This window comes from Saccostrea cucullata, unplaced genomic scaffold (genome assembly GCF_032062105.1).
Source record: "Saccostrea cucullata isolate Sc308-1 unplaced genomic scaffold, CSIRO_AGI_Scuc_v1 ctg746, whole genome shotgun sequence".
NCBI classification, from domain to species: domain Eukaryota; kingdom Metazoa; phylum Mollusca; class Bivalvia; order Ostreida; family Ostreidae; genus Saccostrea; species Saccostrea cuccullata.
This window is the reverse complement of record NW_026938715.1, coordinates 229,733-297,789: the sequence shown is the minus strand read 5'-3', so window position 1 is coordinate 297,789 and position 68,057 is coordinate 229,733. Positions and strand designations below refer to the sequence as shown.

Genomic DNA, 68,057 nt, shown 5'->3' with positions numbered 1-68,057 from the left:
TGCAAATATTCAGTCAATGCTAACAGGCGGCTTTGTAAATTATATAAGACTAATCAGAGAGTTATTTTCAGCAACATCAAGTAATAAAGGCAGAGTGACTTACGATAATATCATGTGTTAAGTTTGGACTTAGTGTGAGTTTATCTCATCAAGCAAGAAATGCTACATTCAAAGCAGTATGAAACAACACGTCTGATTGTTCTACATTGAAAATCGGAGCATTGTTTGATTGATTCTCAAAATCTTTGTTTATCAGTCAAACAAGAAAGTTCACTTGTTTTTTTTTTCATTTTCACTGTTTTGTCCAAACCCAAAAAGTGCATTACAGCAACAAAATATAACTTTATTGTAAAGTATTTTATCGATTTACACGATTGCTACATGTACCTTGCTTTATTTCATATTTGCAGTTTGAACTAAACTTCCTAGCTCTCATAAGATCAAAACATTCTTGCATATAAAATCTGGGAGTAAGGTGGATGGATGGGCGTGGGGTAGGAATTATATGGGCCCTGTTTCTAAATTTTGATTTTACTTTCTAATTTAGTTTAAAAATGTTTATTTCAAGGATGCACCCTGTGTTTGACTTTAACACGACCCCCCCCCCCACCCACCCACCCGAAAAGCAGAGTTCGAAAAATTCTTTCCCCTTTTGGAGGAAAGGGGGAGCAAAGTTTTGTTTCAGGGGAGATTCAATTTTTTTTCTTCTGGTAAGTTTCCGATTTGTAAATTCCAAATCAATACAAACACACACATACTTATTTTTTTAACTCCCCTTTCTTTCTGTTTTTTTTTTTTCATATGGTGAACTTAAAGAAAACTGAATATGTTTTAGGACCCAATATATTAAGACAGAGCTTACCTACCCCCCCCCCCCCCTCTCTCTCTCTCTTTCTTAATAAAATTTTACACTAATTTTGTATAAGTTTCAACCGTAATTAGTCTTGTCTGATTTTGTTTGTACATAAATTCATACAGAAGCTTATACATATGCTTGTAATATATGTGAAAGTGTCAATAAAAAAAAAATTGTTAATTCCAAATTAATATAAACACACAGATATTTATTTTTATTTTAACCCATTTTTTTTTCATTGAGTTTAATGACTATGACTTCAGCATAACTTTTCATACACGATGGCATGGATTTGTATCGTTTTCAGAAAACAGAGAGAGATCCAGAGAGAGAGAGAGAGAGAGAGAGAGAGAGAGAGAGAGAGAGAGAGAGAGAGAGAGAGATCAGGAACATTTAACATGTATTCACCCATGCATTATATATATTAATCATGTGGTAGACACCCTAATTTAACGTTTACCCGACCTTTGAGAAGACGTGCATGTATACAATTAGTTTTGATAATTTACTTACCATTGGTTTCCGTGACCTGTGGTGTTTATCCATTGTCACAAATTAAAATCAATCATTAGCTTCTCAGCCGATATTCGAAAATTCCTGAAAATATTTGTAGTTTTTCTATGTTTTAACTGGGTCTCTGTTTGAAAAATGATGATTTAACACACGAAGAAAGTACATGAATCATAATTATATGTTGCCCAATGCATGACAATTTTTATTTTCTGTTATCCATTATGTGTATATATTCATTTGCATGGCCATATATCGCCCTTTCATGTACTCCGAATGCAGCTTTCATATTCATAGCTAAAGGCATTTGATCGAAATTAATAAACTTAAATCTTAAAAAGACAAGTATCGAAATCTTTAATTTTTTTTTTGTATTGATTAAACTGTAACGAAAACTTAAATTAATATATGTACATGTAAGTATAATTAATTTTCCACTTCAAATATACACATGATACAGTGTACTTGCCGTTTTCTGTCACTTTTTCGCTTCAAGTATTTGTCGGCAATTTATCAACTGCAATAAAAAAAGAATACCATTAAGTATAAGTTTATATACATATCATACCAACTTTGAAATACTATACATGTAGAAACCGCAAAAAAAAAAAGAGCTAGGGGTTTCTAATAATAGATCTTCACAGATATGAGTACCATCACGATCTATTATGACATGTCAATTTCTTTAGAAGCATGCATACGAGTGGGATTGAATATGAAAGCGATCTGTTGAATTTTTTATGCCTCCATAAACGAAGTTTCGGAGGCATATAATTCTTGCCCTGTCCGTCCTTCTGTCTGCAAAACTTTAACGTTGTCCATAAATCCTGAGTGGGTGGGGCTATGACTTTCATAGTTCACAGGTGTATTCCTTGTGATAATTAAGACCTTTCTTAGGGTACCTCCACATTTGACCTCTTGACTTGAAGTTTGACCTACTTCTACAAAAAAATACCGCACGTCAATCTTGGTCATGACTTTTGAACAGTTGGAGCTAGGGCTTTCATACTTCTTATTTGTATTCTTTGGGACAAGACCTTTCAGTGATTAGAAATGTTTTTTTCTTATAATTTGACATTGACATTGTCAAGAGTTTGACCCACTTAAAAAAAACTTTAACCTTAGCCATAACTTTGGAACACTTCGAACTAGGGCTTTCATATTTCACACGTGTATTCCTTACCACAAGAACTTCCTTAGGGTGCAGACACTTTTGACCTTTTGACCTTGACCATTGGAGTTTGTCATGCATTTGAGAAAATTCAACCCTCGCCATAAGCTGCCATACGGGGTCATCAGTGTTTTACAAACACATCTCGATTTTTAATGAAATAAACACAATATTTATAGACAATTAAAAATTTAAGGTAGTCCGATCCTAAGGTCTTGAAAATTTGGAGTTAGATAATTGATAATGCTCACAAAAAGTCTCTGAAAATAATATATTTAATCGTATGCATGGTATTTCTTTAAAGTTCATCATTAAAGTTAATCATATTGTCTAGGGAAAATTATCAATTACCGGTAAATCTTAAAAAAAAATTCAGGAGAATCTGATGCAAATCAAAGTACCCGATAAGCATTTCCTAATCATGCTAACTGAAAATTGATAAATAAATATATTTCCAAATAAGAAACCCATGGGCCACATCGCTCAACTGAGTAACTTTGAGCATATTTCTGTTCTTCAACAGATTTACCCCGTTGTGATATCTATTGTGACCCAGCCCAACCCACCGGGGGTCATGGTTTGAACAATTTAGAGCCTAAACTACCCCCAGGATGCTTCCACATAAGTTTCAGCTTTTCTGGCCAGTCGTCAACGTTCTTGAGAAGAAGATTTTAAAAGTTTTTTCCTAAATATTTCAATGTAAAACTTGGATTCCCTATTGTGGCTCTGCCCTACTCCCGGGGGTCATGATTTGAACAATTTAGAATCGACACTGCCCCAGAATGCTTCAACGTGAGTTTCAACTTTTCTAGTCCAGTGGTTCTTGAGAAGATTTTTAGAGATTTTATCTATATATTTCAATGTAAAACTTCCATGAATTTTCTTATTGTGGCCCCGCCCTACCCCCGGGGTCATGATTTGAACAATTTAGAATATACACTACCCAAGGATGCTTCCACATGAGTTTCAGCTTTTCTGTCCCAGTTGTTCTTGAGAACAAGATTTTTTAAGGAACCCACCCTTTTTTGTCTTTTCTTGATTATTTCCCCTTGTAAGGGTACTTGGCCCTTCAATTTAAGAATATAAGCTCCCTTTTAACCAAGGATGCTTTGTTCCAAGTTTGGTTAAAATTGGTCCAGTGGTTCAGAAGAAGTTAAAAATTTGAAAAGTTTACAGACGGACGGACAGACGGATGGACGATGGACAAAGGGCGATCAGAATAGCTCAATTTAAGCTTTCAGCTCTGGTGAGCTCTCTCAAGCACGTACAAGCTATAAATTGGCACAGTTGGCAGTTTCCTTGATCTTCACCACTATATACTTAAATTTCAAAACACATGGAAACACGTCACAAAAAAAACTTAGAATTTAAAAAAAGGTGCTTATCTATAGATCTACTTATAATTAACTAAAAGACATTTCATATCTTTTGATATTAAGAAAAGTGTCGTATTTCTGATGAAACAATAGTCCGACCTTACAGAAGAAAAAAGTGTGTCCATTTATCGGAAAGTTGTACTCTGGTTAAGTAGGTAGAATGAAAATGACATGTTAGTAATATTTAAGAGAGAGAGAGAGAGAGAGAGAGCATTTTAAATGTGTATAAAGAGAAAAATGCAAGTCGATCTTTTTTCTTTAGAATTCGATCAAAGTTTTCTTTTCTAGTTGTTTCTATTTTACGTGCGACTAGCTACGATCCTACAGAGACTTTTTATAAAATACCAAAATAAATTACCTTTCTGCAAAAAAATCTTCTGTTTTAATCAAAACTGACTTTACAAAAATAAAATAATAGCAACCTGATTTTTTTCTTCAAATTTCAGCAGTTCCACTGTGATATTCATCACGTATGTAAACGATCTTTAAAAAAAATATATATCCATATCCATTCTGATTAAAATCAGACCTTTGATCCGCTCACATAAAGATCGCTACCTTTATGCGAGCGGGTCAAAGGATCTGATTTTAATCAGATTGATCCACATAAAAACAGATGTGGAAATATCCAGTGAGCACGCTTGATGATTTTCTATCATGCAAAGTATTTTACAGGTTATAACATGTAACATAGGCGTCGGGAGGTCGGGTCTTAACCAACAAAAACGTAAGCCCCAATTTCTAATGTATTATATTACATGCATATATGTTAATCTTTGCAAAAAGGGGGGCTAAGCCCCCGTGCTAGTGCCCCCCCCCCCCCGTTTCTGATGCCTGTGATTGAAACAAGCGTATTTTAGAAATTTTACCTTGAAATTTTCAAGTTGTAGATTCATGAAAATATTCCTTTTTCAAGAAAAAAAATTGTACTCACCATAAAGCGAATTTTAAAAATTCTAATTCAATATTTTCTGGGTATTCATTTGGAAAAGTATTACATGAAGATTCTATTTCGCTCTTAACTTTCTGGTGTTGAAAATTCCTGAACTCGTCTTCTTTTACGGAACAAACCTGTACTTACCTTAATACAAATAATTAAAAATGATAAAGCAGCTAAATACTTACCGAGTTCACATTTGGACTATGATAAAAAAATCAATCAGTTCGTTATTGATGCTCACAGCTTCATAAAATTAAAATCAAGGGATGTTCAGTTTATGAAAATACATGTACGTACATTTCCTACAAACAGGGAAATAGTTTTAGACCTTGTGCTTGTTGTGAACGTAACATACTTTTGACGAATTATAATTCTACACGAAAGGCACTATGAGAACATCTAGACAAGATGAAACTTCCTGCATCCATAAATAACCATATTAATTTACTTTTACGTTATTTTAGGAACGATGCACGTACGTAAATAGTCATTGACTGGTCATTTCCTTCGTAGGATATGAAACGGAAAAACTATAAAACATCTTAGTTTCAATAAAGAGGAAATAAATAATCCTTGATCTTTGACATTGTACATGTAGTTCTTGAAACTATTTGATTTCTTGAAAATATTCGAATATTCATTCGATGAGTTGATATTCGAATGTAAATTTATGATTCGAATATTCGTTTTTAAGTATACAAGCATTTAAAAGAGAGAAAAACCTGGCAAGTATTATTAGAAATTGAATAAAGTTTGTACAAAATTAAAAAAAAACACTCCTCTTGGATGCCTTAAAGGTGTGAAGAGTTTGTCTATTAGAGTAATTTATTTATTTGTTCACTTAATTAGAAGCATAACAGTTTCCAGTACTTACAATCAGCTTGTATTATTGTAAGGACATAGTTTTACAGTAAACACACAGACCCCTTGTATATGTAAATATCATTAAAAATCATTATCAGTAAATCATAATTAGCAAAAAGTAATTGCTTTTAATATTTCACCGTTTGATAATTGCTCTGCTTGGTATAGGAGTTATCAGTGTAGACTTTAGTAAGACGATCAATATAATCTGGAACATATTAAAGAATCTTTTGAATTTTCAAAAATCAAACATTACATTTGGGATGTATCCTATTCAATATTTTTTAAAAATATAATTTCAGTGTATTTATCGAACTCTACATGAGCTTTTATTCCAAAATAATGGCATGAACTCTATATACTTGACAGGAGAGTGAAGATATATATTTAATAATGCAAGACGTATTTATTCTATCGAATATTCGAATATATTCGAATACTCCTACCGAATATTCGAATACTCCTACCGAATATTCGAATATCAGTTATTGACAATATTGACATCACATTATGTCTATTTCAATATCATAGCACTAAACTCTTTTTTTTCTAAATCAACAGTGTTGTAGTACGAGCCTGAAGACCACAGGTGCTTGAAGTTTTTTAAATTTTCTTTTTATAAACAAAAAATTTCCCATAGTATAATTATTACAGTATGGGGCTTTTTTTATAAAAAGAAAATTTAAAAACGTCAAGCACCTGTGCTGAAGATACTAGAGCTAGGGAAGTGTTTAAGTGATAGTCTTAAAATTGTACACACAACATATAATTTTCACTTCTCCATACTTATCATTCTCACAAGTTTTAAAATTAACCTTCACCTTAGCCCCGACCCCAAAGTGAAAAGGCACTATATGCTTTTTCTTATCATCTTGGGCATCTAAAATTAGCAAGTTTTAGACTGAAAGGTCAGATGGTACAAGTTATTAATATCAAATTGCACATTTGGTATCCACAGCGCTGGTGAAGACTAATGGTAACCCTGACCTTGACCTGAACCATGATTTAAACCAAAAAACCAAAAATGTACATTCTTAGGAACTCTCCCCCTTTTCCAATCCTCTGTTAAGTTCAAGACTAATAAGGGTAATGTTTTTTTACACACATCACATTCACAACATTAGTAAGTGCATGTCCTTTCATATGACCTTGACATTTGGCTCCTCAAATGAACTCTTGTACAAATCAATGACCTTTGCATTTACAATGTACATGTATTTATGCTTCATTTCCTGACATCTTTTATATTCTACAAATTTTCAAATTAATACATTGTAAATGTTTATCCCAAGAATATCTTTTTTTGTAAAAAAGAATTAGACAAACATTTATACCCGGTAAGTGAGGATGACATTTATAAAGTCATACCCAGCTCCATGTGACATAATGTCAGTAAAAATCTATTTAAAACCAATATATATATAAATAGGATATCTATATTGTGTGATTTGATATTTAAATATCCATTGAATTAAATGGTGTATATATTGTTATTCATTTATATCAGCAACACAATACATGTTCTTTTGTCTCATACTACTTTCGTTTTAACAAAACTTATCTTCCCCTGCAAAACTATATGATGAAAAAATTGATGACTATAACTTGATGACGTAGCACCGTTTATGTTGACGTCCCTTAATGTAAAATTTTTTTTTGCTAAAAGTTTAAAACATTATGTGACAATTGCTGGAGCTATATAAACGAACTTCTTCAAAGTTGTAAAGACCATGGATCGTGAAAATGAACTCTTTGGACGATGGCAGTACAAAACGTGTTATGCAAGGCTACTTGTAGATTCACTGTTGATCCATGGTAAGTTACACCTACATTACTAGGTAGACATACGTAGTATAATATAAGAAAGCATTATTGAAGATGTTAAAGGAATCTTATAACAACAACTTAACTGCTAGGCTTTACTTTCTCCGAAAACGATTTAAAGGGGGGGGGGGGGGGGTTAGGTATAACAGTGTGACTGAAAACCCCAACCTAGCTAATAGGTTCATAATGCAAAAGACACCTCTTTGACATATATGAGTCTTTTTGTGGCTTTTAACGATATTATCGCTCTTTATCATTCATTTTATTAAGGCAATAATAGGGATCACAAATAAAAGTTTCAAATTAAATTTTGAAGGGAGTGCTATTGATAAAGCATCTACCAGTTGATAAAGCATAAATTTATCCAACGGCCTGTTTCACCAACACGTATGAGATAAATATATTTTCCTTGTAACAGTATAATAAAACAATCAGTAATTGATTACATATTCTGAATGAAGAAATCTCAACAAAATGACATTTAAAAATTATATACTATTAGCCTCTTATAATTACAATCATAAATATACATGTGTATTAAAGTTGTATGTGCTGTATGTTGATAGCTTTTGTATAATTGTAGGCCTACAAGTTTCTTTGAGGAAACACACATCGAAGAAAACATAAGAAAACAACAAAATACTTTTTAAAAAACTGACTTTAACAATATGAATAACAAACATGGACACATATGTCTAACAAATCAAAGAGATTTTAAAAAACATCAACAAACTTTAATGAATAACTTGAAAGCTCTATGGTGTTAAAATGTAGTATAAACATTTTGATTTTAAAACTGTACTAACAAACAAGCTTTTCTGACTTACGTAGATCCACTCAATATTTATGAAATGAAACTAAACCAAAAATTGATGCATTGTAACAGAAATTAGATCTGGTAAATTTTCAATTGTAATTTCTTTAAATAATAGTTTGCCAAAAAGAATTGGTTCTATCATCACACAGTCAGTTTAGAACTAAAGGTCAAAGTAGGATCCTTTCATGTAATAATCTAAGTAAACAGAGGCCTGTTTAAGAGAGAGAAAGAGTGCTCATGAACATTTATGTTGAAGGTATATGGAATTTTTGAGAGCACTTTAATAATGTGAATGTTCTGTTGAAAAGGCCTCAAGTTCATAAAAGAATTAAATAAATGGTAATTTTAAAAAGTTTAAACTTAATACTGTATGTATAACCTTAAAAAAAAAACTCTGTATCATAAAATAAAAATTCGTTTTCATCAGTATATGAAATCAGACACTACCCATTCCATCAAAATCTTGGGTAGAGAAAGAAGTGGCACAGCTTCACTTAATCTTCGACCTAAAATCTTGCGTAACTTGAATCGGCAAGCCTCTTTCAATGTTGCTTGATTAGCACATTTATAATGAACGAGTTCCAACAACAGTGGTGCAGTTTCCTCCAGCCTGACTGTTAGAATTTCTTTAAAACTTTCATCTGCCGAAACGTTGTATCCCTCTGATAATAAGTACCGAATTAGTTTATGCCTGTTTCCCAGACAAGCCAGGGAAAGAGGAGAAGTGTATCTATACTTGTTTATATCACAGTTGGCTTGAATCAGGGTTTTCATGGAGGTCAGCTTATTGTCTGTGACTGCTGTAATGAATGGGGTCTCACCACTGGTGTTCATCTTGTTAACGTCTGCTCCGAATTTTAACAAAGTCTCGATCAGGGACACATTTCCCATTTGTGATGCTTGATGCAGAGCCGTATCTGCCATAGTCTTCCTCCTGTTTATTAAAAAAATAATTTTTTTTAAAAATTTAAACATTCTCTAAAGTACAGCTGAACAATGCCTACAGTATCTTGAACATCAATATGTATTTCAAACATCATACATGCATGGATATGTAAAATTTTATAGTCTCAACAATATTTTCTTTATGCACTAGATAATGAGCTTTGACCATAATATGCTTTAAATTATGACTTGTTGGTAACCTAAGTTAGCTCATTTCCTTTATGTTTTTGCTATGAATCAAACGATTAGCATCCTTTGACAAATTACTGTTTACAATTTTTTTTTTGCCCTGTGTTAATTTTGCGATTTCACATCTGAAAACAAGTTTGCCTTGTTTGAAATTTGCCCAGAAACATTTTTGTTTAAGATATATACAGTTTACTTTAAATTTGCCCCATTTTAATAAATTCGCCCAAGTCAGATGAGGGCGAAAGAGGTGAAAATTAAATGGGGTATAAAATTTCACTGTATACAATATTCTCCAAAATGTTTAACTTATATTCCGGCTTACGTAGGGATATCTAGTTTAGCCTTCCTCTCCAACAGAAATTCCACCATGTGGACTTGTTCGTAACACACTGCCAGTTCCAGGGGAGTATGTTCTGTAATGGTGTTCAGGGCATTGATGTCCATACCAGCCTTCAGTAACTCCTCCATCGATTCCGTGTGACCACTGGTGGCCGCCACATGAATGGGCAGGTCACCATCAGAGTTAGCCTGGGGAATAATCAGAGGAAGGATTTATTTAAAATAGCAAAAAGATACAAGTATGTATTGATTAATTTTTAAATTTGATTAGAAAAATGTTAAAAGGAAATAAAACAATTAAATTTTTAACTTCCATGTAGTATCTTGTTCCAAATTAATGAATCTTTAATTCTTATTAGCAAGAAATGTTTTCCAAGAATATATGACTGTGTTATCATATGAATTTATTAACACTACATTTGTGAAAACACTGGAAGCAATGTGTGGTAAGTGGAATTTACTCAAGGTGCCTTAATGTGCAAGTACATGCTTGTACATAAACTGCATGCATTTCAGTTTTTAAAAAGAACTGCTGAACACTGAACTACTTGCCTTGTACATGTCACATCCAGCTTTGATGAGTACTTGAATTATCTCCCTTGGACCACGTTGACATGCATGGTGAAGAACTGTTCTCTTTTCTTTGTCTAGACAGTTTACATTGGCTCCAAGATCAACTAGCTTCTCAATTAGTGGAATAAGACCTACAAAATATATAGCATAACAGATTCCAGACTGTTTAACTTTAACAATATTATGCTGTATTTTCTTGATTGTAGGGAGATCAATATTCAATGGTTGGATGTTATCATGTAAAACTAGTAAACTTAACTGCAAACTTGTGGACTTTGGACTGGCTATTAATGATGATACATGTTAAGAATATATAGATAATATGGCAATAAATTCTTATTCCAACATTCATGTTAAGTAACTGAAATCATTGCACTGTTAAAGACCCAATTTTTTTACCGTACGGTTACCTGAGGAGGGGGAGTGGTCCAAGTAACAGTGCTGTTATTTACCTGGAGACCCCCAATACCCAAGACGTCAAAAATCTATATACACGTAGCATTACACAGGAAGTCTGTGTCTGGTGATCAGGGTCAACATTCCGTGTTTCATGTCTAAATCGGAGTGAAACTGCTTGAAATAATTGAAATATTTCAATATAAAGTTTATTTATTTCTACTTTCAGCGATACTTAATGAAGAAAAAAAGTTATAAAGAAATATCGTTTTTCTATTTAAAAAAAAATGTAAAATTAAAGACAAGAACACAGAGTAAAACTACAAAGCAAACATTCCTTTTTTAATTAAACTTGTGTAACTATCAAAATTTAAAAGAATAATAAAATATTCCATTCATAGGCCTATCCGTTTTGTGAACATATATACAATGTGCCGCAGGTATATATTTTGCCTACGTTCTGACCAACAATAGTGTCGAAAATATTCACCATTTCCGGGTGTTCGTGTGTTTAAAAATTTTTACTGTTTGCAAGATTTCTTTTATACTTTTAAGAATTGATCTTTGGCTTTATATATTCACTTTTTCACTTCGAATATTGGGTATTGACAGACGTTAGGAAATTCGAACTAAAAGTTACAATCTCGAAACGCATGTTTCTGACATTTCAATTACAACGGAACATGGTGTAGATTGTATTCAAATATACATTGATAAAACATTGGATAAAGGAATTTTTTATCCATGCCGTTTGTGCTAATATATCTTTTCTTATTTATCATATTCCAATTTTAATCGGCAAATAGCGTTTCTGTGCACGGACTGCTCTAAATTCTACAGCAGATATCTTGGACGACATATCGCCTAAAATACAATATAGCCGTTGAGATTGAAAGCAAATATTTTATGAAGTCATGTTTTAATTATCTGCTCTCAATTGTTTTTGAAAAAAAATTACCAAGATTCTTTTTTTTTAACCCCCGTGTATACAAGGCGGCTACATGAAAGTGTTTGACGCGTGACCAGGCAATCGTTTTCAAAAGACACAAACTCAGACTATCAAGTAGCACGAGTAGCTGGCCTGTCAATCAAATCAGAAGCTATTGTTTTTTTAATGATTGACAGGCGGTAAATTATTGATCTTGAATCAGGTAGATTTTAGGGGCGTTAACATAAAATTGGGTGTTTAAGCAGTATTCTCACAAATTAAATTAAGCTTAAAATAAAAGCAAAATTTAAAATGCCTTAAGTAATAACTTAATTTATATACAGTTATCAGATAATAACAGTTCATGAATGCGTAAGAGTGTACTGATGAACAAGGTAAAAGTAAAGTATACCCATTTTAGCGGCATAGATAAGTGGAGTCCCTGATTTAGACATCGTGTTTACGTCGTATCCCGGAGTTAACAATAACATGGATGCCCTCTCCACATCTTTCTTCTTCATGGCTGACAAGACATGGGTGTTCACAGCCATGCTGCTTTGCGTTATGGTCCAAGAGAGGAAATGCTATCATTGATGGTGAAGATCATCATGACACTTTAAGGACTTCCAGTTTTATTCAATAGTTTTTTCCTGATAATTATCCCATCTTCCTTACAGCACTTGCTTCATTTCCTGCCATATTAATTAAGAATGGGTATGCTGTTATTAAAGTAATTAATCTGGAATTGTCTGCAGGACACAATATCAAGACATGATGATATTTAGGTGTTTTGAAGGATAAAGTTCGATAAACACTAGAGAAAAACCATCTAAGTTAAATTATGCTTTAATTTTTGCTACAATAGGAAAAGTAGCTGCAAGTATTTGATTATGCATATGGTATGACTAGTCACATGCGTCATGAATGATGATATGTACCCCAAAAATTTTGGAAACGCAATATTTGATGAACAATTTTACATGCATTGCTCTGTTGTAAACAAGAGGACATCTTAGTTTACTAAATTTTTGCACGTGAATGCAATGCTTTTAAAAGAATAGAATTTATCCTTACTCTGAACCCCAAAAAATTGTTCTCCATTTTGGCACACTGCGCCAAACACGACAAAGGTTACTCCTGAGGATTTACGAGAATACCATCGAACTTCTCTAGACTTTTCCCAAGTTTGCAAGCTTTTGAAGGTCAAGGTTAAAACAATGGCGGCGCCCATTCAACGTTCAATTTTGAAGTTGCTGAAATCAACATCTGGTAGTTTAAAAAGATCTCTTAGCGTAAGATAATTATTCTACATAAAGACAAAGAGTGAATTATGATAAGTATCAAATTATATTTTCTTCATCTCAAGTTGATATCATTAAATTATTGTTTTTATAATCTCTCCTTCAGCTCGAAAATCCTCTAGAAATAATCAAGCATCCCTGTCATCATTTTTAGCAAGAATATTGAAATATAAGTTGAAAACCTGGTTATATTTGAACAGATAATTCAACAACTGCAATTTTGTACCATGATAAACTGTTTTATTTCATGTCTGAATGAAAAAGAAAATAATTGAAATATAATAAATATTGCAAATATATCCTTTGTACAATTAATATAATCATAGAAATGATAGAATGTATTATGAACTTAATTAAGATTGCTCCACAGGGGCAGCTTATCCACTCTGTTCTCTATTTCACATATAAAAATACACAAGGGAAGAATCGAAAGTAGAACACGATTTTTTAAAAAAGACAAAAAACAACTTACTTGATAAAAGTTACACAAATCCTGAAAGGAACTAGCGCAAATAATGTCCTAGTACTTATCCAGGCTAAAATATTCCAGATATATCCATCGAAAATAGCTTTTATCCAACTAAAACGCCAGCTTTCTGCACAGTGTGAAACTCTTCGCCCAAGAAAAGATAACTCACCCGGATGACAATAGAAAAGTACCCGAGGCCTTCTGATTGCACTCGGAATACTTGGGCGAAGAGTTTCACACTGTGCAGAAAGCTGGGGTTTTAGTTGGATACGTGAAATAGAGAACAGAGTGGATAAGCTGCCCCTGTGATTGCTCTTAATCATGTCAATAATTTCGGTGATAAATTCTATCTATGTAATTTTGCTCTGCATCCTACATATATTATGCACAAGGTTTGCACAGGACGCATCATTTCAATAAATATGCATCATTTCAATAAATATGCATCCGGGACAACTGCACTTTACTTGTACATCCAAATAGCATGGAAATAGCACATGCTGTCTCTGTTTTAGTTATTAATTATATTTTGTAGGGAACAAATAGAGTAACTGGAAGTCTTCTTAATCAGCAACATAGAGCAGATATCAGAGACTATTCAACAGAGCCACAACATGCACAATATGTATATACTCTACATGTTTATATTTGCACGGTCTTTATTTTGTTTGTATTTTTGTCCAGGGAAGATAATTGTAGTAAATTAAGCTCATGTATATGATGCAGTTATAAAGAAACTCCATGTTGGTTTTACAAATACTGTAAAGGACTTACTTCATTTCTGATATAAGAGTATTTGGGTCAGTGGGAAGCGAAATCATTGACTTCCTCCCCATGTTTTACTGTTTGGATCTTTTATTATATACAGTGAATAATTTTATCATTTTGTCATGTTTGTGTTTATTGAAGTATTTCAAAAAGATTTTAAAGTAGATCAAATGGTTTTACTGTGTAACATAATAAGCCACTTGAGAACACTACTTGTCTGTAATGATTTTTTCCCCCTGTATTGATGCAGAGTAAATATGGAGGAAGAACTACTGTGACAGCCCTGACGGGAGATGGTGTCGGACCAGAGTTATTATCTTATGTGGAGGAAGTGTTCAGGTAATGTTTGTACTAAATGTAAATAAAATCAAAGTAAATAAAATCATTAGACAAGTTTGTCTTCAACATAGGAGAATTCTCTTTATGCAAATCAGATACAGCAAAACCTTGTTAGCTTGAACTCAGTGTGACCAAGAAAAAAAAACTGAGATATCCTATGGACTGGATCACTGGAAACTTCAAGGGTATAATGGTTAAAGAATAAGGTCTTTTTATCCAAATCTGTTCAACATATTCGTAATACGCATGATATCAGTGTTCAAGATACTAAAGTTCAACTGTATTTCATTGCATCTAATGCATATACTTTTCAGCACCTACAGCATATAATTATGTACTTTTAGGAAATTTTTACCTCGGTATATGAACTTGAACTTGGCCCCATTTCTACAAAGAATTGTATTATAACTAGAAAACTGACCAGTCAGCAAGGGCCCCGCCATGGGGTGGAATTATAAGGATGCAGCTTATGGAATGATTAAAAAATATATGAAGAAATAAGCAACAGCAAATGTTATGTATTCTTAAAATTTTCAACATAATTCCTGAATATCCAAAAACCTGTAAATAATATCCTTGTATATTTACATTAGGCACTGGCAGTAAAGAACAACCTAACATTGAATGTATATATAAACAATAATGAAGTTTGTGTTTGTGTTATATAAAATGCCAGTCTTCAATGAATGCAAATACATGTATCATGAAGGCTTGACCTTAACTTCAAAACAAACAGCAGTTGCAGACAAAGTTTTTCATTAATCTTAAAATGAAAGATAAAGATAGGCCTACTAAATTTTCTTCAGCAGGCTAGATAATTAATCCTGAGGGATTAATTGTACCTCTCTCATCATTTTCTTCTAAAGTTACAATAAGAACTTTTTCAGTATTAATATTAGAATGGCTTAATCCAACTACCTTAAAAATTATTATTATTCTTGAATTTACATAAAGGGAAAAAAGTAAAAATAAAAGATATGTCTTCTTTAATCTATTTCTTGTTTTTAGAATTCAATGAAATCATAACTCATTGTGTAGGTATTTTAACCAAAATAAAGTATAAACATTTATATCTAAATCCACATTTCAGAGTGTTCATAGCATTCCAAATTGACTGAACTTCAAAACAAACTTCATTTGCAGACAGAGGTGGTAATTAATCTCAATGTGACAGATAAAGATAATGCTTTGGATTTTCTACAGGAGGAAAGCTAATTAATCCCAAGGGACTCATAGCAGCATTCAGTTTACAATGGAAACATCTTCAGCAGTTATCTCTCTTTGCTAAAGCATTCTTACATAAAGTTAAGGAATATACCCCACCACCCCAGCTCCAAACCAAGGGTCATAGAGAAACAAACTTAGCATCAAAATATGTCTTTCTGCCTATTGAACTACCATACCAAATTTGATCTTAATTGGGCAACCATAAAAAAGTTATTAGGAAAAAACGGGAATTTTGTGGACAGAAGAAAGACAGACGGACAGACAGAGTGATTACTATAGGGCACCCGCAAATCCTTGCGGGGCCCTAATTATTGTATCCTATTTTATTCATCAATAATATTTTTAAGACAAATTTAAATTTATATCGATTTAAATTGTCTTCTTTAGATATGCAGGCGCCCCTGTAGATTTCGAGAATTTGGAAATAAATGCCAGCACAAGCGATGAGGACACACTACGCAGTGCTATCCTGTCAGTGCAGCGTAATGGGATAGCTCTCAAAGGTTTAACAGCATGCACTATAATTAATCTTTATAATGATATGTAATGCAATAATTGAATTATAATAATAAAACATTTGAGAAGGAGAAGTAGTGATAGATAATGAATTAAAAAAGCAATGATGCAATGATAATGCAATCATAGTTTTAGGGTTTTAACCAAAATTACATGAAAGCTACTCCAAACAAAAACATAAGCAAAAGAAACCAGTTAAAACGTTTAATAAAATGAAGGTTAATTTCATTGTGCAAGAAAATTATGAAGTAATATATCGTGTGATTTTGTAGGAAATATTGAGAGTAAATTTGATGAACCAGGATTCAAATCCATGAATGTTGAGCTAAGGTAAGTATCAAACCATTTGAAATCTCACATGACATAATGTAACTTTGGCATCATTTAAGCAATGAAAGTGTTTTTGATTCACTCTTTTATTTTTATAAAATCTGATTAAAAAACTTAAAGCATTCATTAATGATTATCTGATTTCAGTGTGAAGTAGTAATTAAAATACTGTTAGAGGTAAATAAATCTATCTGTTTATTTTGAATAGGACAAAACTGGATTTATTTGCCAGTATTGTGTGGTGTAAATCTATTGCTGGAGTCCAAACTCGACACAAGAATCTAGACATCATCTTAATACGTGAAAATACAGAGGGAGAATACTCAAACCTGGAATATGAGGTAAGGCCATTCCTCTAAAGTGTCTCTGTTGATGAGTCAGTAAATTACTTTTTATTTGGAAAAACTTTATTTTGGCCTGATTATGAAACTGGTCTCCTCATAAAAACTTCACTTTTTCATATTAATCTGTACTGCTAAGGATTATATAACTGTAACCAAAATTCATGAAAAATTTCTCTCGCTTATAATTTTCAAATAGCAGTTTCATGAAAATTTGGTATCAGAAAAAATTTAAAATACCTGATTTGTTGTAAAAAAAAAAATGCTTATTTTATGAAAAATTCATTTGTTTGAAGTGAAAATTACCTGGTAAGGTACACTTATAGCTGACCTGTAATAATTCTCCAGAGAGCATTAAATCAGAGAAAAAGAGAATAAAGGTTATTATGAATTCTACCACAATTATTGTAAAGATCAAAGGAAACCGGCGGACATTATTCGCCAATAAATCACGAATGTCATCAAAAAATTATCAGATCAGAAATACCTATCAAATCTGAGCAATTCAAATGCATGTTTGGCTGTAGAATGAAATACTTGTTTAGACCTCATTGAATTGCATTAAGTTGCTGATGAATGTCTGTTTTTATATAAACAACGTGATTTTAGCAGTAAAACAGGAACATGATTTATTATTGTATATTCATTTTAACTGATCAATACATATTACGAACAAATTTGTAATTTAAAAAGGTTATTTTTAATGTAACGAAAGCTCAAATCGTCTGCATTCTATACACAGGTAAGCATACAAATTCTACCTCTGGTGTTAAATGAAACAGCATAATCGAGACATGGTGACCTAATTTGTTTCTCTATAGAGGAAACAGTTATCCATAATTTAGCAATTGTAGTATACATGGTAGAATAGAAATAAAGTCCTTGTTGTCGTGAATGATGCAGAATAACCTCCTCAGTCTCGAAATGTTCTTTGAAATATAAAAGCCTCGGTTAACGCCTCGGCTTTTATCTTTCAAACAACATTTCTCGACCTCGGAGGTTATTTGCAACATTCACGAAAACACAGACTTTATTTCTTAAATAATCATTGTAGATTGTACCAGGCTGTATAGAGAATCTGAAAATCATAACAGCAGCAAAGTCTACCAAGATTGCTAAGTATGCCTTCGAATTTGCCAAGACCCACGGAAGAAAGAAGGTCACAGCTATTCACAAGGCAAACATCATGTAAGTTCATAGTGTTGTGTGAATGAATTCCTCTCTTCATCTAATTTTACTTCATTAAATTTCTGTGCAGAAACCATCAAATTTCAAATTAATATACTATATCATTACTAAATGATTTTTAATTTTCTGTTTTCTCTCTCTCTTTTTTTCTCAGGAAATTGGGAGATGGGCTTTTCTTAGAATCTTGTAGAAAGGTGGCCTGTCAGTACCCAGACATTGAGTTCAGTGACATGATTGTAGACAATGCCAGTATGCAGGTGTGTAGTATAGTATGTTGTTTAAATGTGAGTGAATGTAAGAGAATAGTGGTTCTTTGTGCTTGTGTGTATGTTTTGTACATCTTGCACTATTCAAGTACATGTATGTCATATTTACCCAAACTTGATTGTGAGAGTTAATTTTATAAACTTATATCAGCATTAAAAGAGTAATTGTAAAATTTAGGAAAGTAATACACCTGTATCAGTAATGGAAAAAAACATTTTCAGAATATTATATGAAGACAAAGACTATTTTCAGATTTAGTTGAAGAACTGCTTAAACCTTAGGTATGAAAGTATAATGGTCCATGGAAGAAGTATCATTTATATTTGACTAAAATGTACAGATGAAGAATTATAGCTACAACACTTACTTTTTTTTAAAACAAGATGGTGTCTAAGCCTCAGCAGTTTGATGTGCTGGTGATGCCCAATCTCTATGGTAACATCCTGAGTAACATCACCGCTGGGCTGGTTGGGGGACCCGGGGTGATTCCAGGCATGAACATCGGGGACAACTACGCCGTCTTTGAAATGGTTTGCACTTCTGTGGATATTTTAAGATAGTTTGTTGGCACGGAAAATATTAAGTCTCAATTCTTTCCTGAGAAAAAAAGAAATTAAAGGTTCAAGGATCCTCTGAAAAGAAAGCTAATTCTCACTGGGATATATAATTAAAAAAAAAAAAAAATTTAAGTTAAAAAAAGACCATTTATATAAATTTTTTTATATCTCACAAGGTGTGCTAAAATTTGTCCACTGAAATTTAACATTAGCTTAATTTTGGAAAATTATTAAATTCAGAGCAAAACTTTACATAAATAGAGGGTTAATTGACCTTGTTATATTGAAAACAGAAAGTCAGAGCATGTTGATGATGTTAGTGATACTGATGTCTTGCTGCATTTATATATGTATTGATATTGAATTATTTTTCTCACAGGGAACTCGAAGTTCTGGCCGTAGTATGAAAGGGAAGAATATTGCCAATCCCACAGGAATGTTGTTAGCCAGTTGTGATATGTTAGATTACATTGGGTAAGAAAAACAGTATATCTGTATCCTTTCAAAGGTCTGACAAATGGAATAAAGCACAGGGCTACATCTTATTGATGTTTTATCCAGAATTTACATGCAAAATTATTTTATTTGTTTTTTAATTCCGAAAAATTTTACATTCCTGTAGCTATAACCACCATGCTGAGTTGATCCGAGAATCTGTGATGAAAGTTTTGTCTGAGGACAGAGTAAGGAGTTCAAAATTTGAAATGATTGGAAAACTTATTCTGTAGAATTTCAATTTTGCCAGTTCTATAATTCACTTGTTCGTGTAAATCTATAAAAACATATGTATACTGATACTTTAACAGGTCTGGACGATTTCTAAATAAGGAAGTCAAGAACGATAACCGTGAATTGCTATTAATACACAGAATAAACAAGGCACTAATCCTTCTGACCAATCAGATAACAGCATTTAGACAAACCCATGAGAGAATAAATAAAACACGTGGCTTTTACGTTTTTTGCTCAAAAGATTTTTTTAGAACAAACTTTTTGTAAACTTTATGTGCATTTGGGAATAATATTATATTTATGACAATTCTACCGTGAACAAACACGACTTGAAAGCTTTGAATACGTTTTAAGTGGGATAAAAAAAATCTGTCTCTAGGAGTTAGCAATCCCAAAAGTAATTTAATTACGTTAAAAAATTGATATAAATACGGTAAATTTTCAGTTTTTAGAGCCTGACCTAAAAATCTTATCGAAAAGATAACAGTCTTTATTATTTTTGAGTGTTTATTACAGAATACAAGTAGTCCATGCAGTTTCTTATATGCGAGGTAAGATATTGGGATAAAACGCATTCATGTATAATTACAGGATTCTTTTCTCTCCACGTTAAACGCCTTTCCTTATGCCCATTTAAAGTCTGCATAGCTAAGTATTCGGCGCTCATGAAACCCGTGATATTGCAAAACTATATGTGTTTACTCCATACGATAAACACTTGTGTGAGTTGATCTATACACATGGAATTTTTAAAAGCATTATCGATGAAAATCGGTCGGCTAAGCAAAATTATATTTACCATCATATAATATATTCTGGTAAATGTTATAATTGAACTTGATAAAAACTTGCTGGTGCGATCTATATACCTCTGTAAATGATTACATTCTTTCGTGCATTATTTTTTTCTTTACCGAGATAAAAATATCAAGGTTGTTCACGGTAAAAATGTGGGGAATACCTTATTCTTCAAAAGTTTTCATCTTACTTCTACAAATTTTTTGTTAAAAAAAATCTTTTTGAGGAAAAAAACAACAGCACGTGTTATCTTTTTGTTCTCTTAAAATATGTTTTGGGGTGTGTAAAAATGCTGTTGTCTGATTGGACAGAAAAATAATTACGTGTACTTGATGTACATTTATAGCAACTTTCGGTTATCGTTCTTGACTTCCATATTTAGAAATCGTCCAGACCTGTTTAATGAAATTGTACTCACTCTCATTTTTAAAAAAATCTGAGAAATTGATTTTTGCAAATGTTCATAATTGTTTATATTTTTGAGCAATATTTTAAATAACTTTCCCTCTGCAGATCCAGACCCCAGATCTAGGAGGTCAGGCAACAACTTTAGAAGTTGTACAAGCCATTATAGATGATATTAAACCAAAGACATCTAGTTGGTAAGTAACTGAACACAAATGCTTGGTTGTTAAATGCAGTTCTAGGTTTGAGAAAGGTAATTTTGGCCGATTTTATTACCAGTACGCATATTTACACCCAGATTTTTCCATTAGTTTTTATAGTGCTATCCACTTTTGGAATATTTTCTAAAATGAAAAAAAAATGCATTGCCTATGATATTGCATGTCAGATGAATTTCAAGAAAGTATGAAGCATATTTGTGGTAGAGATTGAATTCATGTAAATAAATTCAGTGTATTTCATTTTTATGCCCTGCCATGAATATGGCCGGGGCATATAGTGTTTGTCATGTCCGTCTTCCGTCCTTCCGTCCTTCTGTCCTTCCGTCCTTCCGTCACACTTTGCGTTTAGCTCTGTTCAAAGCTAAGTTTCAAAGAAACTATCCAAGATATTTTCATCAAACTTCATATGCTGATAGATATTGATGAGAGCTATGGTTCGTCTAGAGATGAACACTACCACACTTGCTTCGGATGCTGAATCTGACTGACATTTTCAAGACGAGTGATCAGGTAAAAGTTTTAGGAACAGGTCCATTCCTAAGGAACTATAAGCCCTACTTGGACCAAACTTGCATGGATGATGCATCTAGGGATGAACAGTACCAGACTTGCTCCGGATGCTGGATCTGACCTACATTTTCCAGATGAGTGATCAGGTTAAAGTTTTTAGAGCAGGTCCATTCCTAAGGAACTCTAAGCCCCACTTGGACCAAACTTGCATGGTTGATGCATCTAGGGATGGACACTACCAGACTTGCTGCGGATGCTGGATCTGACCTATATTTTCATTCCCAAGTAACTATAAGCCCTACCTGAACCAAACTTACATGGATGATGCATCTTTGGATGGACACTACCAGACTTGCTTCGGATGCTGGATCTGACCTGTATTTTTAATCCCAAGTAACTATAAGCCCTACCTAAATCAAAATTGCATGGATGATGCATCTAGGGATGGACACTACCAGACTTGCTTCGGATGCTGGATCTGACCTATATTTTTATTCCCAAGTAACTATAAGCCCTACCTGAACCAAACTTACATGAATGATGCATCTAGGGATGGACACTACCAGACTTGCTTCGGATGCTGGATCTGACCTATATTTTCATTCCCAAGTAACTATAAGCCCTACCTGAACCAAACTTGCATGGATGATGCATCTAGGGATGGACACCACCAAACTTGCTTCAGATGCTGAATCTGACCTATATTCTCATTCCCAAGTAACTATTAGTCCTACCTGAACCAAACTTGCATGGATGATGCATCTAGGGATGGACACTACCTGACTTGCTTCGGATGCTGGATCTGACCTATTTTTTCATTCCCAAGTATCTATAAGCCCTACCTGAACCAAACTTGCATGGATGATGCATCTAGGGATGGACACTACCAGACTTGCTTCGGATGCTGGATCTGACCTATATTTTCCAAACAAGCAATTCAGCTGCATCACTATTCTGGATATTCTGATCAAATTTTAAACACATACAAATTTTCATGTTACTTTACTGATATATCCTCGGCGGGGCATTCATGTCCTATGGACATATTTCTAGTATTTGATGTTTTCAACCCCTCTTCTTTAATACATTTGCTTTTATTGCTTGAATAAAAATCATATGCATTTAAATTACTGACAAAGTTTTGATATTTAATTTTTTTTTCTGATAAATTTATTTATTTATCAACAGACATATTTAACTTAACTCTAGTTTTATTTTTATACATAGTAGACCATGCATGTTTGCTTTCATAAAGGCTTCAGAAAGTTGGACATTTTATTTTTAGTAGCATTAACAACCTTCATTAGAATTTTAATGCTTGATTTTCTCAGGAGTTCCACTGCAGCACAAAATATTTACAGCCTCAAATGAGGAAATGGTATGATGAAAACATAACCCTATCTACCTACCCTTGTTCTGCATTTTATACTGGCTGGCTTTGGGTCCTTGCTATCATAACTTGCTAGATACATGTATATGTGTTTATGATAATTATCTTGTAGATTTTTTTTATAGAGCAGCAGTGTTTGACTTCAAATAAAATTTAAAATCAATTCAAATGTGATAGCAAAGCAACCCATTCAACTAAGCTAACATAGCCACCTGTTAAACCTACAGCTTTGCTGAATGTACAGTGTACTGGTACTTGAAAAATTGCAATTAAATTTGCTCTTGTTTAATATCAGTGGCTCAAAAGAGTTGCAGTAAAAGCATTTCTTTTATTAGTTTAAATAGAAATTTGTTTTCTAGAGAATTGTGCACAATTTTCATTTCCTGTACTTAAATTATGGATTAATTTTATGACAATTCAACACTTGTCAATGAAATTTGTTCTGTTTACATAATAACTCATGATTGACACCAGGTATATTACATTTAATGTAGCAGAATACTGAAATATTATCATTTGAACTTAAAATATACATGGACAAAGCACTATTTAGAAACTTGTTCATGAAGCATATTCTGTAGATAAGCTAGATTTTATTAGTGGAGAAATAGGCTAGTTAGTCTAAAACAGTACAAATTTGTTTAATTTTCTCTTCTCATATTTCTCTATGAGAACACCAAAATGTTGTATAGCTATAGCCAACACTCTTTGACTTGTTAAAGATATGACAAAATTAAGACAACCTATCTTTTTTTCACTTGAAGGGCAATTAGAACGTCCTAAGTAAGTTGAATTGTGAATAAACTTAACTTAATATGTTTCTTATAATCTTCAGCTAATTGTTCATTATATACCTTTATATACTAATTCTGTTTAATAAACAAAACTCATATCGACATTGGTTAACTTGAGACTGACACTTATGAAAAATCCCTTCAAACTGAAAATTGTATAAAGATTTATAAAGAAAATTACAAAATAATATTTATTAAATTTATGAATTATCAGCTTAACACATACCCAGCAATTAACTGTCTAGAATCTCTCATTTAATTGCACTAACACTTGCCTTGCTATTTGAGATACATGTATATCCAATGATGTTAATGAAAATGCAATTGTGGCTGTAATAGTACATGTATTACAGGTAATGTTGACTGCATCGGTGGTTAAGTTTTGTTAATGCAGAAGTTACCTGTGTTAAAATTGTATAAATTATAAATTTTCTTGTTTCTAATGATTGATTTTTAAATCAAATTTGAATGAGTAAGAAGTGGATGTATACATTACATAGAATGGACATTAATTTTCTGCCTTCCCTAGTGAAACCAAGTTTCTGTTAATTCAGTTAATATTTTGTTTACTAACATTTGCTTTGATTGAGTCACATACATGTACTTGAGGGAACTGTTTGTCTGTATGTATGTTTTGTATAAATCAAGTGTTTGATTACTAATATAAATATTTTCTTTCTATTAATATCTGACAGGCTGCATGATTAGACTTTTCATATGGTGAGTTTTGTTGTTGTTGTTGTTTTTAAGGTGGGGAGGATAAATCAATAAATCACAAAATAGAGATTGCAAGAAAATTATTATTGTAAAACTTACTTAAATTATATACTAGTGCAATGTATATATTTTAAAGTATATGAATATAAATTATAATCAAAATGCTATATAACCTTTAAGGTAACAGATACATTGTATATATGTGAATTCGTTTTTTAAAGTGAGCTAAGAAAAATGAGAGGTATAACCTTAGCCAAATACCTCCATTAGGATGGATAAAATATTTTTATAAAATTTTGATGATGTTTCTAACCAATTGCAATCATTAAAATCTCGATTTTTTTGGTCCTTTTAAGTTCAAGATAATGAGGTTCAACTATAGTAAATCTTTTGGTTAAAAAGACAAAATATGAAATACATAGCACTAATATGCTTCTACAGATTTCACAATATGCTAAAATTAACCATAATTTTTGTCCTTTAATTTAGAGGAACATGCAGTGAAGAAAAGATACCACTAGTGAATCAGTGAAGCTGTCCAGGAGGAATTTGAATGAAGTTTTGTAAAATGTCTAGTGTCTAGTAAAACTAGGGAAAAAAAAACATTTTAACAATTTATATTTCTGTTTGTGTTTCAAGTGTGTAAGTTGAAAATAATATTTTTACTGTTTATTGTAAACTGTTTAGAGAAAATTGTCTAAATTATTCAATTTTATGTTATCATTGTGTTACCACTTATTGTTTTTATTAAAAGATGAAGATCTTAAATGTGTTATTGTATGATTAAAAAACAGCTGCAATATGTCGAGAAACATATGCTGTTAACCTTCAATATGAGATTTTATAGATCACACTTTAGATAATTGAAATGAATTGTGTACTAATCTTGCAAGATTTGATGATTACAATCACGTTAGGTCCAAAAAAAAAAAAAAATAGCAGTTTCTCAGGCACCACTGCATTAGGTCAAAAACTCACATTTATCAATTTTAATTTTAATGACATATTGAAAAAGGAAATAACTCCATTTTCTATTAAAAGAAAATCGACTTATTCCCCTTTTCTTAAATGCCAAGATAATATAATATATTTCTTGTTAATTTAAAATATTTAATTTTTATGCAATTACTTTCAAATAAATGTTTAAAACAACATAATTTAAAATTGAATACAAATTATATTTAATGTAAGAGATCACAAAATAAAAATCAGTTGATATCATTATTTTTTTTTGAATGTCTGACATGAAGAAAGGTATAACGACTGCTAAAAGAAAAGAAAAGGGAAAAGCCTGACTGCCGCCTTGAATTTTGGAATTTTTTGCCTGAGAAACCATTAATTTAATTTTTGGGCCATATTACTAAAATTCGGAATTGAATGAAAAGGCAAGGATAATGAAAAGTGACCGATAAAACATGGAGATACCGAGCAGTTTTCAAGATCAAAAATCCAAAATAGGAACAGAGCAAACACGGACCTCCAAAACATCAGCGGTGGGATCAGGTGCTATAGAGAAGAGAGCATCACCTGCCGACCGGTCACACCCGCCGTGTGCTCCTTGTCATGATCGGGAAATAACGGGAAAATCCGTCGTCAATTCATAAATAATGGACTAACAATTGCTTGAAAAACGTCAGTCGGCATTTGACTTAATAATAAATTGTCTTTGCTGACAAGGTCATTGTATTGACCATAGAACTTGAAATGATGACTTCTTGAAATTGTTGTTTCATCAACTTGATTGTCAATCTAAAAATAATCTACAAACTGTACAATCGAACCCCTGAAAATTCCAGAGATGAGGTTATGTGCATAGGAGGAGTATAGTTGTTTGACCAGTTCCGAATAAGAAACCGATTCCTCGGTGCTATAAATATACGAGTCATTATTTCAAAATTTAAGTGTTTTTTGTCAAGATAGTTCAATGACTTGGGGAATTAAATATTGTTTCTTAAAAGTTTAGCAATTTATGAAAGAAAATTATTTCGCAAGTTAACATAGGTAGTCATTTTCCCAGTTCCGAATACCTATCGGTACCCTTTCCGTTCAACTCTAAATTAATATATATTATACACTTATCCCATGTACACATATACACACGTCCCACATTCATTGGCATGTCTAAGAAAAGTAAAATTAATTGCTTACCAATAAGTTATTTGTATTTCCAAAGGACATAAAGAGAATCTATAGGTACTGTGAGCACTAAGCTCACTTTACTGATACCCCACGCCTCCTATATGATGATAATGACAAAGTCAATGGAGACCCGAAATAAGTGTTAAATCAAAAAGTAAAACATGATGTCAAAAATGGCATTATGTAATAAAGAATCTGTGAAAATATCATTAAATCTTATTCAGTGGTATATGAGGAATTGTGGATAAGAGATGGATATATACCCTTCAATATTAGAAAGAATGACATTATCCATGTTTTGCTAAGGGAACCCAAATTAAGCATGTTAAGTGTCAGATCAATTTCATAGAGTGGTAGAAGAGGAGTTGCAGATAAGAAATGAGTACTCCAAAGCAGCAACAGACGGACAGGCGTACAGACAGCTAGACGGATGGATGGATAAACAATAAATCATTACATACCCATTTCAAGCAGGGGTATAATAAGTCACGTTTACAAGAAATAAAGCAACGAAGAATGAATTTATTATATAATACATGGAGTGTTTTTATAATGGCCATTCGGAACCAGTAAAATGACAAGACGAAAACATTCCGATATTTTCCAGTGTTCTAAATTTTTATTTTGGACAAGTTTTAAGCATTTGTTAGAGTACATATCAAACTTACTTTTAATACCTGGAATGTTGTTTTATGTGAAAATTTGATGTCTCTACAGAGGTTTTTCTGCAGACTCACGCGTCGCGGTGATTCAAATTTGTTGCATTGTAAAAGTATGTCGAATCTTTCAAGTACGATAACGAAACCGAACTCAACAGACGGCAAAAAATCAAAACTTCACAGAATTCAAACACTTATAAATAAGCCTTCTTATCATAGGTATCAATTTATTTTTACACCTTTGAATTTATTTATAATCAGCTCTTACATTTTCAATCATTCGGAACTGGTCAAAATTCGGAATTGGCCAAACGGTCGTATAGAGCAACTGTTGACTGGTCAGACATATTATGATTTCCGTGTATATTGATCACATCATGTTTGCTTGCAAAAGGTTTCTGATCCAAAATCTGCCTAAGAATAGGTTTCGGATAGGAAACCCTTGGCTAACGAAGATGTGTTAAGGTAACAGAACATTTCTTAGCTCAGTTTAGTATTAAAACATAACTGTTTGTTATTAAACGTGAACAAAATCAAAGCTGATGATTTTTAATTAGGTCACCTGAGTAAACTCAGGTGACCTATTGCTATCCGTTGTTGTCCGTCGTCGTGCGCCGTGCGTTAACATTTGAACATTTTCAGCTTCTTCTCTGCAACCCTTCGATCAATTTCAAACAATTTTGGCACAAAGCATCTATGGGTGAAAGGGAACAAAAATTGTGAATTTCATGGTCCCTGCCCCCTTGGGGCCTGAGGGGTAGGGCCAAAACCACTAAAATTAGTGCAATCTTTAAAAATCTTCTTCTATACTCCTGGACATCAAGCAGGCAAACTGTTGGCATGATTGTAATCAGCATTGAGTCTTTTACCAAAATTGTGAAATTCATGGCCCCAGGGTCAGGGGTTCTGGTGTTAGGGCGGGGCTCTATTGATAATATAGTGAAAATGCATTTATTCTTTGAAAATCTTCTTCTCTGCTTCTGGGTGTTAAATAAACTAACTAAGCACATAGTTATGATGAGCAAGAAAGCCTCTTACAATATTGTGAATTTTGTGGCTGTAGGGTCAGGGTTTCTGGTGTTAGGGCGGGGCTCTATTGATAATATAGTGAAAATGCATGAATTCTTTGAAAATCTACTACTCTGCTTTTGAGTATTAAATAAACCAACTAAGCACATAGTTATGATGAGCAAGAGTGCCTCTTCCAATATTGTGAATTTTATGGCTGTAGGGTCAGGGTTTCTGGTGTTAGGGCGGGGCTCTATTGATAATATAGTGAAAATGCATGAATTCTTTGAAAATCTACTACTCTGCTTCTGAGTATTAAATAAACCAACTAAGCACATAGTTATGATGAGCAAGAGTGCCTCTTCCAATATTGTGAATTTTATGGCTGTATGGCAGGGTTTCTGGTGTTAAGTTAGGGCGGAGCTCTATTGGTCATATAGTGAAAATGCATGAATTCTTTGAAAATCTTCTTCTCTGCTTCTGGGTGTTAAATACATAGTTATGATGAGCAAGAGTGCATATTCCCTAATTGTGAATTTTATGGTCCAAGGTCAGGGGTTCTGGTGTTAAGGCAGGGCTCTATTGATGATATAGTGGATATGCATTTATTCTTTGAAAATCTTCTCTGCTTCTGGGTGTTCAATATATAGTTATGATGAGCAAGAGTGCTTATTCCCAAATTGTGAATTTTATGGCCCCAGGGTCAGGGGTTCTGGTGTTAGGGCAGGGGTTTATTGATTATATAGTGAAAATGCATTTATTCTTTGAAAATCTTCTTCTCTGCTTCTGGGTGTTAAATAAACTAACTAAATACATAGTTATGACGAGCAAGAGTGCCTATTCCAGTATTGTGAATTTTATGGCCCAGGGTCAGGGGTTTCTGGTGTTAGGGCGGGGCTATATTGATTATATAGTGAAAATGCATTAATTCTTTTAAATCTTTTCCTTTGCTCCTGGGTTTTACGCCAATGATCCAAGTATATATATTTTTGATGAACAAAGGTGCATCTAACAAAATGGTTATTTTTTATGCATCAATCAACCATTTTATGATAAAATTTGCAAAATTTTGAAATATGTGGCCCCAAGGTCAGTGGTTCCTTTGGGGTGAGGTGCACCACTGGTTATTAAGTGGAAGTGCATTTTCTCTTTGTTACTCTGACCTACCTCTGGGTATTAAGTAAATAGAGGAAGCATGTTAAGTTTATAATTATGATAAGCAATTGTGAATTCCATGGCCTCTGGTTAAAACACGAACCAAATTTATTTGTTTGAAAGTTGTTACACAATACTCAGGTGACCTAGAAGGCCTGTGGGCCTCTTGTTAGCTAACATACTCATTATAATTAAAAACTAAAGGTACTGTGAGCAATGAGCTCACTAAATGATACCCCCGCCTCCCATATGAGTTGCGGATAAGAGATGGGTACTCTAAAGTCTAACATGCGGACGGACAGATAGACAGACGGACGGACATACCGATTACATGCAGTATACCCTAGCACTTTTCAAGCGGGGAGGGGTATAATTACGCCTGGAACTTTCAGAAGAAAAAGTCTCTGATTGATCAATCAGACGCTTTTATTTCTCCTGAAAGTTTCAACGCTTAATTATACCCCTGCTTGAAAAGTGGGATTGTATACTGTAATCGGTATGTTCGTCCGTCCGTCCGTCCGTCCGTCCGTCCATCTGTACGTCCGTCCGTGAGTTTCTTTGCACACATTCTGAGAAATATAACAGTCTGATAGAGGCATGAGTCTCCATCTGTAAAGTATACTGAGTAAATGAAGAACTGTATTAAGTATCTTGTTTCAATGTCATGATTATCATGATTATTCATGTTATTGAAGTAATAAAATGTAACAGTATGAATTAAAAAGTTTATAAAATTCTTACACACTCGATTATGGTTATGTTTCAGTGTCCCTTACACAAAAAAAATGAAGCAAGTTTGATTAAATTACTTGTATTTCTTTGAACACCATTTTTTTACTATGTTAATGACCTGTCATTATGTTTTCTTACAGTTCAAAAAGCTAAATTTTTAGCTTTTAATTAACATTGTAAATCATTTATAACCTAATTCCAAGCCTAATTCCGATCCCGGCATCATTTTAGTTTCCATGCAAATTTATTTGTCCAGGCGTCATTTAAGTTTCAGGGCGTTGCTCATTTGCATTTTTTGCCCAATTCCTTAAATTTGTTTCCGCTTGGAATACGCCCAGAACCTGTGTATTACCATACATACATGTATGTAGAGAGACAAACTGACACCCGGAATTCCCTCTCCAAGTATGCCTCTATATTCCGGGCGGAACATTTCGTAAAGGCAATTCGTCTTTTTCGTCTTGCACATAAGTACGCTTTTTGACAGCAATTAAAAGGAACATTGAATCAATGATTTTTCTGTTCATGCCTTTTATAACATGTATAAATAAATTTTTCATTATTTAGAGAACGAGAGTCTAATAAGGTGAATATAGTGTGATATTGGAAAGGTTACCCAGGTTCAAAACGTGAATACATGTACTCTCAGATGATAAATAAATGAAAATTAAAAAAAAATTCCGAATTTAAAAACCTAAAAATGTACATTTTACGTAGTAAACAATCTTTGCAGTATTTCGCTTTATCCATGCTGGCTAACCATACAAGAGTGATTGGCATTAATTAAATAATGACTTTGTTGCATCAGCATTTAATGTTTATCAGAAACATTTTGTATAATTATTACCACTTATATGTTGTGCATGTTTCAGTGATATTCATAATTGTATAAACTTGGAGAAAAAATGTTGAATTTACTGTTTAAGTTAAGTTTTTATGCTGATTTTTTTTCTTTTGATTGGCATCAATCCCTCACTGCTTGAGGACTTGTGGCGCGATTGTTTCGACGCCTTCAAGGATCAACAAATTTATGTTAATTATTTGTTGCATAATTACATACACTCTGATATTTTCATTGCATGTAATTTTCTAGTCAATCTCAGGGGGAATGTACCTGTTTCATTCTGTATTGAATATCAGGTGGTCCTCCTTAATGGTTAATTTCATAAAAATAAATGGTATATATAATTCATTGACAGGTAAAAAAAGGAACAAAGCGTTGTTTCGATGTCCATGTCTCCCTTGATTTACGATGGCAAGGAACATAATGATAAATAAATGCTATAATGAGTCAACAATGCTAGCCTGTTTATAACTCGCCATGAACCCTTCAACATGGTTCAGAGGTAATTTATAAATGTAATAACAACAGCAAAAAGAATAAAATTAATATTTGTTTAATAAAGTACAAAAATGAGTATGAAACTCTTACTTAAACTAATTTTACATAGATTGAATAAAATACTTTAGCTAATTTTTACATAAAATAGATCAAAATAATTTTTTATGGTCTTTAAAGAATTAACATTGTAGTCATAAAACTCTTTCTAAAACAAACATTGACTAATTATTATTGATGCATTGTACAAATAAATGGAAGCAATTAACATAAAACATTGCAAAAATAAAAAAAAATGCATTGAATTCCAATTAAATTATTTTAATGAAGATAATTATTTTTTTGTAAATGAGTATGAAACTCTTACTTAAACTAATTTTACATAGATTGAATAAAATACTTTAGCTAATTTTTACATAAAATTGATCAAAATAATTTCTCATTGTCTTTAAAGAATTTAAATTGTAGTCATAAAACTCTTTCTAAAACAAACATTGATTAATTATCATTGATGCATTGTACAAATAAATGGAAGCAATTAACATAAAACATTGCAAAAGTTAAAAAAAATACATTGAATTCCAATTAAATTATTTTAATGAAGATAATTATATTTTTGTAATCATACATTGATAAAATAAATTAAACTTATAAACAGTTATTTCATTATTACCTTTTTTCCTTCAATGAATTCGAAACAGTACTAAAATCATCAATGACATAGGAACACGAATATACTGAATCTGCCTGGTGTCCTCTGAAATCTTGTATTCTGCTTCGGTTGGCTACAATATAGGAAAGTTTTATATACAGGAGATTTATAGTATATACAGAAAAAGCATTAATTAAAACAATCTTATAATTTCACTCATCCAAATTGTTTTCATAAGTATAATTTTTTAATATTACTATAAAGAATACTAAAATAATCAAGACATAGACAACACATGCAGATTAACTGCCTTTATAAATTTAATCGTTACATTTAAAGAAAAACATACCTCATTATTGATTTACAATGTTAAATACCAAAATTATGTAGATGGTGTGGTTGGCTACAAAGAAAATCATTTTACATGAGTAATATAATTTTCATGTATAAAGAAGCAACTTAAGAAAAAATAAATTTAATGATTCCACTCATTAAAATTACTGTATTCTCATTTATAATTTTTTTTCCCATTAATTTTCATTATATGTACATAAGGAATATTAAATATATATGTTATCCAAAATGGCGTTTGTCTATTTATAATAAGAAGTGTTCATCTTTTAATCCAAAATATTCCAGTTAAACATACATTTAGAATTAACTTGAAAATATGTTTAAAGTGGTCTTCCTAATGTCTTCCTGGAATCAGTTTTTGGTGTGGTTGGCTACAATGAAAGAAATTTTTACATTAGTTTTTTATATGTACATAAGGAATATTAGATATGAATGATATCGAAAAAGTCGCTTGTCTATTATAATATGTGTTCAGCTTTTAATCCAAAATATTCCAGTTAGACATACGTTTAAATGTAACTTGATAATATGTTTAAAGTGGTCTTCCTAATGTCTTCCTGGAATCAGTTTTTTGGTGCGGTTGGCTACAATGAAAGACATTTTTACATTAGTTTTATTTATATGTACATAAGGAATATTAAATTAAATGATATATCGAAAAATGTCGCTTTTCTATTATAAGATGTGTTCAGCTTTTAATCCAAAATATTCCAGTTAAACAAACCTTTAGAATTAACTTGATAATATGTTTAAAGTGGTCTTCCTAATGTCTTCCTGGATGGTGTGGTTGGCTTCAATGAAAGACATTTTTACATAAGTTTCATAAAAATGAAAAGAAGGATCTTTAAATCAATTATTTTTTTTAGCTCTTACCGTTATTTATTTTTATTGTTTTTTCGTTTCTTTTCCCTTCTATTTGAAAATTCGATAGATGTTCCCTTGTTCTTCGTTGTAAATGTGGTTGGGTCTATATCTTGGATGATCTCTACATTTATCTTATGAAGAAGGTCACGTTTCTCCAATTCTTGAAAAATCCAAAGTCTGCGATTGTCTAGGGACCACCAGTGTTTATTGTATTTACCAACCTAAAATGAAAGTGTTTATCAAAACTTAATATCACTAACATTTAAACAGTCTGATTACAAATTAAATATGTAAAATCTATCCATCATAAGGTATTTGTCATGGCACAAATTGTACTTTATTTTGTCAATATTGTGAGAGTTGGAATTGGGATGCTTTTCTTAATAATGCCCAGACCAATGTCGTGAGACTAACACACATCTCTAGCGGGAGTAAAACACTATGTTGTTGAATGTTTATATTCTATTTGCTTTCGTTAAGGATTAAAATACTTATAATGGCTAAAATAAAATTACACTGAAAATACCAGTATTACACTCGAAATATAGTGAGAATTTACTTGTATGAGTATAACAGCATTGGTGTTAAACCAATTATCCACTGTAAAGGTCTTGGTCATATAATTTTACAAAACAGATTTGTTTTGAAAACGATTAACATCAATGGAATATAATTTATGAAAACCTTAAAATTACACTATTTTAAGAATGTACTTGTGACCATCACGTGACGAATTTACACTTTGCAAATTTTCAAACAATATGGCTCCTGCTTGGTTGAGAAGTGATGTTAAAGAAATAGTTATCACTTTGTATACAACGAGATGAAACAACAAGAAACTTCTTAAAGAGTGGGAATACCCTGTACAACAAAAACGTATTTGATTAATCGTTTACGGATGTGAGGTAATACAGTATATTTGCCAAGAAAGGGAAAATATCTAAATTAGATAACAAAGATGTAAACATCTTTTAAGGTCAGTAAAAGAAAACAGAAAACGAACTGTGTTTGAAGTCACTGCCTTATTTTACCAACAAGGACAGCCACTGTTTTAAAAAAAGTGTACAGAGAACTTTTTATAAACAGGGGTATTTTCGGGGAGCTGTAAGAAAACGAATCAGAAATCGTGAAGTCATTCATAAAGTTCAGCTTTCTTTGTGTATAGGCAATTGTTACAAATACTGTCCATAATAACTGACAAAGAATAATATTCAGTGATGAATGTAAAGTGGACATTGGCTTATAAATAGTCGCGTATTTATCTGGGAAAAGGTCGGCGAGGACTGGTTACTCTGTTGTTATTTGCAACCTCAAACGCACAAGTTCAATTTGATGGTATTGGGAAGTGTAACCTTTAATAGTGAAGGTGCACTTACTGTCGTAGATGGCAGTATTAATGACCAAAAATGTATTGATATCAATGATAAACACCTGTGTTGTTGTGCGTTATTTTCCTTGGAAAAATTACCAATCTTATATCTTCCAAGATATTAAGGACAGATGATACAAACAAAAAATGGATGCCTGGATTGGTATATATTTTTTTGGTCTTATTTTATTAAAAATGATGTAAAAAATAAATTTCTAGAATATAAAGAAATTGTAAACCTTCTATGATATTGAAAATTCTACCTCTCTGAAACCATCCTTATTAATCTATACAAATATTTTTCACTTCAAATCCCAATTTTGTGAGAATTTGAATAAAAATTCAAAAACTATGCGGTTAAACTTATTCATTTTACTCATTAAAGCATGACTCAAGTTGTTATTTTCAAATTTTTTGACATAAGTTTGTTTGTATCATCTGTCCTTAATGCACCCAACCAAGATACAAAATAGTATTCACTCTAAGTTCTGGTCTTTTCAGAGTCGCAATTTAAACATTACAGAGATTGTATGGCTCAAAATCAAAAGAGAACTGAAAAATGGCGACAGAATTATCCCTCTGAAAATGAAATGAAAAACAAAAAATGAAATGAAGTACTAATTAGGATTCCCCCAGGGAAGCAATAATGAAAAGCTATAAGGAATATGATTACATCAGAAATATTGATTTAAAATGGACCATGTTATAGGAAATGATCAATGACATGATGAGAGCACAAATACCAACTAAGTTTACTCTACCAAAGTTATAGTATCCATGGATTGATACCTAGCTAAAGTTACTCACACGGAGGAAAATAGGACACATCAAAGGCAAGAAAGACCAACAGCAAGAGGGACAGAAAGCTTAATCGGAGACTTAATTAAACATATTGCCAGCTAGAAATTTGCCTTGCAAGGGACAATAACTTACAGAAAGTGATCTATGAGGACTTAAAGAAATTCTGGTCCTACGTCAAACACAGAAAACATAGTCCTGTGGCGTGTTTTCACTCAAATGCCCTGATAGACGGCTTCACAAAGACACTTTGTCGTAGACAGATATAACAACCCCCCCCTTTTTTTTTTTACAAAGGAATATTTTCAGATATGCCATCCAAAGGACACAACCCTTCCCCAACTATAAACAACATCCACATAGGAAGTAGCGGTACATGTAAGCCCATGAAAAGCTTGAATATACACAAAGCAGCGAGACCAAACGCAATCCCATCAAAATTTCTCCATGACTTTGCGATAGAACCAAATCCGGTTATGACAAAACTATTCAACTTTCGGTTGATATTGGAAAAGCATCTATTATTTCGTTATTTACACTTAGCTTCAAACTACCACAAAGACTCCTTAACTTTCGTAGGATGCAAGTTATTTGAACATATAGTGCACAACCAAATTATGGATCAATATAACGGCATTCACGTACTGGCAAAACAACATGGTTTCAGATCAAGAAGACCATACACAGTTATTGATTACAGTGGACAAGGTGGCCAAGTTATTAGCCCTTAAAGATAAGGTAAACATAGTGCTGTTAGATTTTTCAAAAGCCTTTGACAAATTGCCACATCAACGACTTCTACACAATTTGAACTTTAATGGCGTTCAGAGGAAACACCTAGAACTAGTTCAGGGACTTTTTTGCGAAAGTGACATAGCAGTCCACCCTAGAGGCCCAATCCTCTAATTAAACATGATGTCATTTCTGGAGTCCCACTGGTGAATATGATGGGACTATTATTCTTTTCCACCTTTTCAATACTAGTAACCTGTCGGTGTACATTTCATCAGATGTGTCATAATTCGTCGATGATTTCCTGCTATATCGAAAAATCAACACCATAGCAAATGCTAAAAAATCCCAGCTAGATGTGAAGTAACTAGGGAAATGGAAATGAGAACGGCAAATGAAATTCCACCCACAGAAATGTCTTTAGTAAACAACGACTCAAAAACAATCCCTCTTCGAAGGACACACTGTAGGATCAATTTTCAGTGGAAAGTACCTACAATGTAGATATTACTTTAGATATCAAGCTGAACTTGAAGGAACACATACACAATATATCATACAAGTCTTGCAAGACCTTATGCTTTTTTGCGCAATCTACTGGGATGTAGAGCTGGCATCAAATAAACTGCCTCCAGTACAATGGTCAGACCCACCTTGGAGTACATGTATGCATCGGCAGTCTGGGATCCCTATCAACAGACCCAATGCAAATACAAATGTTGGAGAGTGTCCAGGGAAGAGAAGCGAGGCTTGTTAAGGGCAATTATTGTGAGAAAACACCAGGCTGTGTTACATCGATGATGATGGAGGAACTACATTGGGAACCCTTAGAACATGGTTTATCACAATGTATCAGATCAGCAATGACCTAATTGATATCACAGCAACATTTGAACAAGGGACAGCAAATACTAGAACTGCCGCCATCCACCAACATAGCGAGATGTGTATGATTCTTCCCTCTTCCCGAGGACCATCAGGAATGGGAACAGCCTGCAAGATTGTGTCAAAGAAGCCAGTTCCATCAATGGTTTCAAAAAGCAATGACTGCCTCTTATCACCCTTAAGTTTACTGCAGAATATTAGTTTTAAACAAATTTGTAACTGTAAATAATGAGGCTTTGAGCTGTGAACTCACAATATCGAACCAAACGGATTGCAAAAGTATAGGAAGAGGAGGAAGAATGAATGGTTATTTGACTGATATTGTGGACAGAAATCCCGGTTGACTACATTCAGAGTATTTACCATACAATGCCTCAAAAGAATACACAGAGTATTAAATTCAAAATAAAACATAACAAAATACTGAGGTAAGAAAATAAATTGTTTATTATTTTTATTTACATAGCAAGATGCACAATTGCGGCGGCCATTTTGAATTTGGTCGATCACTTATGACAGATTACTGTATACAGTTTACAGTTTACTGAAGAGATTATTCTGGGTTTGAATAGTTCATGGAAGAAAATTGTGGGTTGTCCTTAATAAATATCAAATACATGGTTGATTTTTAGCTTACACATTTAATTTTTGATATTTTTAAAATATAATTTGTTGAGAACACGATTAACATTCCAAACAAACATACCTTGATCTTTGGGAGGTCTGTTGCCCTTGTCCTATTGTTTAAAATCTCATCAAGAACGTCTTTAACCCTATTTCCATTGTTGAAATTGTTAGAAATAGTATCTTGCGTGTATCGGATCTCGGATGGAATGAGATATTTGGTTTCTGAATTGTTGTGTCCTACATCATTGCTCGCTTTGCTCATAAATAATAAAGGGAAGGTTCATGCGCCGCTGAAATTAGGACTTTTAATTTTTTTTGGTAGGCTCATTTGGAGATAATTGTATGCTTTTCTGATAAGAATAAAGCAAAAAGAAACATGATATATTAACAAAAAGATTTTTTAAATGGGTTTGAATAGATATATCACTACGCGGTTATGAAACTCAATCGGCAATCCTCGACAAACTCCGGTACGCTCTATTCAAACTTCGGATGTGTTAGGTGGAGGAATACGCATCAGGCCAATACATTTCTACGCCGGAAATTGCCTTGTCACTCATTTCATATTTCGCTCAGCATAGAGTTTTTTGAAAAGGTTTCTAAACTTGCATAATTCTTCATTGTTTATTGCTTTTAATTACAACAACCATATGTAATTAGCCTTAAAAAGTCTTGTGCGAGACACAAAGGAGCTCGGATTTCAAAAGTGTAAATTTAAATGAAATTCAAATAAAATCACATGACCGAATCAGCAAGATGGTTGCTCACCTTTGACATTAAAGGTTAGTGTGCGAGGAATGTAATGAGCCACCCGAGGAGCTACGAGTGATGAAATTTCCGAAAAAAGTGCGGAGACGCAGATAACTATAGGTAGTTGAGCCTGGTTCCGGCCTACACATGATGATTCGCCTAGTTTAGAGAGTAAACAAGTGAACTGCAAACTGCATACTGCAAAAACATGCCAGAGCCTTTTTTGGCCTCTAATTTGGCTCCAAACCAAATTTTAACGAGGCCAAAACAGTTGGACCGGTCTCAAATTTGGCCTCTATAAAATAAATTGTCTGTCGTTGTTGTTGTCCCTGTTGTCGTCGTCGTAATCCTTTCACATTTTAATCTTCTCAAGAACCACTTTACCAATTTCAACCAAAACATGCCACAAAGTACTAGTATCTTTAGGTAAAGGGGATCCACGTTTGTTTAAATGAAGGACAAAGCTATCTTCAAATAGGGGATAATTATGAATTAATGAAAAATTAATGACATCTTAATTTTAAAAATCTTCTTCTCCAGAACCTATGGGCCAGAAAAATGAAACTCATGTGGAGGCATCCTCAGGTAGTTAAGAAGTTTGTTAAAATCATGACGGTTGACCCCTTGGGGTATGGTGGGGCCATGGGGGAGTTTAACATAGGGATACCTAGGGAAAATCTTTAAGAACCACTGGGTCATGAAAACTTTAACTCATATGGAAACATCCTCATGTAGTGTAGATTCAAGTTTGCTCAAATCATGACCCCTGTAGGTAGAACGGGGCCCCAATGGCTGATCAAAGTTTTACATATATTTGTGTATAAATATGAAAAAAAAATTAAAATCCTTCTTCAAAACTATTGGGCCAGTAAAGATTAAACTAATGTGGAAGCATACTCAGGTAGTGTAGATTCAAGTTTATTAAAATCATGACCCCCGAGGACAGAGAGGGGCTACAATGGCTGATCAAAATTTTAAATTGGTATGCATACTAGAAAAATCTTTTTAAAATCTTCTTCTTAAGCAAAGTTATGATTGGTGATATTACTAGAAGTACTGTGAGCAATGAGCTCACTAAATGATATACCCCCTCCCATATGATTATAATGGAAAAGTCAAAAATTTTAAATTTCTTTTTCTCAAGTATGGCAAAATTATACATGTATGCTTTATTGATACAGTGACATTCTGTAGTAATTAAAAAATCAAATCCATCCTCCCCCAACAAGTAAACTTTTCAATACTGTGCTGATTTGTGTTTTTTAACTAGCCCATGTGCTCAGATGAGCGATGTAAGCAATTTGGCCAATGGGCCTCTTCTTTCAGAAATTGATTGATTTCTTAATAGCTTCAGTTTTTAACGATTTCACTTATCTGATTTAAAAAAAAAATCTTGATCAATTTTCACCTTATAAATTATGTGACTTGAAGAATTGAAGTCGACGTTATACATGTTCTTTTTGTAGACCATGTCCGTAGTACTTGGGTTCATTATGAACATCAAGACACACTCAGTCAAAGGTGGTTTGACCAATATTATATTTATTAGCTCACCTGAGTAAACTCAGGTGACCTATAGCTATCCGTTTCCGTTTCCGTGGTGTGTTAAAATTTGTACATTTTCAGCTTTTTCTCTGAAACCACTGAACCAATTTCATCAAATTTAGTATACAGTGTCTATGGGTAAAGGAAAACAGAATTTTATGGTCTCTGCGCCCTTGGCCTGAGGGGTGGGACCAGAACCACTAAAATTATTGTAATCTTTAAAAATCTTCTTCTTTACTCTTGGACAAAAAGCAAACAAACTGTTGGCATGATTGTAATCAGCATAGAGTCCTCTACTAAAATTAATAAATTCAGGCCCATGGGTCAGGGGTTTAAGTGCTAGGGCGGGGCAAAATAGAATATATAGTGAAAATCAGTTTAATCTTTGAAAATCTTCTTCTCTGCTCGTGGGTATTAAATAAACTAACTAAGTACATATTTATGACGAACAAGAGTGCCTCTTCCAGATTTGTGAATTTTATGGCCCCATGGTTAGGTGTTTGTGCGGAGCTCTATTGTTAATATTGTGAAAATGCATTTATAATTTGAAAATTTTTTTTCTATGTTCCTGGGTATTAAATAAACTAACTAAGTACATAGTTATTATCAGCAAGAGTGCCTCTTCCAGATTTGTGAGTTCCCGTGTTAGGGCGGGGCTCTAATGATTATAGTGAAATGCATTTATTTTTTGAAAATCTACTTCTCTGCTTCTGGGTATTAAATAAACTAACTAAGCACATATTATTATGAGAATGAGTGCCTCTTTCAAAAAATGTGATTTTTATGACCCCAGGGTTAGGGGTTTTGGTATATTAGAGCAGGGCTCAATTAGTTATATATCGAAAATGTATTTATTCTTTGAAATTCTTCTTTTCTGCTTCTGGGTATTAAATAAACTAATTAAGTACATAGTTCATATAGTTATGATGAGCCAGTTGCCTCTTCAAAAAGTGTAAGGGGTTCTGGTATAAGAGCGGGGCTCAATTGTTATTAAATAAACTAAGTACATAGTTATGATCAGCAAGAGTGCCTATTCTAGATTTGTGAGTTTTATGGCCCCAGGGTCAGGAGTTCTGGTGTAAGGACGGGGCTCTATTGATTACATAGTGAAAATGCATTTATTCTTTGAAAATCTTTTTCTTTACTTCTGAGTATTAAATAAACTAACTAAGCACATATTATTATTATAAGCATGAGTGCCTCTTCCAAAATTGTGATTTTTATGACCCCAGGGTTAGGGGTTCTGGTGTTAGAGAGGGGCCGCTTGAATTATATATTGAAAATGCATTTATTCTTTGAAAGTATTCTTTTTTGCTTCTGAGTATTAAATAATCTAACTTAGCACATAGTTATGATGAACAAGGGTGCCTCTCCCAAAATTGTGAATTTTATGGCCCCAGGGATAGGGGTTCTGGTGTTAGGGCGGAGCTTTATTGATTATAGGGTAAAAATACATATAATAAATTTTTTGAAAATATTTTTCCTTCCGCCTGTGTTTAATGCCAATGATCCAATTATCCATATAAATGATAAAGACAGGTGCATCTAGCAAAGTGGTTTTTATGCCCGCCCTCCTGGGTCAGAGGGAGGTGGGGGTACTCAATCTGAAAATAAATTAATGCTTTGAAATCTGCTCTTTGGTAATAATAAACCATTTTATGATAAAATTTGCAAAAGATTGAAATATGTGGTCCCCTATGGCACTGGTTCCTTTGGGATGAGGTGCACCACTGTGTACAAAGTCACTGTGGAAGTGCATTTTCTCTTAGGTACTCTGATCTTCCTCTAAGTTTTAAGTAAATAAAGTAAGCATACTAAATTAAAAATTATGATAAGCAATGGCACCTCTTCCAAATTCAAAAATGTAAATTGTGAATTTCATGGTCAGTCTCTGGTTTAAAACACGAACCAAAGGATCACTTCGTTATAAATAGGGATCTGACCTATAGGACCGGGCTTGGTTTTATTCTCTACAAAAGGCTTGCCGATTTCCGTTCTGATTAATGACATTAGGCTGAATACATATAACAATTTGTTTTTCCTAAATCTTTATTTCAGTAAGTAGAGATAGGGGCTGAACCCTTTCATAGATTTCTGAGTTTGTTATCTCCAAACATAATAATTAATATTTTTCTTTACTTCTTATTGTGCTTAATGGTAATGTATGGTAATGTATACTGTCTCTGAAATTCTATCCTTTATGTCCAGGCTATTTATGGATATTTATGGATATAATAAAACATGCCATTATAATTATAATGTGTGCAAATTATATAGACCTAAATGAAATCCAAGGAAAACAGTTCCTGATATATGTAGACGAAGTCAATGTGATTAAAATTCTTAGGAATATATACAAATGAACTTCTTCTCAGCTCAATGCTGCCAAGAATCACTGTAGGAAAGCGGCTGACCGTAGTATATACTACGGTCATCAAAACATGTCGGCCGAGGTCACCGGTTAGAAATTTTCAGTCAAGATTTAAAACATTCGCTAGGTTATCTGTGTTAATTCTTGCAAAATATAAATGTACGCCAATGAGAACTTGCTATAGGTTAGTATAACTTACTTGCATTTAAAGAAATAAAGCGGTAGTAGGACCTCAAAGTTTTTGTCAATGATGACCGTAACAAAATTTTAAGATGACCGTTATATAGATTGTTCCCAATGAAGTAGGATGACCGTACTATATAAATATAATCTAATGTGTTTTCTTTTCTGTTGAAGAGGCAGACATATCATGTTATTTTTGTATTAAGGTTTCGTCAAAGGTCAACATGTCCAAAATTTATTTTTACAATAGCCCCAAAACTATGTGAGGTATAAAGTTAAAAGTTTTACATTATATAAATTTTTCATTGATTAACATATAGAAAGTATTACCTGATAAAAAAAATACTTGGTATAATATTAATTGAGAAAATTCGACTAAAAATGTATATATTTTCAAAAAATATTCCTAATTAATTCCGTGATCTTAGTGAAAACCATCATTGCAGAAACAAAATATGTTTATCAATGAAGGGCAAGTTGGACTTGGATATAGCCTCTGGAAAGTTGTTTTCCCTTTTTATTTTGTCCAAATGTTAAGACTTGAAAGGGAAAGTACATTGCAACTAGCAGATTCTATTGGGGTCTTGTCTTTAAACTTGTCATGCTTTCAATAACAGCCTTTCAGAGACCATTCACGTCCAACCTGCCCTTCAATGATAAACATATATTATTTTTACAACGTTGATTTTCACAACAAGAACAAAATTAACCAGGCGCGTTTTTCTTTAAATATGCACATTTTCTGATACAATTTTTCTCAAAAAATATTTTTTAAAAAATTTCTGTTATCAAGTGATACTTTCTATCTATTAATCAATGATATATTTATAAACTGTAAAAGTTTTGACTTTATACCACACATAGTTTTGGAGCTATTGTAAAAACAATTTTTTAGACATGTTGGACTTTGACGAAACCTTAAAAAAGACAAAGATGTTCATGTAATTTTGAACCATAGCTATGGCACGCCAAATTCACAAAATAAGCTAAGCATAGTTTCACTGTCAATAAACTAAGTTTATCGGTTGTAAACAAAAGTTTACGGACTGTAAACTATAGTTAACAGCGTTAACCTATATTTTACATCTGTAAACAATAATTAACGCGATTATCTATGTTTCACAACCGTAATCTATACTTAACACCGAAAACGGTTATTTTCAATTACAAAACATGGATTACCTGATCAATACAGTTTCACGATTTGTAATCAATGGTTTACAATTCTTAATTATAGTTAACGATCTGATAAATAAAGTTTCACGATTTGTGAAACTATGATAAACAATTCTTACCTATAGTTTACGATTGTAAATTATGGCTTTCAAACGTGAATCTATGTTTTCCAACAAAATCTAATGTAAAACGCTTTATTAAAGACAGATAAACTTAGATTACTATTCGTAAACTATAGTTAATTAACAACCGTTAAATATAGTTTTACACATGAAAACTATAGTTCATGGTTTGTAAACTATGGTTTACAGTCGTAAAACCTCGTTTATCAACTGTGAAACTGTGTTTGGCTCATTTTTGTGAATTTGACGTGCCACACACTTAACAAAACTTTTAAGTATTCACTTTTATCAATATATTTATTTTATAACTATTTATAGAATGGTATGATATTTTCAAATTATTGCACAAATGAGTATTCTTAACAACTGTAGAAAGAAATAAAGTATCACCGATGAAAAACAAAGTTCCGTGACGAAGCTTACAGGCAATAAACAAATTTGTACTTTGCGTGTTTTGTGTAATTTGCATCTTTTTGTGACCATTATCAAATTGAAAAAAACTTTGGCAAAATGACCATTGAGATAGAAGGTAGAGTCGTTGGAATGTTAATATCTGGACCATCTTTGCACAACATTTTACTCACTTTTATTTTTATGCTTTATTATTTCGTCCCGAACGAAGCCGGTGACGACATATTGCGACTGTACATACACAATTTTTGGTTGTCCAGGCTGTTTCTCAAAGATGGCTGGGAAATCTTTCTGAAACTTTTCTCAAAGGACGATCACTGCTAGTAGCTGTGCCATATGGTCATTTAGTTTAAAAATGGCTATCCTTGCCATGGAAACCTAAAAATTGTCATGTGACGAATTTTGTCCGCAAGGGTACTCTCTAGGCCTTTGAATATTCGTCATGAAACCTTTTTTTTTATTTTAGTGAATAGTAATTGTAGTTGTGCGATTCGCATATAAAATTTTCAAATAATCGATTATTGCCATGGAGACTAGAGGAAGGTGAAAATTCTTTAACTTCGATGTTTAAATCATAGAACTGAAAGGTCTTATAAGAATTGATGGTTGTCCAATCTTACCTAATGGGTACTGTTATAGTGATACAAAAAATGAAAGTCTTGTCCGAAATTATCAATAGTTGCCATGGAAATAGGGGAACAGTTCGGGGCTACATACGCTATTGCAAGAAATAGTAAACTCTCTAGTTGTACTTGATATTACTTTTAAAAATTAACAAACCGTATCAAAACCCACTTAAGCACATATTTCTATATGTTGTGTGTCATTTTTCATCGATCACCAAAATAACACAATTTGAAAGTTTTTGACAAATTCAACCAAACCGGAATTGACCTTGATCTTCGCCTGAGGACAAAATTTCGCATCGCTCCAGGGTTAAAGGTTGGTAAATTATCCAGAAACAATCTTTGGAACATGAAAACAAACAATTTCAATCTTACGAAAATGTTAAAAAAAAAATCCGTGCTCGTGACAGTCTAAAATCAGTCCAAGTACTCAGTAGTCTGAATCGGTGTACTTCCGTGCTTCACTCTCAAGAATATTAACTACAAGGTATCTGTGTGAAGATACACTGTCAAATACCCGGATCTGAATCCCATAGAACATTATTAGGATTTTATGATAAAAGTCAAAGCCCTGCCTTTCCACACAATTTCGTCTGTTTGGAAAGAACTATACAGTAGGTGTGGCAGCAGATGGGTCAGTCCCCTATTCAGGGATACATGGTATCCAACAGTAAAAATTGTCTTGAAGTAATTTATAGAGCGAGTGGTGGTTATACTCCATATACAATGTAGATATTTTGTGTGAATTTTTCATTTTCATCATTTCCTTGAAACTTTGCTTAAAATTCTGACGAGATACTTACATGAAATTTATGCAACACTGAACTGAATTATGCATCATCAACCAAGAATTAAAGAAATCATTTATTGTTTGCATTTGTTCTTTAAAACTTCAAAAAATGTAAGGTGAAAACTTAGAATTTTTTTCAGTGTACAAAGCATATTCAGAAACTGAAAAAAACTATACATAAATCTATTCACTTTCCTATATATATACTTATCTGGACTTAAAGAAAAAAATCAGTTATGGGTATACAGTGTGTATAAATGTTGAGAGTAAAACAAAATGAAGTTCATGAAAGTAAACGTCAGCAGCAATGTGATTTTTGACAAGATGCTCAGAGACTAACACAGAAAGCAGTGAAATTCACAGTGTTCTTTCTGATGTTATCAGGAAAATGGAAGAAATTGGTCGTTTGGATGACTTTTGTGCATTAATGAAAAACATCAGAACATGGCAACATTGCACTCGACTTGTTGCTTGATATCGGCAAGTTCTATAAACAAAGGACGGTTTATTATACATGAGATATAGTGATGAGTCGCTGTCATTTTGGGTAACAGTTGCAATTAAAACTGTTTGAAGGGCGAGGTTTGTCTTTTTTCAGAGGAGGACTAGGACTTACAATGTAGTGATGGTCGCAATATCAATATTATTCCTAAAGAATGCAAAATAAACTTAATAGTCGCAATTATTAATATTATCATTTTATATGTATAATGTATATAACATTGTATAATAAAAAAGAAAAAAAAAATAAAAAAGGTCGAAGAAAAGTGTTACTTTTTTTCAAGATTTTTATTAATACTTTGTTTAACATTCTAAATTAAGCGTGGCTTCTCTTATCGATAAGTGCTAAATCAATCATATTTAAAACGTTTCAGTTCTTTTTTATGACCTCCATACTAATTAGTATATAGATCTTGTATAATGTAATCTGTATTGAACATCTAGTACTAATATTGAATAAGATATTTTCCTCTCAATTGATTTTGTACATATACTACGGTCTTCTCTATAATTATATTACGGTCGTCATCTACTTTGTCGAGTATGGTTATTACGGTCATCATTGTCAAAATCTTTGAGGTACTACTACAGCTTTATTTCTTTAAATTCAAGTAAGCTATAATAACTTATAGCAAGTTCTCATTAGCGTTCATTTAAATTTTGCAAGAATTGACACAAATAAACTGTCAAATGTTTAAAATCTTGACTAAAAAATTCTAAGCGGGGACCTCGGCCGACATGTTTTGATGACCGTAGTATATACTTCGGTCAGCCGCTTTCCTACAGTGAAGAATACCTGTATCGAGTAACACAAAGTGAGCTTTTCTTGTCCTCGGAGAAAGTGTGCTTATATTGTTCCGCTTGACTGACAACTGTACATTTGATTGTTACGATCTGATCTCCCTTTAGTGTTCCTTATATCAAGAATAAGGCATGCATAAAGGATAAATAATTGAAAGTAAATGCCCAGGTCTATATAAAAAAAATAAAATAGTCTGAAAAGGCGAAAAATTAAAACTTTAAAGGTATGGTACCAGGTGGATTCGAACCCTCGAATTTAAAAAGAAAGCATCGTCAGTGTAAGAGTCAGCTGATATATCAACTGAGCTAGTATGACTATTAAAATACATGGCATAAATTTTAACCGGATTATCAAAATCCGGTTTCCTTAATTTTTGTAGGTTTTTTTATGAATTTCGACACTAGGGCAGGGGTGCCCCTAAAAAATTCCTATCTTAAATTATTCTTTACATCCCAAGCTATCAAAATATCACAGTTTTATTTAGGGGCAGGCCTGCCCTGAAGGACTTCTAGGCCAAAATACATGCAGAAATCAACGCTTTAATGGACAAAATAGTGTTTTGGCCAATTTTGGAGGTTTATTGTACGGTTTTAAATCATAAATATTAGGTATAAAATACAAATTTGAAAACTTTAGACACATATACAATAGAAAATAGCGAATAAAGATTAATATTGGAATGTCACTTTTTCCGGGAAATTGTTCTCTCCTATAGGTCAATCCTTTTGTCAAAGCGAATACATCCATTGTTTGAAAGTTGTTACGCAATACTCAGGTGGCCAATAAGGCCCATGGACCTCTTGTTGGTGGAAATAATATAATAATAATAATAGGGATGGCCATCAATTACAGAATTGCTAATTGCTTAACCACAAGACGTTTCGACCGATTAACCGGTTAGTCGTATCAATTAAGATGTTTATTAAGACATTTCTTCTTATACACAAAAAGGCTATAAAAGACGTTTTAATTTTCATTCTGTAATTAATCTTGATCGGGATATTTTATGTGCATTAAGAGTATATTTTATTTTTTAATTTCAATGTACAAGAAAAAATGAAGAAAACCACGAATCTTGCCTTAGAATCAGACATGGATAATTTTTCAACGCAGACGTAAACGAAGTTAATTCAGTATGTCAACCATAATCAAAACTGTCTGAACTCTCACTTTATTTGCACTGTTTTTTCTTAAAATAAAATAACTTAATAGTTAACGGCAAAATATAGACATACAATTAGAAGTGCTAAGTGGTGATATTTTACAATCATTAAAAAATCACATGCCGGGCAGTCTGGGTAACAACATGATGTTTTATAATCAGCAATTACCAGGGGTAATACTTTACAAAATTACCAATATCCTTACTGATTTTACTTTTAATTACAAAATATAATAAGTTATCCCATGACCGACAAATTTTTCTTTGATCTTCACAAGGGTGTATTTCTCATATCAACAAAAGTGTTGTGATATATTGATAGTGATATTGCATATCGACTAGAAGGATTGTGAGAAATGAGCTCACTAAATGATACCCCCGCCTCCTATAATGTCCATGTTTTGCTATATATTGTTTTTTCGGTAATGTATGTAATAGTTACATGATGACACGAGATGATGCATACAAAATATCGTTGAGTTATTGCACGCGAGGAGGCGTTAGCCTCCGAGTTTTCAATAACGAAACGATATTTTGTATGCATCATCGAGCTGTCAATCATGTAACTGATTTATCCCATGACCCTTCATTTGACCTCTTCCCATATTAGGTATTTTCTTTGTATCAACTAATAAAGACTCTGAATCAGAACCACGTGATAGTCTTAACGCGAAGGGTTTTTGGTATCCAAGTAACGGATTTACAAATTTGGTAAATTTTCTTAGTACTGTACCACGTGATCATTTTCTTGAGATAATCAATTCATTTGTATTCTATGGATTTGGAGAAAGTAGTAGAAGGGGTCTATAGCGTAAAGAATGGCCTTTTTGCAGCAAGCCTACGACGAGGATCATTTTCAATCGAGTCAAGCAGTTCACATTGTATGAACTCAGGCGATCGGATTTAAAAATGGCCCATGTGGCCAGGACTTCTATGAATTTCGATTTACCGTGTTGGTGTTTGGGATCATTTCCGGAATCGAAAAGGGAAAATTTTACGGAATGGACTGAATATACTAGCTATACAGATTCGGAAAACATGTGTCGGCCAGTGAAATAAGTGCGCTTAAAAAATCAAGAAAGTAAAACCACACGCCGTAACAATTCATCAGTTCATGGGCAGTCAACATGGTTCAAGTGTTCAACGACTGGAAATCTCAGCGAAACAACAACTTGGTGAGTTTAAAATCATTCCCGAAATACTCTCTTTTATATACCAAGAACTTTCGAACACTATATCATGTTTTGTACACTGTAATTGAAGCCAGGGGTGCATACGGATTTCCCTACCCCGATCGAGAACTTTATATCAAATCTGTTCCGATAGTCTACTGTGCATAAGAGCAAAGTGTTCATGAAATGAACTTTTCAGAGGATGCCCGAAAGGAAACTACCATTGAATGTGCGAATTCCTATGGGAGATGAAGCTATCCGCTTCGAGAAATGCTCCGCTAGACCGTGTCAGTGTCTTGTTTTGTAAAGATTTGTGCATTTTGATTTAAACTGTGTTAACTATCTGTATTGTGTGTGTTTTTTTCTTGTTTCTGTTAGTTCATTAAAATCTAGAAACGAATTTTTGTCTCATTTGCATAGCTCCTCCTACATCTAGGGTATAACGGTTGGATATCACTAGCTTTATATCACATATGTGATATTTAATATATCACAACACTTTTGTTCATATGAGAAATACACCCTTGTGAAGATCAAAGAAAAATTTGTCGGTCATGTGATAAATAGAGGAATAATTCGTCGTATCAAATGTTATTCAATGTTATTCAGAAGCCGCCATATGTGACGTCATAGGTAAGAATATGATGGTAATGTCAATATTTTGTTATGGGCCCAGCAGGCACACAACGTTATTTAAACGTTATATATTATACAATTATTGCATGATAGTGAGGGAGACATGAAGATTTCTTCGCCCATGAAAAATCATATTCCCCGAGGGCAATGTCTCCCTCACTATCATGCAATAATTATTTTATTATACCGAATCAAGCACAATGCAAAAAATATAAAGAGAATCCAATAAATAAAGTAAAAAAATTATGAGAACAATATGAAAAACCAACTTGCATTCGCCGCATTGTGACGTCACAGTTGGGGAACACGGCGTGAAACACGTTCTGTAAACCAAGCTGATTACATCTAGATGTATGATAGCGTAGTCAGCCGAGGTGAACCGAATGCGAGAAACACGAAGTTTTGTTGCAGGGCGAAAACGACGATCACGTGACTACCTCAGCCAATCAAATTCTTCTTTAATTGTGTTTATTTATATGAGGCATAATAATAGTTGAAGTTGAGTTTACCCAGCAGTCACACAACGTTGTTTTAACGTTGAATTTTAGTTGAAGTTGAGTTTAGACGTTGATAAATCTAGATTCAATATTGATTCAACGTTGACTTTTCAACGTTGAAAATTTCACGTTGAATCAACATTGAATTCAAATTGAGTTGAATTGCTAACATTGATTCAACGTCGGATCTTCGCTGAGGGAGCCAATCTTTTGCTGATCTTAGATAATTTGGACTATGATGGTGTCGGACCATAACACTGTCGGACCATTACAAGGTCGGAATATGGTTGCACTGTAAATCAGAGTATCAACTTTTTATCTTTAAATAAACAACATGTATCAATGAATGTAATGCATAAATTCATTTATTTAGAAAAATATTTATATAAGTAAAAAACAAACAATGATAAAACACTATCTTCACTTCAAAGAAGTCTTTGAGTTCACTAATCACTTTACTCCGAGCGTCTATATTTCAATCAATGTTTTTCTGAACTTAGCCATTGACCATACCAGTCTGGCTGCTTCTTAACTCTTGCTGAGCGACTTAAGGTTAGAGCTCTCTGTGACACTTCAAGTACACTGTCTTTAGTTTAACTGGCTCATTTCCACTGTGGGATGAATCGTTAACCCCAGCTCCGAGTACTGAAATGATAATTGAAACTTAGACTAATACCTGAATAACTATAACCTTCATCAACTACTGATGAAATATCTTGAATACCGGTAGATGAGGGCTGTGCAGGTTTGTCTTCCGTTGATCTTAATTGTCTTCAACACTCTTCACTCTCGTCGTCAACTCTTCTTTGTCACTTTTACCCTTTGTTTCTGATGAATCCAATGAATGAATTTTTTTGTCGCTGCTGACACCTGTCTATCTCCGCTTTGTTTTTGCCTCTGTTTCCTACCTTCTAGTTGGTTTCTCTGTATTTCCTTCCCCCCTCCTGAAAACAGAATAAAGGAGAAGCATATTTAAGTTCTTGTTCTGCCTGGTATACCCTTTGCTTTCACTCTGAAAACAGGAACATCTGGATTTGGAATTTCCTTAACAGTATAAATAGTTTCCTCCCACTTTTCAGCTAATTTGTTCTTACCATTTAAACCAACATTCCAAACCAAAACTTCATCCCAGGCTCTAACTTGGTCTCTCTTACTTTGGCATCACACCTCTCTTTGTTCTTAAAAAATTGAAATTCGACCAAATTGATCAATCAGATTAATTAAAATCCAATTAACTCTCAATTAATTTTAATAGTAACTAGATGCAGTCAGGAGACAGTATAACTGCACTAAGGTAAACACACTCCTTTATATTGCGTTTTCCACGCAAAACCTCAATGTATCATTATGTAATTATCACTGTACATGTATTCGTCAAATTGAGCATAAAACTTTCAGGTGACCATGTGATCTATAAGCCTCTTATATATATTTCATATACTTAATTCATTACCAGTCTGAAATTACAGAATTTAATTAATGAATTGATATAAAGATTCTGTTAAATATTTTACCCATGATGGGAACTTTTCAGCTAACCTGAGCCGAAGGCTCAAGTGATCTTTTCTGATCAAAATTTGTCCGTTGTCTGCCGTTGTCTTCGTCGTCGTAAACTTTTTAATCTTCTCCTCGCTTAACCAATTTAAACCAAACCTGCCACAAAGTATTCTTAGGTAAAGGGGATTCAAGTTTGTTCAAATGAAGGACCATGTCCTCTGCCAAGGGGAGATAATTATGAATAAGCGTAAATTAATGGCATTTAAAAAAAAATCTTCCTCTCAATAACCACTGAACCAGGGGAGATGAAACTCATGGGGACGCATCCTCAGGCAGTGTAAAATTAATTTTTTTTCAAATCATGATCCTCGTGGGTAGGGCGGGGCCACAATAGTCGATCAAAGTTTAACATAGGAGTGTATAGGAAAAATCTTTTAAAATCTTCTCCTCAACCACTTGGCCAGGAAAGACGAAAAGATGAAATTATCCTCAGGTAGTATAGGTTCAAATTTGTACACATCATGACCCCTAGGGGTAGGATGGGGCCGCAATTGCTGATCAAAGTTTTACATAGTAGTAGATAGGAAAAATCTTTTTAAAAATATTCTTTTCAAGAATCACTGGGCCAGGAAAGATGAAGCCATGATTATTGATATTTATTTGAAATCATCTTCAGATAAAGTAGATTCTAGTTTGTTCAAATCACAACACCCAGGGAGAGGATGGGGCCACAATGGGGGATCGAAGTTTTACTATAAATCATATTTTTAAAATGGACATTTTGACATTATTTTTGGTTCAACCCTCGTATACATATTTCCATTTCTACTTGATTTATTTAATTATATGATAATTCGTTGAATACTGTTGAAAGAACGAAAATTTCACATTTTATTTAATATCTATTGTAATTCGTCAATCTTTCTGTACATATCAAAAGCTTTATATTGTTTGTATCAAGCACATTTTTTACTCTTAAACTTTTTACGTTATGCTTTGGCTAAAAATTAGATTGTTTTATTCATGTGTCTATTTTCAATAAAAAGCTTCTGAATTTGTCTTCTAACATTTCAACCAGGTTTTCCACACAATAATTCTCGAATAAAAAGATTCATATTTGTTTAAAAGTATTTACGGACAGAAAGATATATTACTAAAGAGATCTTTGCTTACATAAAAAATAAAAATTGATTTTTGTAATATTATCATTTGATGTTATATAAATAATTATATTTTTTTTATTTTTGAGATTTTATGCGTTCGTTTGTGTTCAAATTAAAAAGATGGCGATAACAACCAGTAGTCGATCTGAACAAATTTCAATGAACAATACAGATATGTAAAGAGGATATTTAGGAAGGACACTTGACAATTTTAGAAATTGGATCAGGTGCCTAGCAGGAGTAAGCATCCCCTGTTGACGACTAACTCTCGCCGTGAGCTCTATGCATTGATCGGGTAGCATTTACAAAGATATACTGCACAAAAAATAACTTTTATTCCAAATTTACTCGTGTGACAAGATCAAATATAGGTTAAACGATTAAGCCTATTTTCATTCTTGGTGAAAGGGTTTTAAAAGTCTTGGGCTGCTGTCGTCTGATCTGATAACCAACATTCTTTTGTCTTTGGGAAATGATTTTTAGTTCACTTTTGTCAAAAGTTCAGGTCAGCTTTCAAACTGAAGAATGTCCGGTGTCCGTCTGGAGTGTCACATCGATCTTTTTTTCTGTTTTCTTTCCATTTTCTTTTTTTACGGAATTAATTGGCCAATTTCAAACAAACTTGCCAAAAAGTATCATTGGCTAAAGGGGACTAAAATTTGCTCAAATGAAGAACTATATTCTCCTGCAAAGGGAGGTATAGATACTTAATAAAAATAAAATGACATTAAAAGAAATCTTTTACTCAGTTATCACTAGTTCAAAAATGATAAAAATTTAACAAGCTTCTTTATCGAAATTATGAACCCCTCTCCGTGCTAGGATAATGTTACACTAAACGATCAAAATGATACGCAAGAATATTATAAAAAAAACTTCTCAATAACAGTCAGTCAGTAAATACGATGTTAAAGCCATCGTTAGTCAACGTCGTAATGAAGTATTATCCTCATGTAGATTCAAGTTTATTAAAATCATAATCCCGAGGGGTAGAGTGGAACCATTAAGACCCCAAGGGGTAGCTTGTAACCACAATGAGCGATCAAAATTAAGATAGCAGTAAATGGAGAAAACCTTCAAAGTTTTCTTCTCAGTTAATTAGGGTTATCACGAAAGATTTATATTTTTTGAAAACAACCTTAGTACACGTCACATGTAAAGTAGAATCGAGCATGCTTAAACTCGACCCCTTAACTTTCCCTACTGGGGTAAATTAAGGTGGGATGCTTAACTATGAATATGTTTTGATTTTTATTTAAAAAATCTACAATTTTCCTTGTATTATCCTTGATCCGCCACTAACTTATCAATTCATCGAGGGATACTTACTACCGGATGTTGACTGTTATACACTGACCAATTTCCGCCATCTGTTGAGAGCTTCCGGAACCTTTGTCTCGGTATGTTGTCAAAATTATATTCTGTACAGGAAAATATTTCACAAGACGAATTCTCTTTGAGTGGCTATTAATCCAGATATACTTCATGTAAGTGCTTTATTTTTCATAAGATTAAAATTCATTATTTTGGAACTTCGACATTCCAATATTCTAATCAGCAAAAACTTCTTTTCACTAATATTCTATTGTAAATTAGTCTGCATATATGTTTATGTGATAATTTTTTACAAAAAGCCCAGATGTAAAATAAAAAAAAGTTTTCTATATAATCTAAATTAGAAATGAAAAAATGCACAATTTCGAACTGTTCGCACAGTCTAAGAGAAGGAGACTTTTATAATTGTCTGGAGTAATTATTTGTCAAAAAGAAAAGGATAAATAGAGCACAAGTTTTAATCAATAGGGTATAATTAAAATATCTAAGATGCATGTACATATTAATATCCAGTTGCTAAATCATACTGAATTTGAATTTTAACGTTGACATTTAAACTATAAACTAGAGTAAAATAAATGACAAATCTAAATCTAATTGTATCTAATAAATGGTAAACAAATTTTATTTATTCAACTTTTCAAACTTATCATTAATCTAAACTGCACAAAATGTATTTGAACATTTCGCGAGAAGGATTAAAATTTTATTCCTAGAGAGAGAGAGAAAAAAAAAGAAATTCCAATTCAAGGTATAAGATTTCGTAATTAATAATAATAATAATAAAACTGCAGAACCCCTAAAAAATTTTGAATTTATTTTTTCCTCGCTAAAATTGGTCTCTACTCTCTTTAAACTTTAATTAACTTTGTTGGGATGTTTCGCAATTGGAAGATGACTCTGACTGCATCCTGTCACTATGTTCAATGCTGACACATGGTTGCTTCACTATTGAAATGACAAAAACATATCAAAGGGAATAATGCATCTTCAAGTAGGTTTTATTGTGTAATCAATTTACTTATGTCACACACTGCTTTAAAAGTACCTTTCTCTTAATTTGAATGTATTTTCCCAGACAGCGAGTGTGCTTGCACATCCCTTTTCATGAGTCAAGTAAACTCAGACAACATCCAAGGTCTTTTGGTACACTTAGGCATTAGTTCCCGGAAATTATACGCATTAAATGTTGTTATAAACGTGAGGCAGATGAGTGTTTCTTATATAAGTAGTTCAGCATAATTGTTTGTATACAACGTTCGTGTTGTGTAATAAAGATAAAAAAAACAAGCTGCAGTTTAAGACTTATAGGTATAGGCCTCACGAATTAAAAAAAAAATAAAAATTGCTATGTATTCTTGCACATATTATTTATAATGAAAATAAAGGTTTAAGTTTTATGTTTTAATTATGTTTTAATTAAAAGCTCTTCTATTCCAGGAGGTAAAAAAGAATGTTCCTGCTGCGCAAACTGAGACTTTTCTCACACAGCAAATGTAAGGAACAAAGTCAATCCATCTCTGATCTCAGTAGTTTGGAAAGTCTTCATGACGTTGGTGTAAATAACCCGGGTTATGATCTCAAACGCTCAAAATCAGCAGAAGAACTCAATGATGACGTCATAGAATCTTTGCAGATGAGAAATAACCGGTCATTGCATTCTACTGCCAGCAACAGCACTGACGATAGTCTTGATGATTATCTTCAACCGGTTGCTGACATGCAGAATGAATCGAAATCAATGAAAAAGGTTGCTATTGTTAATCCCACGACACATGTATTTCCCGAGGAAGAAAACAAGCTCAAACAACCTGTTGAAGAATGTCTTTATGAAAACATCGAAACGTGTAAAACTCCAAAAGCATCAGATGATTCCTCTGATATTAAAGGAGAAGAAAATGGAGAAGCAAGTAGTATTTATCAAAACGTTGAGCAACTTGAATTTAAATTAGAAAACGACAATCAGGAATCGGGTTATCAAAATGTTGTGTTACAAACTGGATCTACGTCAGATGTAAGTAAGAAGAATGATGAAACTTGTGAATATGAATTCGCACATAGGCCTGGAACTGTACAGAAAACCGAAAATTCGGAGGATGAAAAAGAGAAAAAGAAATCGGAATTGAATCAGGGAATGGACAATTGCATAGAGGAAAGAGGACTTCAGTCCCAATCGGTGATTGTTTCAAGTAATGTTTCGAACGATCTAACCAAATCTTCCACGAAACCAGCTAAAAAGCCAAAGCCTGCCAGACCACCACCGCCAAAGTTCTCTAAAAACTTTACCCCTTTCAAACACAGATACACAAGTCCAGACCTGTCTGCTCAGCATGAACGAGCTCACAAACCTCCAGAAAAAAGCATTTCTGTTGACAGTCCTGGCAGATATGTGGACGACCCCAAGGTATTAAGAGACAGGTTGAGGCTACTATTTAGAAACGCCAAAAGTACCTCAGAACCATCAGTGCGTAAGTCTGGAAATGTCGATGATTATTTGGACATGTCCAACAGTCGACCTGGTGATGTTAAATTTGAGGACACAGATGATTACATGCCAATGAGTCTAGAAGACAGCTGTCCATTAAATGCAAAATAAAAAAAAAACAATATACAGATAGTAAAAAAAAAACGACTCGTACATGTATATCACGAATACTGGAACAAAACTGAGTACCAGTGGTTTAAATTTTTGGCATATATTTTTTGAATTTTTTTTAATCAATTACATATTCTGTGATACCCAAATAACCCTCGGTGCTCTTGACTACGGTTGATTGGTACTCACAAAATATGCTCTGGTATTTTTTCATTACAATGAAATTGTGAAATCTTAAAGTATAGAGCTTCTTTTGTGATGTAAATTGATAATTCAATATACAGTGTATATGAAATATACATGCGTAATCGAAAATGTCTTTTTTATACTATGGAAATATGAATATGGAAAAAGATTGTTCATCAGATTAACTCTCTCTCTCTCTCTCTCTCTCTCTCTCTCTCTCTCTCTCTCTCTCTCTCTCTCTCTCTCTCTCTCTCTCTCTCTCTCTCTCTCTCATAGGCATATAAAATTCAGGATGCAGTGATACTTCTTTCATATAACTCAGCATTCTAGGATTTTCCGGTTATTTATACAAGTATTAGTCAGATGTTTATATCCCTTAAGAGTATCAACACATGTAATTAGAAAGAAGTTGTTTCAGATGATTTCTTTCATCCCAACGTTTCTAACTATTCGTTTATAATTAAATTTTGATCGAGTTTAGAATTTATCTCCTTTCATTTTTTCTCAACGATAGACAGTCATTGATTAAGATATTAAATTCTATGAAAATAGCATTCATGGACAGGCTCTCATCTGTGTAAACAAATCAGTGTACGATAAAAAAATTGTTTCAGAAGATGTTAGACTTGCTGATTTTTGTATCGTTTTCAATAATGTTTTTATGATAATAATAAAGAAGTTTTTGTATCTCGGTGTATTCTTACTTTAGTTCTTTTTAATCTAGTTTATTGATTTAGATAACTGTGATAGAAATGGCTGAAGTTTATTTGCACAATTAGAACTGAAGAAAATATGGTAAAAATTGTATATGTTTTGGGAACTATTTTGGTTGTAAAAATTTAGAATAATTTTTCAAATGAGATATTGAAAAATTGTAAACATACATGTATATACTACGATGTTGAAAAAATTCCACTTTTCTGTTTCCATCCTTATCCTAATTATTTTGAAAATTTGGAAAGTAACAAAATTTTCAATTGAACGTATAAAAATTTTAAAAATATAAAGATGACTTTAGTTGTTATATTCAAGAATTCTTTTTATAAAAATAAGTTCTTTTCTAACATTAGAACATAAGAAAAGTAACATTAATAGACTTTGTGTTATGAAATCTAGAAAGTACAAGATTTAAATGACAAAAATGTGGAAAAATCAAAATCTATATTTATTACTGCAAACAGCCAATGATATGATTTACTATGAATGAGTCAAATAATGTTACACTGGCTTTCTAACATATAGGTTTATAAATTTTACGCCAAACAATCAATCCGTACAAGTAAAGCCAACAGTTATTGAGGAAAAATAAACAACTAGTTTCTAATTAATAAAAAATTACTTTTATCTTAAAGGAAAATAGCAATGGCTTTATCATTCTATGTTTTTACTTCAATCTTGTGAAAGAAAAAAAAAAGATTATTTTTTTTTTGTCTAGCCAATGTTTGAATTCCCAATATACATTTGTTATTGAAAACTTAACTGTTTGCCATTAATATATATACGAGAGCTGTTCAATAAAAATGTCCTGAACTCTATGACATACAACATAGCAATCTTATAACATTAAACTTGACTTTTTCTCATGATTAAATCTTTAATGAATAGATAGCAGTTTATGTGACCACTTTTCATCACATAGTTTCAATGTGAGAAGCTGGAAAACAAGGGATATTCGAGACACTGCATTAAAAACGAATGGTAGAAAATCAGTAAAGTAAAGTAGAGTGAAATTAAACGCTTCATTAAAGCTTTGAAAAACTTGTTAAGAATCCAAAAGAAATATTCACTGAAATATGTGAAATTTACAGCAACCAATGTCTGCTTTATAAACGGCTGAGCAGGTGGATTTCAATGATAAAAAATTATATTTTGGGCATCAGTAATGGATACTGACCTTGACGACAGACTTACAACAACCTGAGTGCACTGTTTGCCAAAATTCAACAAATTATTACTAATAATGTTAGATTGACTTTATAACACATAGCAAATTGTATAGGTATCATTTTGGGGGTAGTTCACATTGCTTTAAAGAAACTTTGACAGCAAATAAGCTTGGTACTCAAAGGTCACCATATGTTTTGAAAAATGAGTTAAAACTACAGCGTGCAAATATATCTATACAATTTTTTTCTAATCAGAAATTGTAGTTTTCCACTTTTGTCTGAAATTCAAACAGATAATGAATTCGAATCCATTGCTTTAAACCTTCAAAACAAATTTACAATAAGATGTACTTGACAAAAGCAGCAATGGTCTGAGGAAAGAAAAGAATTGCAAGAGCGCACAAAGACAGTTTTATATGCCATTTTCTTAAATATTAGTGGTCTTGTTGTTCAAATTCTTTCGAGGAGTCTCGAAAGCAAAATTTTGATAAAAAATCGAGAGATCTATGATAGGAAAGACCAAGAATCAGGAATCCATTACATTAAATTTCTTCATGACAGAGTCCAAAACCACACGCCCAGAAGAGTAAAGGACTTTGGGGGATAAACAGAACATTAATTTTTTATCAAACCAACAAAATTCGCCAGATCGTTCAACCTTTGACTTGTTCCATTTTTCAAACTTGAAAAAAAAACTTTTAGAAAGAAGAAAAAAGTCCAGATAATAATTGGCAGATAATAACTGCCATATCCCAGTATACAAAGGGCCATACACAAAAATGTGCACTGAAAACAATCAGAAGTTGGAAACAAATGTTTCGGGCATACGCTTTAATTAACGGAGAATATCTAATCATTGAAAGGGTTTTTTTGCTTCTTTCCGAGCACCGAAGACATTATATATATTAAACATTATTATATCTGCAAATTGTTTATTTTAGGAAAATAACCTTAATTTCTAAAATTCTAACTGTACGCCTTGGCTCAAAAATGGACCTAAGTCATATATATTAAAAAATTGTTATATAATATTTTTTAAAAGCAATTTGCTTTCTTAATTATTAGATAAAGAACATGAAAATTTATTTCTTTATAATTGGTAAACTAAAAACGTTTGGTTTAAAATTCTTATTTATTTACTTCCAAATATTCATGTTCCTCATATTTTACAAAAACAATGTACAAAAGGGTTTGCAGATCAGATCGATCTTGCTACTCTGGCAATCCGAAGAAAATAAGGCATTATTACTATGCTTTCATGTACTTTGGAAGAGACTTTCATGGCCGTTTAGCGATTAGAGCTGAATATTTCTTTGTTTTTACATAATGACCTACCCTTTTGAATATAGAAGTTATCGTTTATGATTCCTGCTTCTTTTATCATTAAATATTCTTAAGTAAATCAGCAAAATATTTAGAATAGGTAAAACTGATTACAGTATTATATTTATTTTCAAAAGTCACGAGGTCACATTTATGAATAAAGAATAATTGAAAATTATAAAAGGTTAATTGTTCTGTGTATACAGCACAATTACTAATAAACTCTTTAAGAGTTCCTTTTAGAATCGTGATAGACTAAAAAATGGGACAATTTTAAGTTACTCAGAATAATGTACCGACCACACAATACTAGGAAAAATTTTAAATTTAAACGTAGACAATCTGATTCATCGTTATACAAGGTTGCACAAAAAACTTAAGTATACATTCATATATATGTAAACGTAATCATCCCCATAGTTTAAGTGGTATCATCTTTGCAAAGTGTGACTGAAGTCAAGGAACCCGGTTATATTCACGTTAATGACATACGTGCAGCTTATAAGGATCACTAGTAGAGTGAATCTTTCCATATGCCATCAGTGTAAGAAAAAAACATATTACAAAAGTAGTACAGCAACAAAACATGCTACATTTATGTGAAATCATATATATGCAAGGTTGGTCGATATGAGGCAATAATATTTGGATTTAACTTCGCCATTATTCTGATGTCTTTCATATAACAATGCATCCAAATTATGCAGCTCCAGGCCCTTTTTCAACTTACATGGTTTTTCGAACAAATTAACGGCACAATACTGCAAAAGTGTATAAGGAGACAACAATAACTTAATTCAAGTTTCATTTTACTAACTTCAAACTTAATTCAAACATAATAATTGGTAGGATTTTGATATGTTCTTGGATGATAGAATTTGACAGTTCCCAAATGGTATTCATGGTTTCTTGTAAAACCGTCTTTGTATCAGTTCTTTTTCAAGCAGTCCGTTGCCTTGTCTAGACACAGAAACAGTGTAGCTTATGTAACCTCTGTATTTTCTGTATATTTACATGACTGTAGAGCGCAAGATGATATCAGTATTTCTCATCTGTTCGACTGCTTTCAATGTCAAAAAGCTGGCTTTTTTCAGGGTTAATTTTTTAAATCTACTATCATAAAAGATCAGCCTTCCCGCAAAAGTTAAAAAGAACATATTTCTTTTCAATAGTAACAGTTTACTATTTTTACACAAAAAAGAATGTAAAGATAAACAATACTTTATTGTGTTATCGTTTGGCATGATTTCATTATGCATCATTGTCTATTTTCGGCGATACTTCGGCGGAAAAACAAGACGAATAAGGAAAATGTACAAGAGAAAATGTGCAAAAGCATACTTTAGGTATGATCTATTTCTTAAACGAGTTAGATTATTGACAAACAAGTTGATGAAATGAGAATATCAGCAGTCTTGTTTAAAGTCAACATTTTGTAAATTTTATGGTCGATACAACGACCTTGTCGGCAAATACAATTAATCATGGAGGCAAATGCTGACTGTGGTTTTTCATAATAATTGTTAGTCCATTATTTGTACACTGAATTGACGCCAGTTTTTCCATTAAGAGTGTGACCGGTCGGCGGGGGATGCTCACTTCTCCATGGCACCTGATCCCATTTCGGATGTTTTGAAGGTCCGTGTTCAATTCCTCGAGTAAATGTTGGCTGCATAAAATATAAATTGAAATTAGACACATGCATCACCTATATTCAAAAATGTATTTAATTTTCAATTTTAGAATATAAAAAACGAACTGTGCAGAGTACGTTTTTATGCGAGAAAAAATTCGATGTTCTAAAAAAGGGACCTGTTGTTTTTTCGATGGTAAATGATATACAACTTTATACAGTATATCAAATATGAAAAACATAAATATTTTTAATTTACAGATTCACTTTATTGAAGTAAATATTTTATGTATCTCGTAATTTATAAAGGGAAAGAACATTCTGATTTATAACGATATTTCCAATGTTTAGAAAACCTTTAATTTTGAATAACTACTACCACCCTAATCCCCATATACCAACACTTAAACCTATATGTATAGAGCAGCCCGGTCCTCCGGGCTGCAATGACCAAACAATGAAAAATCTCAGGAAGTAAGCTCTGAAATAAGTAAAATTTGCATTTTTGTATATCATGTATTATCTTTGAGTTGGGGATGTATTAGATACTAGTAATTGATCAAGATTTGCCAAATCGCAATAAATATCTTACTTTGAATATTTTTAATGGCACGCCGTCCTGTTTCATCTAAAAATATTACCAGTTAAGAGCAGAAATATTATCCTAGTATCTTTAGAAGAAAACAACCAATAATTTGTAAAGGTACAAATAATGCTCGACAAATTATTCTTCGCTTTTTGTCTTTCAGGTATCTCAATTCCATCTTTCGAACCCATTGTTCGGTATGGAAAATAAGCTATCACTGGACTACAATGTAGGTTGATTGATTGTATTCTGTTTAACGTCCCTCTCCAGCATATTTCACTGATATGGAGACGTCACCATTGCCGGTGAAGGGCTGCAAATTTGGGCCTATGCTCGGCACTTACGGCCTTTGAGCAGGGAGGGATCTTTATCGTGCCACACCTGCTGTGACACGGGGCCTCGGTTTATACGGTCTCATCCGAAGGACCGCCCCATTTAGTCGCCTTTTACGAAAAGCAAGGGGGCACTGAGGACCTATTCTAACCCGGATCCCCACGGGGCGACTACAATGTAGAAGACTACAATGTAGAAGGGAAAAAAGAAATAGCCCCACTGGGAGTCATATCTTACATTCTCTTTTGAACACGTACTGGCCCTTCCAAGTATACAAGTATTCGTCCTTTTCTTTCTATTGTTGATCTTTCTATGTGTATCGCTCACATTCCAAAACAACTGAATAGAATGATCTTCGTATATTTTGAGACACATGCACATATTTTTTAAAATCTATATGATATCTATCCCATATACTTCACCTGGGATCTTAGACCTGGTGGAAACAGTTTCAAATAAACAAGTATATATACACTAAACTACATATTTTAATTTTCATTAATTTACAAACTCTTATCTATGGCCTGAATCAAAAAGAAATAAATCTCATGATTTTGATGAAGAGATCATGAGTTAAAACAAAGATTTTGAAAGATGTTATGTACATTTAATTGTCGACCCAATTAGCGCTTGGATGCATGACTTAATATGCATGTAATTTTAATAGACAACTGCTCTCATATTGGCTTGTCTGCTAGGGTTCTGTCAATTAGAGAATTGTTATTGTCGTGTTCACATTTTTGTCATGTTACATAATTTTTCCATTTCTAATTTTGTTCTCTATAATAACTCTTTGAAAGTTAGCGGAGTTGATTTCTTGATAATTCTACCCGAATGTAAATTAGGCAGGTCGATAGGTCAGGAGCTAAGTAGGCCTAATATGCATGCAAATCTCATGCACATCTGTCTCTATGTCTGACGCTAAGTAGGCCAAAATGCATGTAAATCTCTTGCGGCTGCCTTTGTGTTTGACATCAGTGGACGAAGACTATTGAAATTGACATGGGAGTCCTCGTGTAATTTTAATCTAAATCTACAATTTTATTTCACAATGAAATGGAAAATAAGGAATCACTGTCTAGTTAGTATAGTATGCCAGGGCATCAGCGATAGTGGGAAACATAGGATAATTTATGCATAACAGGCTTCGCCCGTTATGCAAATTATCCCAGGTTTCACACTATCGCTGATGCCCTGGCATACTATACTAACTAGACAGTGATTCCTTAATTAAATTTAAGTCTCTCTGTCAGAATAAACATCAGACAGTTTTAGGTCCGTAACAGTTTTTTTTTATTATAAAAACCGTGTTCTTTTTTAAGCATATAGTTATGATTTCCCTGCTAAAACATCGGTATCCTTCATGCGACAGATGACAAAGCAAAATAACAATTTACAAAACCAGAGTAATAAATTGAAAAATATTGCTTTCTCAAAATCAAAATGACAATTAAGGTAGGATTCTTCTCTGGTTTCTGACTAGATGAAACATTCAAAGTATATTTGCTTATATGTCTTATATATTGAGGTGTAAGGAATTTAAAAGACTATATTTTTCTTTCCTGATCACAATTGTACAACTTAAAATAGAAATGGTAAACTGCGCTTGAAAACTAGCAGGGACTATATTTTTGGCGGAATGGTAGCGTATGAAAATATCTTCTTTTCTGACTCTCAAAATTATAATAGAACAATGAATTTAGTTATAATTTTTACACAATCGAAGACTTGGAGAAATTTTCAAATGTAAGTTAAATTAATATTAAGGGAATTAACTTTCAAAATATATCAAATAAATATGATTTTTCAAACAAAGTAGAATTTTATTAGCTTTTAAACGCTTCCTATCAAAGTGCAGATTTGAGCCAAAAATCCACGAAAAGTATTTTCTCTCTCTTAGCAAAAGATCAAAACTTTTTGTTTTTGTATCATTTTGTACATTTATAAGACTACTTTATTATATGTGAAAATAAGAAAAAGTTAAATATAGGAAGCATATGAAAATAACTAATATATCCTAAAAAATTAAGAAAAACAGAGAAAATTCGGATTAGCCAATATCCAGTTAAGTTAAATTATTTATGTAAATTTGTTAATATCATGCTATAGACCCGATATAGTAATATGTTTTTATGCAAAAAGAACAATCATTTAACTTTGGAAATAGAAGTAGGTACAATGTATCACATGATTAGCAACGGTATTTTTTATTCTTAATGTCAAGGAAAAAGATAATGACCTTGACCTGACCTTGCCTCTAATATAAGACGGTCAAATTTAATTTCACTAATACTATGAATTACTAATATTGTCTTCTTGATTCTGTGAAAATTTCATTAATTTTTGATTATTAGAAATATGAGAAGAATCCTACCTTAATTAAGAAACTTTAGGTAGAGGCAATTTTCATGTTAAAGGCAGAAATTTTAAGCACCGCCTTCAAAAATACCTGGTCTGGGTAGCCCTGTCAATCAAGTGCATGGAGATCCATCATTGGATGCTAGGACTTGATTGACATTTACTAACAGGTCCCTGTGTATACCTTGTACACATTGTTGGTACTCGTGGGGACCTTCAAATTAACTTTTGATGTAATACCAAATAGGGTATAAAGAAATTTATTACAATGAAAATTTTTAGCTTGATTATAGTAATTGAATATACCTTTAGTATTTAAAAGGATTATAATATAGTGAAAAAAATCAATTTTGGTACATAAAAGCTTTTTTTTCTCGTGAAATTAATTTCTATATTAATTTTAAAATGCCAAACAGTAACTTAAATTGAAAATGTTATAATTGATTATGTTTGGAGCAACACTGTTCTGAAGTAATTAAATTAAAAAATATTTATAAATGTTTCTAATCACGGGTAACATATTTTTCTTTGTTATTCAGATACGAATTTACAAGCAATCTTTTTTTAGCATGTTTCATGGTGACAAAAAATAGGTGAAACATACTAGATATTTTGTAATGAAATGTAGTTAACACGGCTCTTATTTCATTAAATAGATGGGATTCTGAGGATAAGTGAAATAAGTCTAATGTGGTTGTTACTGGAGGGTTATTTCAAATTAACACATAACATTTATATCTAAAATAATCTTTGTTGTAATATTTGAATTTATAAAATGATATCATCATGATTGTTTTAAATGGCTAGGGGTGTTTTCAAACAATTCAAAATAAATCAGTACAGGTTTTTGAGAAACTTTTTACTTCTAATTTAAAATTGTCTCAAAACACAGGTCAAGTTTGACACCTGGGGTATTTCACTTTGTATCAAATCACTTCCTGTATATAGGGTTTAGGTGACAGATGACCACAGGTAGATTGCTATCCCCCAAGGCTTTCACGCCTGTACAAAAAAGCCCCGCCCTCACCTGGAATTTACCACCCGATAAAAATTTCTGCCTTTAAGTAGAATTTTTGCTGGGTATATATGTAACTCCAAGAGATTTCTATCTTCGGCTTTGCATTATTTTTAGCAATGATTTAAAATAAAAATGAAATAATTGTGACATATTTTACTTGCCTCCTCAAACCAAACAAGGCACTCCTGTATTTAGTTACATATAAATATTTGTATTTTATTTGTCGCAAAATTTTATTTATTAAAATGCGAAACTAAAAAAATTGATATTCGAATCTTAAGAGCTTCTCGTCGCTGCTATCGTATTATGATCTCACTTCAATGACATATCAAGTTCAAGGTCACTGGACATTGATAGTGATGTCAAGGTCATAATGTCCAAATAGGGGATTCTTGAGGTCATACGCAACGTTGTTTGAACATTATTGGGTTCTTCCCTGGAGTTGAAGAGTTCCACTAAATGAAGGACCTGTGTGAAATATTTTAAATGTCTATATAAGGATTTATACACCTCTTCCAAAACAAATTTGATGGGGAAAAAATCTGGAATTTATGTCTTGTAATTTTTGTATATTTTTCTTTGAATAATACAAAAATTTTCATGATTTGATATCGTCCAAAAAACCCTGGTAATGCATACTGAATTTTTGTTTAAGAACATCTGATGGCACTATAATCTTAAATTGAAAATATTTGAAAAGTTAACAGTAGGTAAGGTACGTTGTGTATGTCCTTAAAAGGCGATCCCTTTTTGCCAAAGAATCTAAGTATGGACAGATACTCATATAAAAGTACATGTACAATACAATTAGCTATTGACTTTATTTAATTTTGGACATCAATTAACCCACGCAAAGTAGTAATACATCTATTTTTTTCGTTCAAGTAGGGAAGAAATTTTTGTTGTAAATTATCGACGTAGGTTTCCGAGAAGTATGCAAATGACAAATGCATGATTGTTACACATTTCCGAGATCATGGCTGTAATGCATATATACAGCCGATCTCATCTTAATATCATCATTCAAAATTTACTGTTGACATAAAGAAAACTGGAATTAAAATTGCGCAAACTGCTTCAAAAGGTAAGATATTTCAAGACAGGTGTTTATTATAAAGGGGAGGACATGGGAAGTTACCCTTCCTACTTTTTGGAACATATTTGTTTGTTTAATTATCAAAAAACAATGCTATTTTCATTTATAACTCAAATCTATATATCCCAGTAAATAAGATATACAAAAAAAAAGTGTGCAACGTCTGTTCCATTATCTGAATATTGTACTGATTTAGATGACAATTAAATTGCCAACTAACTGTTTGACAAACAACATGACAACTTTCGCTTTTCCATCGCTGTCTTTCCTTATTTATTGCGCTCTCACATGCATATGGTGTTTGTGTCTCCCAACTCATTTTTGAACCGAGACAAATTACTGACAGATAATTTTATGCAACATGAATGTCAAAAATACAATAAGCAAAAAAG

The 68,057-nt window shown here is 32.7% G+C and overlaps 5 protein-coding genes and 1 long non-coding RNA gene across 14 annotated transcripts in view; 3 read left to right on the top strand and 3 right to left on the bottom strand.

The window, feature by feature from the left end:
* Window positions 1-1,512, bottom strand: part of LOC134251040 (MAP kinase-activated protein kinase 2-like) — an 18,556-nt gene extending 17,044 nt beyond the window's left edge. Inside the window, exon 1 of the mRNA XM_062733405.1 lies at window positions 1,370-1,512. Within this exon, the coding sequence (XP_062589389.1) occupies window positions 1,370-1,402 (33 nt within the window). The 5' untranslated portion in view covers window positions 1,403-1,512. The remainder of the gene's footprint in view (window positions 1-1,369) is intronic.
* A 6,873-nt stretch (window positions 1,513-8,385) lies between these two features.
* LOC134251057 (26S proteasome non-ATPase regulatory subunit 10-like) lies at window positions 8,386-12,825 on the bottom strand. The gene is made up of 5 exons (XM_062733422.1): window positions 12,803-12,825; window positions 12,141-12,420; window positions 10,384-10,535; window positions 9,815-10,020; window positions 8,386-9,292 (listed from the first exon to the last, which is right to left on the bottom strand). Exons 2-5 carry the CDS (start codon window positions 12,277-12,279, stop codon window positions 8,782-8,784), a joined length of 1,008 nt encoding a protein of 335 aa, XP_062589406.1. The 5' UTR covers window positions 12,280-12,420; window positions 12,803-12,825; the 3' UTR covers window positions 8,386-8,781.
* A 113-nt stretch (window positions 12,826-12,938) lies between these two features.
* LOC134251069 (isocitrate dehydrogenase [NAD] subunit gamma, mitochondrial-like) lies at window positions 12,939-25,339 on the top strand. 6 transcript variants are annotated; one of them, XM_062733437.1, is made up of 15 exons: window positions 12,939-13,020; window positions 14,034-14,123; window positions 14,517-14,605; window positions 16,220-16,335; window positions 16,621-16,678; window positions 16,887-17,019; window positions 18,074-18,207; window positions 18,362-18,464; window positions 18,858-19,004; window positions 19,411-19,505; window positions 19,654-19,714; window positions 21,075-21,163; window positions 23,852-23,870; window positions 24,577-24,601; window positions 25,088-25,339. In XM_062733437.1, exons 1-13 carry the CDS (start codon window positions 12,946-12,948, stop codon window positions 23,868-23,870), a joined length of 1,209 nt encoding a protein of 402 aa, XP_062589421.1. In that variant the 5' UTR covers window positions 12,939-12,945; the 3' UTR covers window positions 24,577-24,601; window positions 25,088-25,339. The 6 variants fall into 6 exon arrangements, with proteins under 6 accessions (XP_062589421.1, XP_062589422.1, XP_062589420.1 ...); XM_062733438.1 differs by lacking the exon at window positions 23,852-23,870 and having other exon boundaries at window positions 25,088-25,338; XM_062733436.1 differs by lacking the exon at window positions 24,577-24,601 and having other exon boundaries at window positions 25,088-25,338.
* Window positions 25,340-32,086: 6,747 nt separating this feature from the next.
* Window positions 32,087-38,187, bottom strand: LOC134251036 (uncharacterized). The gene is made up of 7 exons (XR_009988654.1): window positions 37,991-38,187; window positions 33,510-33,721; window positions 33,361-33,427; window positions 33,144-33,220; window positions 32,932-33,007; window positions 32,632-32,685; window positions 32,087-32,415 (listed from the first exon to the last, which is right to left on the bottom strand). It is a non-coding gene; the product is annotated as an uncharacterized LOC134251036 (long non-coding RNA).
* A 16,404-nt stretch (window positions 38,188-54,591) lies between these two features.
* Window positions 54,592-57,465, top strand: LOC134251022 (WD repeat-containing protein 44-like). Of its 3 annotated transcripts, none has more exons than XM_062733385.1 (2): window positions 54,592-54,715; window positions 56,091-57,465. In XM_062733385.1, the coding sequence occupies exon 2, from the start codon at window positions 56,104-56,106 to the stop codon at window positions 57,244-57,246; it is 1,143 nt and encodes a 380-aa protein (XP_062589369.1). In that variant the 5' UTR covers window positions 54,592-54,715; window positions 56,091-56,103; the 3' UTR covers window positions 57,247-57,465. The 3 variants fall into 3 exon arrangements, with proteins under 3 accessions (XP_062589369.1, XP_062589366.1, XP_062589368.1); XM_062733382.1 differs by having other exon boundaries at window positions 54,697-54,802; window positions 56,091-57,464; XM_062733384.1 differs by lacking the exon at window positions 54,592-54,715 and adding an exon at window positions 55,729-55,855.
* A 10,040-nt stretch (window positions 57,466-67,505) lies between these two features.
* LOC134251062 (uncharacterized) overlaps window positions 67,506-68,057 on the top strand; it is a 2,388-nt gene continuing 1,836 nt past the window's right edge. The window contains exon 1 of one of the 2 annotated variants that reach the window (XM_062733429.1): window positions 67,506-67,653. The gene's annotated coding sequence lies outside the window, so the exon portion shown is untranslated. The remainder of the gene's footprint in view (window positions 67,654-68,057) is intronic. The other variant, XM_062733427.1, reaches the window with a different exon arrangement.

Bases quoted from the DNA above. Each gene is read 5' to 3' on its own strand.
- LOC134251069 (XM_062733435.1), top strand. From the start codon at position 12,946: ATGGCGGCGCCCATTCAACGTTCAATTTTGAAGTTGCTGAAATCAACA. The intron at 16,336-16,620 runs GTTTAACAGCAT...GTGATTTTGTAG, and splicing joins TAATGGGATAGCTCTCAAAG to GAAATATTGAGAGTAAATTT. The intron at 18,208-18,361 runs GTAAGTTCATAG...TTTTTTTCTCAG, and splicing joins ATTCACAAGGCAAACATCAT to GAAATTGGGAGATGGGCTTT.
- LOC134251022 (XM_062733385.1), top strand. From the start codon at position 56,104: ATGTTCCTGCTGCGCAAACTGAGACTTTTCTCACACAGCAAATGTAAG.
- LOC134251057 (XM_062733422.1), bottom strand. From the start codon at position 12,279: ATGGCTGTGAACACCCATGTCTTGTCAGCCATGAAGAAGAAAGATGTG. The intron at 10,536-12,140 runs GTATACTTTACT...TATATTTTGTAG, and splicing joins TATCTATGCCGCTAAAATGG to GTCTTATTCCACTAATTGAG. The intron at 9,293-9,814 runs GTAAGCCGGAAT...TTTAATAAACAG, and splicing joins GCTAAACTAGATATCCCTAC to GAGGAAGACTATGGCAGATA.